Source organism: Drosophila busckii, chromosome 2R, assembly GCF_011750605.1.
Source record: "Drosophila busckii strain San Diego stock center, stock number 13000-0081.31 chromosome 2R, ASM1175060v1, whole genome shotgun sequence".
In the NCBI taxonomy this organism is placed as follows: domain Eukaryota; kingdom Metazoa; phylum Arthropoda; class Insecta; order Diptera; family Drosophilidae; genus Drosophila; species Drosophila busckii.
The window spans coordinates 14,170,533-14,242,621 of NC_046605.1; the positions used below are offsets into that span (position 1 = coordinate 14,170,533).

The following is a 72,089-nucleotide window of genomic DNA, read 5'->3' on the forward strand; positions in this document are numbered from 1 at the left end:
TAATAATGCAGCTGAGTGTAATTTAAATTCAGCTTGAATACAAATTTTTTACTGATTTGATAATCCGCTTCTGAGTGTAATTTGCTGGACTTAATTGATTGAACTAAAGACTTCGGATTTGATACAGGCAAAGTTTAAGCTTAACAATTGATACAATAAAATTAACGAGTAAAGAAATTTGTTGTTGCCATCAAATAAAAATTCTTCTTCGTATATTAATAATAATAGTGCTAGCAATGAAATGCAATGCTCAATTAATTGTTTAATAATTTACTTAAATAGTTGTTTTATTTGCTCTCTCTCTCACTCTCTGTGACTTCAAGCTGAACTTAAGCCAGCTTTAGCTTAGCGGTTAATAGTTTAATTTAGCCTGGCTGTCGACAATTAGCCCAAAATTGCTTGGCTGGCTGGCTGGCTGGCTGGCCACACATACGTCCGTATAATGAGCTGAGCAGGGGCTGGGCGATTAATTTTCCACTTGAGCTGCTTGAGATGCAGAGCGTGGCCGTAGTTAGTTTATAAATCATATTGCATTGTCATTGTCAGCTTGCCGAGTTGCCAGCTAATCTTCAGTGAGCATTAGTAGGTGGCAAGCGGCTCACACACACACACACCACACCACACATGCATACATCAACTGCAGCTTGCAGTTTAGTTTGGTCGGCAGTCGTATCGCAGACTCACGTCAGATGTCACTAATCTAAATTTATGCAAATTGCCAACTGTCTGTTGCCCTCTCTTCCACATGCGGGGCATGCAGCATGCAGCATGCAGCAAGTTGCGTCTGTCTTGGCTCCGCCTGCGCCAGCGGCACTACCATTTCCACTTCAAATGCTGCGACTTTGCCACAGTTGTAAAAATTGCAGCTAAATTCAAATTTGACATGCGGCAGGCGGAGCTGCTGCTGCCGCGTCGCGTTGCGCGTATTTCGCTTTGCTAGTTTTGCATTTAACTTGTTTTCATACACTTTGACATTTGTATAAAAAATGGCAAAAGGGTATGCTGAAGTTGTGCAAATGTATGTAACAGGCAGAAGTATATGCATATTCTTGATCAGCAAGACAATCCAAGTTGATATAGCCATGTCGATCGGTCTGTCTGTCTGTATGAGCAACAAGAACTCGGAGAGTATGAGAGCTAGAGCTTCCAAATTAGTTATGTAGTTGCCCCTATACTATCCACAGAATACTAAGCCATATATAGCCATATCCGTCTTCCTGTCTGTCTGTATGAGCAACAAGAACTCAGCGAGTACAAGAGCTAGAGCTTCCAAATTAGTTATGTAGCTGCCCCTATACTATCCGCAGAATGTCTATATTTTATTTTTTTGAATTTCCTTCACGCACCTTGCCAATCCGTATAAAAGCGGTTTGAAAATAAAAAAATAACACTGATTTACGCGCACAGTATTAAGCAAATAAATCTTATTCCTGATAGCAAGACAATCCAAGTCGATAGAGCGAAGCGGTTGGTCTGTCTGTCTGTATGAGCAACAAGAACTCAGCGAGCATGAGAGCTAGAGCTACCAAATTAAATATATAGCTGCTCCTATACTAACCGTAGAATGTCATAATATTATTTTTTAAAATTACCTTCACCCTGCTTCGTAATTCGTATGAAAATAATAAAACATACAAAAATATTAAACGGAAAATTCTTAAATAAATCACACTTAAATAAATAATAATAAAAATAAATAAATCACATAAATCTTAAATAAATCATAACGCACTCGACCGTTACCGATTTCAGAAAGAGCGTATAAGGCGTATGTCCTTGGAATATCTTTGGAATTATTTGCATTTAAAATTTCAAAGGGCGCTTGTTGGCGTTTGTGAGTGCAAAGTGTATATAAAAGTTGCTTGCGCCCCACTTTAATGCGCTTACTTGTGTTTTTTTTTATACGTTATCCAGTGTGTGTCGTGTTACTGCTGCTGCTGTTGGGAAGCTTAGGAGCAGCTCTTGCATTCATTTGGGATGCTGTTGCCTTGGCGCGCTCTTATTAAATTAAAACGAAACGTTTAAGTGCGCCCCAAGCAGCAGCAGCAGCAGCAGCAGCAGCAGCTCAATCTGATATGCAAAAGCAAACGCAAGAAAAAAATAACATTTTTGAAATAACTCAGCCGTAAATACAAGCTACAGCCCGAGCCGAGACTCGACTCTAAGCCAAATTAATTGAAAAAGTTACACGCATCGGCTGCTGCTGTTGCTATTGCTGCAGCTTACTGATTCACAGTTGATTAGTTGGCCAAAGCATACAACAATTGCTGCTTGTGGCCAGTTGCCAAAAAGTTTTGCCCCGCCTGGCGACTTGGCTTGGCTCTCTCTCTCTCTCTCGGTCTCTCTTTTATTATCGCGTCTGGCACGCGATCTTGGCCAACATTTACAAGTCGGCGCCTTTTGTAATCGCTGCGCCCCACTCTGTCGCTTATGCAAAGCGACAAAGTGTGAAATTTCAGCCCACACACACACACACACATTCGCACATAGTTGGCCACACATATGTATGCAGCCAGCAGCTTTTAATAGGCCCAGAGCCAGCTGCAGCATGCGCTTCTTCTTCTTCTTCTTGCCCATACTCTACTAACGTATTTTATTTTATTCAACTGTTTGCCTTACTTTCAACTTTAGTTTTGTTTTCATTTTCATTTTGAGAGCGGCTACAAAAGTTATTTTGTGTACATTTTGCATATAAAAAGTTTGGCAATTTTTATTTGCGTAAGGCGCACTTTAAGTGAATTTTATGCTCGTCCAAGCCTGAACTTACAATTGCCATTTAAATTGCCATTTTGCTTTTAAATTTGTCTGCACTTGAAGCTTAAAACTCAAAAAGCAAAAGGATTAAAAGTTTTATTTTTGGATTTTTAATATAATATTTAAAAACCAAACAAAATTAAAAATAAATTCTGACAATTTTAATAATTTATGAAACGATTTTACAATTTTAATTTATGCAAATCAATTATTTATTTATTTTAATCATATTCTTTTTATACATTTTTTAGGTGATAGCAATCCAAATGATATAAATTTACGGGTAAGTAAATTTTTCTTCTAATTAACAAAAAAAAATATATATACATATAATCAAGAACTGATTCTTAAAGAATATTCTGACAGAAACTTAATAAATTTGCAGCTGATTTTAATTTAAAGTTAAACAATCAAGGGTAAACAAATGATTAAATAAAATAAAATTTTGAACTGTTAAGCTCTCTACTATTATTTTTTATTCTGGCAAAGCCAATGCCATTCGCTCATTATTATATTAAGTGATGCCTTCGATCAATTTTCTTTCAATTCGAAACTTAGAATTGTTTTAAATTATGTAAATTTTCAAATATTGCAATATTATAATAAAATGATTTATGTGTACAAAAATTACAAAATAAATGAAATGAAAAACTTATAATAACTCCATCTAAACTATATGCGGCCTACGCTCATGCGATTAATTTTCTATCACTTTGAATTTTTTAAATTAGGTAATTTTCAGATGTTGGAAACAGTTTAGTGTACAAGTATAATATTATAATATAAAAACATAATAGCCCCCTCTAAACTATATTCTGCCTACGCTCATGCCATCAATTTTCTTTCACTTTAAAACTTAGGATTTTTTAAAATTATGTCAATTTTTAAATGTTGGAATACTATAATAAAAACCGTTTAGTGAACAAATATTATAATATAAAATAAAAAAAATTAATAACTCTCTCTAAACTATATTCTGCCTACGCTCATGCCATTGTCCAAGCGTTGGAAACAAATATGAAATTAAAAAACAAACTGTCAAAGCCTTATGAGGTGTATAGCCCCCTCTTTCACTCAAACTACGCCCATGCCAATATTAAAGAATTAATTAATTTATTTATTTACAAGATTCATTATTATACAAACTAATATAATAACTAATATTGGTGAGTGAGCTACTAAGGCCTTCGACTCGGTTACAGAATTAAAATAAGAAAAACTTTTAACTAAAATCCCCACAACCCCGCTAAGTAACATTCTGTCTACGCCCATGTGTGATAATTCTTTGCATACTTAAAGACTTTCCCTTTAAGTAATGTTAGCCTTTTATGAGAAATCCTCTGCTTTAGGACATGTGTGTAACTGCTGCGGACTAATCGAATGCAAACAGTTTGTGAAGCGCTACTCAATTTCGCAATCCTTTGACATGGCCAACAGTTTGTGTGTCAAATTGTGAACCAGTTTGCATTTTAAATTCGCCAACAGCAGCAGCAGCAGCAACAACAACAAATCGTAGTAAGCGCGCAAGGTCATTAACATTTTACAAATGCGAAATGCGATTTTGCGAAAATCAGCAGAGTTTTGACCGCAAATAGGAGAAGCCGTTGCCCGTTGCTGTTGGCATTACCATTACCGTTACCGTTGCCATTACCGTTACAGTGACTGAGCTATAGATAAACGCCATGGGAATTGCAATTGGCTGTGGCGTAGAGAGTGTGGGGGGGGGGGGGGTAATAGGCAACGAATCAAGCATCAACGTGTCATTAATTAGGTCAGCAAACATCGAGGCCCAACAATTGACGACCGCATTGGGTGGTCAGTCAAAAACAACACTCGATGCAACACCCACCCACCCACAGCTCAGCCACGAGTCAAGCTTAACGCTTCACGCATCATTTGGTCAAGTGGTAAAAGGCTGAACACGCCCACACGTAGGCGTAGGCGTAGGCGCAGCAGTCGCTGCATTTTGCGTTTAATTACCAAATAATCTAGCAAACGGTTGCGTCCGCCACGAAAATCGATTGAGTCTGCGGGTGGGTGCAGTGTGTGGGGTGTTGCCTCCAAGCAACTGGCCCCAGCCTGATGCCAATGATCCGACTGCCTGCGACTGCGACTCTGACTACGCCGCGTACGTTGACGTTGCTAACCCAATTAAACTGTCGACCTTTAGGCTGCCACAGCCTCCCCCCATCCCCCCCTACCCGCTCATCTACCCAACCCTGGCAACTGACAGCTCTTTGCAACTGTTGCCTGTGCTGGCATTTTGCCCAGAAAACCGCAGCGCATCACTTCGCGGGCTTCAACAGCAATTTGGTTAAATTCCCTTTTTAATTTTGACCACAAACGTTCAGTTTGCCTCAAAGCTCGTTACGCTAGTGATGAGAGCGTGACGAAAAAGAACTTAAGCAATTATTTATTAATGCCTAAAGCTACTGAAAATTAAATGCAATCAATAACTGCAAACGATAAGCGACATAGATTTAAAATTTAAAACTAACTAATTGAAAAGTTTAATTTATAATGAAAGTAATGAGTGCTTGAATTTAAATTTGGTACTAAACGCAGCACAAATATTAAAACAAATTAAATGTACTGCTTAATTTATAATGAAAGCAGTTTAAAAATTTATTGCGAAATGTTTTAAAAGTAAATGCAATTAAAAATTGCTATATAAATTTTTAGCTTAACGTTGCAGCACAAATATTAAACTAATTTAAAAACAGTTAATGAGTCTATAATGAAAAAAATGAGAGCATAAAATGAAAAGACGCAACTAGACTAAGTTGCCCCAGCAGTAACAAAAAGCTTGTTGAATCGTTGAATTCAATAAATAATCAAAAGAATTGAAAAAAAAAAAATATAATAAATAAATAATGACAACTATCAATGAAAGCTAAAGCGAATATAATTTTAAATTGTTAGCAGGCGCACAAGCAATATAAAATGAGGAACCATTTAAGTGTATAAACTATATTTATTAATTTATTTTTAAAAAATATTTTAAAGTTTATTTTTAAAAATATTTAGTTAAGTATTTATTAATTAAATAAATAAATAAATACCCAACTAAATATGTTTAAAATAAAGTACTTAAATAAATATAAATATTTTTAAAAATAAATAAATATTTAGTTAGGTATTTATTTATTTTTAAAAATATTTATGCTTATTTATTCGTTTATTTTTAAAAATATTTAGTTACAACAGTTTTCTACTCATCTCTAGTTGCAACTGCAGCAAGGCAGCAAATTGTTTTGCTCTCTCTCTCTCTCTCTCACTCAGTGCAGACACGATGAAAATTGAAATTGAATTGTATGCTAGTTTTAGTTATCAACTAGTTTTGGCTGCATTTTTGACGCCCAACAGCGTAGAAAATCAATTTTCAATGCCATAAAGCCGCAAATTTCATTAGCAGACACACAGACACACAGACAGGCAGACACCAACACTAGTACGCGTGGCTAGACATAATCAAAAGAGTCTTTGGCGTTGCCTTGTCTGTGGCACAAATAAGATTTGCGTACATTTTGTGTGGCACGCGGCGCGTCCTTGCTGCTGCTGCTGCTTCTTTTGATAATTGTAGCAGCGCGCGCTGAAAAGTATGCTACGTAAAATATAATAGAGAAATTGCTTAAGCAAGTTTGGGCTTGCGCTTGGGCTTGAGCTTGGGCGCTTAATTGCCAACGCCCACGCCCACGCCCACTTTTTGCGCATTTATAATCCACATATTTGCAAAGAGCAAACATGCAGCCGGCGAGATTACATTTTATGAATTTTTTATAAAATTTACTTAAATTTTCTGTGCTCATTTTATTTTTATATATATTTTTTTTTGCTTTTGCTTTTGCTACTTACAGACTTTCGGCGCTTGTTGACTTTAGGCGCTGCTTGTTTGTCTTTATAAAAGTTCAAGCAGTGTGGCATGGAATGCAATTGCTTTGTGCTTATGCAATTACATATCTCATCTTTTATGTGCCCCCACACGCGGCTATAGCTTCAGCTATCTGCGAGCTAAAACGCTTTTGTTTATCTTGTAAAATTGTTTACACAATTGGCAAATTGCGCTTTGTCTCTCTCTCTCTCTCTCTTTGTTTGTGCAACATTTTTAATTAGTTTCAGTTTGTTTTTAATGCTGCTTGCTATAAATCAATGACAATAATTGATTTGCCACAAAAACTGTCATAAAGTGCAAAAGCACTAAGCAACGTAAAAAAAACGCTATTTTTATTTAATCAAGAACTTATTGTCAATTAAACATGCAAAGAGTTTAAATATTTACATGTGCTCGCATTTATTTATTATAAACAAACGCACTTGACTGCACAGCTAATGAAACGCTTGACAATTAAGCAATGATGGCAGTTTATTTAATTATAGTTTAATACATTTTTTGATATGCACAATGGATTCATTATGCGGCTTTGTTTTACTTAAGCTGCATTAAATTTAAATAAATTATGCCATTAGCTTTAAGCAACTCTTGCCACATGTGTCTAGCAGCCGCTAGTAGCTGAGACTATGTTCTACTATCTGATTTGATGTTTTTGTTGTGTGCAGCATTAGAAATTAGAAACCAAATATTGCCAGCGGCACAACATTAATTTGAGAAGCTCAACAACGCAGTTATTTCCCACACACACACAAACACGCAGACACACACACACACATACACTCGCGTCTTGAATTAGATACAGATACCAAAAGCTATGCAAGCGAGCCACAGTGGGCGATCGAGTGTTGCTAGCGGAATTTAATTTAATGTTTAGAGTTATTTTATTTTTAGAGCCAATAGTACATATATAAATAAGTAAAACCTTATCTAAAGGTCTCTGCTGCTATAGCCCAAACTCAATCGCTAGCTCTTAACTTAAATTAATTGTTGGCTCTTTATAAAAAAAAAAATATATGTATATAAATAAGTTCGATTTTTAGTGATTTCTTGAAAAGCAAAAATATATTTTGGTATGTCTTATATCAAATTATTTTTATGGCTCTTGAATCGCTTTAAAATTTTTAACTTTGCTATTGATTTAAATCAAGTTTGACTTCTTATTAACATAGAGTCGATAGTAAATATATAAATCAGTTTGATTTTTAGTGATTTCTTATAAAGCCAAAATAGATTTCAGTATTATTTCTATGGTTTTTCAATCGCTTTAAAACTCTTAACTTTCTATTGATTTAAATCAAGTTTGGATTTTTATTAAGAGAATAATATATAAAATGTAGTGCATATGACTAGTCTATGTATGATTATGATTCTATGTACTACATAAATAAATTAGTTAGATTTTAAGTTATATTAGTTAATTCGGTTTATCTGCTATCAAAATATTTCTATGCTTTTTAAATCGCTTTAATATTTGTAACTTTCTCAATAGAATAAATCAAGTTTGGCTTTTTATTCAACTAGAGCTGTGTCTTATATAAAAATTTAGTGTATTTGACTAGTCTATGTATGTTTTGATTATTAAACTTAGTTGAAATCAAGTCTATAAAGAAAAATTCCATAGATGCGTGAATTTCTATTTCTATTAAAATGTTAAACTTTGTGCAGTCTAGGAAAAAAATAATGTTTGAATGTGCAAGTCATTGTGCGTCTAAAAAGTCAATTATGATCTGCTAGGCTTCAAATTATGGAAGATTGTCAGGCAGCTGTTTTTAATACAACACGACGAAGTAATGCCCAAAAATCAGTTTCTCGCCATAGAATTTTATATATTTGGCATTGTTTTAAATCATTTTAAATAAATTTAGGGAGAGAAAGCAGAGTTTTGGTATGAGAATGTTAAAAGAATTTGCAATAAAATTTTTTTGCTGCAAATATGTTTATTTTTATTAACTAAACAGTTTTTATATTAAATATTTGATTGTATTTAAGCTTAGGGAGAGAAATGGAAGTTTTGGCATAGTATCGTCACTATTGAGATTCGAAGAATTTGAAATAAAGTTGTTTCTATTTTTTTATTAATTAAACAATTTGCATAAAAAATGTTTGATTGCATGTGAAATAAGCAATTTAAGCTGTATATCTAGCTAATAATTTTAAGCGCTAAGAGTGCCAAATCAGCCACTGTGCGAGCGAGAGCGAGAGCGACAGAGACAGAGCGTGGCAGGTTTCCTCGGCAGCAGCCTTTGTTTGTAATTAATTTCAATATAACGAAGCATTACAAGTGAAGCTCAGTAAATTTCAAAGTATGCTGCGAAGCCAATAAACTCCAAGGCAGCGTATACTGTATATGCTGTGTGGGCGTCGGACGGGCGGTGGGGGCGTGGTCGTGTAGTAGAAACACATTCAGTATATTGCACACACGAGACGCGTGAGATGAAAGGAAATGTTTAAATTTCGACTTGCACGTGGATGCCACAACAAGCTGCAAGGCAACAACACAGAGGCGGCGCTAAGGGGGAGCGGGGTTCGGGTTGGGTAGCTTAAGCTGCAGTGTGGCATTACTTTTGGCCCATAAAAGTAGTAAAATTATGTTGACTGAAAACAGCGGCAAATGTTTGCATGGGCGTGAGGTCAGGGGGCGTGGCATGCCATATCGGTATTCCTCACATTCTTATTTGCAAACAGCAGATAAAAGTAACTCTCGCTGGCGTTTTAGTTAAAATATTTGCACGTTTTTTTTTTGCTCGCTTTTTTATCTCACAGTTACTTTCTTTCTTTTTTAGTCTGCTGTTCATTTTATTGAAACACTCGCATGTGTGTGTGTGTGTGTGTGTGTCTGTGTACTTAACGCTCACATATTGGCTAGGGAATTGTGTTTTTTATTTTTTTTTTTTTCGGTTTCTCTGCGCTGCTCCAGCTTCAGCCTTGGAATGCAAACAGCAGTGCATAATTTCAATTTACAGGATAACAAAAAGGCGCATGCTGTAGCTTAGAGGTTTGCGTATTCAATGTGTAGCATGCATCAAGCCAAGCTTGCAACACAACTCACAAAATTAAGTAAAGCAAAAGTTTAAATATGCAACTGTGTAAATTAAACTCGCTAGCAGATTTAAATGCTTAGAATATATCTAAATTATTTTTAAAATAAAAAGAAATTACACTAGGAAAAAATTAATAATATTTTGGCTACTAAGCAGTTTTTTTTTAATAAAATTACGAAATTTAAGCTCCACCGATTTTTCTTAGTATTTTTTATTATTATTTTTATAATTATTTTTTAAGAAGTTTTTTCAAAATTAAGACAAAAATTAGATACTCTTTGGCTACTTAGTAGTTCTTTATGTAAAACTATAAATTTTAAACACTACCGATTTTTCTTACAATTTTTCTTAAATTATTTTCAAGCAGTTTTTGAGCTGCTCCAAAGTTTTTTTTCTATACTTGCTTCATCCAAAATGATAAGAAATTACGCTAGGCAACAAATTAGAAGCTCTTTGGCTACTAAGAATTCCTTTTTGTAAGAATATGAATTTTAATAAAAATATAAATTTTAAATAACACAGATTTTTCTTATAATTTTATATTATTATTATAATTATTTTCAAGAAGTTTATTCAAAATTATAACAAATTAACTAGGAAAAAATTAGAAGCTCTTTGGCTACTTAGAAGTTCTTTTTGTAAAAATAAAAATTTTTAATATCAGCCATTTTTCTTAGTATTTTTCATAAATTATTTTCAAGAAGTGCTGTAAACTTTTTTTCGGTTTAATTTAAATCAAAGATATTCTAATAAGTTTTGACTTTTATTTGTGATGTACATATTTTTAGCAAGTTTACAAAGATATCTGCTAATTATATAGATTGTTGTCTAGTTTTTTTAGTCCTTCTGGCGTTACGGATTGCTGCTAATCGATTGCAAAAATTCCGAATCCTGCAAGATTTAAAACGTAGCTTCAATGCTATTGGTTACAAATCTAGCTATTCTCTACAATTCTTTAGCTATTTTAGCAATTTTTTAAAAAAGGAGAAGAAACAAAAATTGTTTTTCGTTAGCATTTTTAACTTTTTTGAAATTGACTGTACAAATTACGATTAAGAATGGTTCAGTTGCTCTCTTCTGAACACCTTTTTTTCATTTGATAAGCAAAACAAAAAGAGGTGTCGACTAGTTAAACTATATTTGTTGATTTAACTATTTTTATGGAAATTTGTATATAATTTTTAGCAACTTTTTTTCCAAATTTACCAAGTTTTTAATTTTTCTTTAGCTATTTTCGCAACTTTTTAAAAAAGAAGCTATTTTTCTTTTCTTTAAATGTAAATTTACTCATATTAACTCATTTGATAAGCAACAAAAAGTGGTTATTTTAACTATTTTTATAGATTTAGCCTTTTTTCTGGAAATTTTTACATAATTTTCAACCAATTTTTGCTTAAGAGCTACTGGCAGCATTGTTGAAGTTATGAATTCTTAAATACACTGAGCATAAAATTTGCATGTCTCAAACTGATAGCGTTTTTTTTATTTTTAGAGCAACTAAAATGTATTAAAAAGCTTTTAAAATATATGTAAATATATCAAAAGCTTTAAGAGACTTACACAAATATAAATTACTAAAGCTAAGCTTAGTCAGCTTTACAGTTTGATTTTATTTTAGCAGATTTAAGCCGCACAAACTGCAAATAGTTTAAGCCACATTATTTTTGGCTAATACAGCAAACTGCCTGTTTGCTGCACTTGCCACTCTGCGTTACTTACAGTAATTTAAATAGTTGTAAAAATGTTCACACGCCTGTTTTGGGTGGCGTTAAGTGCTATTATTTGTTATTTGGTAAATTTAACACCCATGCGAGGACCCGCTAGGCAACTAATTGCAGGCGGACCCAGGCGGGGCAGCACCGAATCCCAGGCATCATAATTAATTCAAATTTAAATTTCCTTTTGGCGCAACGCACGCGCCATTTTGAGTCTAGGAGTGGGCCAAAGGCAAAGCTTGGTCAGGTGGCCATAATCATGCGCGGCTTTTAGCGTCTGCCACACACATGTGTGTGCCAGTGTGCCAGTGTGTGTGTGTGCGCAACGCCAGCATAATAAACTGTTTAAATATTTAGTTGAAACGAGATTTTAATGCTCATTTGCGCTTTTAGCAGCAGCAGCAGCAGCAGCTGCCAACAGCTGTGGGATTGGATTCGGCTGTGGACTCATGCACGGGTCAGAGAGCGCAAAAGGGCAACAATTTTATCACTGCCCTGCACTTGTGATTGTTGTTATTGCATAAAATCTGCCGCACATAATTACAACTGGCGATTTCAACTGCGCGAGCAACAGCAGCAGCTGCTGCTGCTGGACCGCTTATTAATTTATAATTATGCCAAAGACGGCTTGACCTTTTATTCTGCAGCAGTGCGCAGCGAGCTTCGTTCTTGACGCTGATATGGGTCAGCAAACATTTTAGCTCTGCAGCCTTTAAGAAGCAGCTTTGAAATGATTAAATACGCGGCGTATGCGTAATAATGAATGCACATGTATTTAGCCCAACTAATAACCCAAAGTAATGCGCTAGCGTCTCTCGCTTTCACTTTAATCTCACCTCGCCGCCTTTGTTTCCATTCGCCCAAGCAGAAAAGTTCAACACAGTCGTTCAAGCAAAAATCAAGCTAAAGGATTATTTTGCTCGCTGGCGTTGTGCAATTATTAAAATTGTCAGTAAGAGAGCACAAAGTGTGTGTGGAGCTGTCATCTTGCTGAGTGCCTTGGCAGCTCATCAGTTGCACGAGGTGTAAAAACTGCCGCCTGCAGCGCAGTTCGGACGCAGTTCGCAGCACTTTAATTGACTATAGCATAGCACGCCGATAAATTAAAAACTGCAGCGCACCTTGCAGGCATCAAAACTAATTACTCTATTAAAAGCGCGAGACAAGCCATGGCTGCAACACAAGGCGTATGAGTGATGTTGAAATAATAATGCCAAACAAAAAATTCCTTTTCGTCGACTTCTCTTTCGCTTCAAAACCGCAAACGCATGAACCAAACAAATATGCTGCAAGCAGCCAGCAATCAGTCAGTCAGTCAGTCAGCCAGTCAGTCAGTCAGTCAGCGTGTCGGGTTACGGATACGGCTGCTGGAAACATTGTCTGTCAGCCGCATCCCTAAACTGTGACTGCTGCAAAAAGAAAAACTGTGTCAGTGGGTGGTTTGAGGCTTACGGCTGCACTCAACAAAAATACATTGCACATTTAATTAAAATATATTTTTTTCCTTTTATAGTGTAAATGTTTATTTAAAATCTGTCTCTACAATCATTAAATTTGTGATATAACTTAACCTAGTTGATTTATTTTATTTTTGATGATTTACATTACATTTAGGGATTGGAATGTCTTAGCCTGTGACTCTAAAGCGCAAGTCCAGGGAATGGTAACTGTTTAGTCGCCTTATTAATGAAATGATGAAATCCAGCGGATTTTCATGATTTGTCAACTGCTGCATATATTTGGTGCTAATCGTCTGGATTTCCATCGCCACCCAAGCTCTTTGTTGGTGGTATCGCCTTATTTTGTATACTTTGGATAATCGCAATTTTGGAGTTGGAGGCGTTGACCCATAGCTAAATTCCGTATGTCCAATGACCTCGTAGCTTGTTTCTTAGCTTAAGCTTTGAACGTCTTCCAATGAGCCACTGAATTTGGCGAGTCACAGTCGACATAGCAAAACCCGGTACATAGACTAAATAAAGAAAACAAGAATTTTCGGAGTAAAGAGCTAAGAAATGTGCTAAATAAAAATGCAGCAGCTTTTGGGAATAAAAGTAGCTAACTGCATGCCAAATTTGATTGCTCTAGCTCTACTAATGTCTGAGATCTTGTTGCTCATACGGTCGCATTTAAAGGGTTCAATTGCATTTCTTATGTCAAATGGTATAAAAACATTAAAATCGCAAATCCAACAGGCGCCTCCATTGCTAGCTGCTGCTAAGTTTTTTAAAATAAACTTAAAATATTTGTTAAATGTGAGTTAAAGAAACGCATAGGGTTCAATTTATGAAGATGTCAAAGGGTATAAAAACATTTATTTTGGGAACAACAAAGAATGTTTGACGTCAATTAAGAATCGAACTCTTACATCAATCCCCCTTTTCATCAGATATTTTTTTCGATGTAAGATTAATTATATTTGAATATATGCAAAAACAAAACGCAAGTGGAAAAAGCGGAAAAGCTGTTTTTCTTAACTTAGTGGAAAAAAAGGGGTGGGGGAATGGTAATATCAAAGTTTTGAAACAAAATCGATAGGTTTAAAATATATTAATTATGTATTAAGTTTTGGAGTCTGTAGCGTACACAGTTTCTGAAATCTTGTCGCTCATACAGACAGCCAGATAGCCAAATATAGCTAAATTGACACAGCTCAATAGCCTGAGCTAGAATTTATGCAATTTATGGCATTTGACATCCAATGACTACACTCGGTCTGCATACTTTTTGCTAGTTTGTTGTCAATTTCTCTCAGTGCATAGCTGAAGCTAAAAGTGCTTTTTTAGTTTGCACAAAATGCAATTCGCTGGCAAATGACGCGTGATCCTGACTGACAACCATTGTAGTTGCAGTTCGCTCTCTCGCTCTCTCTTGCCCTCTCTCTCTCTCTCTCTCTCTCTCTCTCTCTCTCTCTCTCTGTGTCCGCTGCCATATTTTGGCCTGCTGTCTGCTCGTCGTTTGTGTGCCACATCTCAGGCCACATTGCTTAGCAGTTGAACTGACAGCTGGCAACCTAATTGAAACGCCGACTGAGGAATGAGCTCTGCTCACTGCAAATTACAAAACCAACTATGAGAAATATGCTCTCTCGCTTTATTCTTGCTGAGCAATGCCCTTTTCCATTTGCTACAACTTCAATTCAAATTAATTGCCTGCTGTAGTTGCGCTAGTGCAGCATTTGACTTAAGCGTAATATCCTCAAATAGGTTCCACTTCACATCGCCAGTTAGTGCATCCAACTGCTGTATGCATTTGATGACAGCTCGATGCTCGGGCAGCAGTGTCAACCCACTCGGATACTCGATAATCACCAGCAGTTCCATAGACTCCGCCAGCTCGAGCATGCGATGCAAATAGCGTGCGCAGTACCAATGCTAAAAACATAAACAATTAGTCGCTGAATAATAAATAGTAGTCATAGTTAGTGGGCTTACGAATTAAGTTAATAAATAATCCACATAAGTGCGGGACTATTAGACAAATTACATAAGATTAAATAAATAAATATATTTCAACACTTTTCTCATTGATGTCTTTATTTATTTAATTCAATTAGTCGCTGAATAATAAAAAGTAGTCAAAGTTAGTAAGAATTAGAATTACGATTGTAAATAATCAAAGTTCGGGACTATTAGAAAATAAAAGTGACATAAGCTAATGAAAAATAAGCCAAAAATTACTTTTACTTTTAAAATTTGTCAAATATTTAAATTAAATAAGCTAAGACAATTATGAAAAAAGTCTTGAAATATTAGATAATAAAATTGACATAAGATAATCAAAAATAGGCAAAAAATTAGTTTTGGTTATTTTAAAAAATTTTCAAATATTAAAATTAAATAAGTTAAGACATTAATAAGAAAAGACTTGCATATATAGGCGAAATAAATATTTATACAGTCACAAATTTAGGTTATTCTTCAAAATTATAACTAGTTTCTTTGAATTTATAACGTTGGAAATAATGGATGTAATGGCAGGATGAAAGTTTATGTGTATGGTAAGAAATATTTATCAAAATAAAAAAAGAGATTGGGTTTTAATAAATTATTTAAATTTAACTTAAACGCAAGTGCACATTTTTGTTGTCAATGTATATAAAATTATATAACGCGCTAATAGTTAAAATGTATTTATTTTTATATATTTATTTTCTATATGCTTAAAAATAAAATCCGATTTTAACTGCATGACGATAAGTGTAGAAATAATTAGTTAGCTTAGATATTTATTGTTAGCAAGCTGAAGTTTGGTTTAAAAAAATTTGCTGAATTACCAAAGAATAAAATATAATAATAAAATCAAAAATAAAATACAACTTTTTAAACTGAATTTTTTATAATCAAAGCTCAAGAGGTTAGTCTGAAACCAAATCAGAATGCAGTCAATATATCAAATTTAAAAAAGGAATAACTCTAAATCAAAATAATTCGTTAAGCAGCTGAGCGTAATTTAAATGCTCAGATTGCAAGAAAATTAATGCATTCAAAAATATTGAATTGAATTTCAGTTGATACCAGTGTTGCCAGATTAGCTTATTTTAGGCTAGATTTAGCATATTTAAAAATGGAATATCTTATAAAATTTGAAAATAGCATATAGCCTGTAATCTAGCATTGGCACGGACCTTTTTTTGTTTTTTTACTTTTACTATTTGTAATTTGGACTTTTATTTTTACTTTTACTTTCATAATTTCATGAATTTAAGGTCTTAATATGAGTTTTGACGCAAATTTTGAATTTAGCTTATTCTAGCTTCTTTTTTTCCTCAATCTAGCTTATATTGCCACTGGTTGATACATTTCTGCTACAGATATTGTATTGATTGAAGTAAAAAATGTCTTAAGATTGCTTTGAGTTTGATTTAAAATTCTATGACCTGTCAGTTTTGATTATTTTTAGTTGAGCTTAGTAATGAATTCTTTTTGATTATTTCAATTGATAAATTGAATTTGATTAGTAATCTTATGCTTACGAACTCACATCCTTTGCATAGACGCTGTTCATGAACGCAGCTTTGATGTACTGCAGGCAAATGAAGTCGTTCAGCTGCTCCAAACTGCCAATGAACAGTAGCGATTGTCTGGACAACTTGGCCAGCACCAATTGAAAGGCCACATGCAGAATGTCCTTGATGTTGTGCTCGGCGTGATGCCAAAAGAATTCGCTGCCATCGCGCGTCAATTTGATGCTGGTGCGCACATTGCGCAAATCAAAGTCGTCCACATGCTAAAAGTGAAAATTATAGTTGGAAAATCATAGTTAGAGTGCGAGACTTACCACTCTATCGAGCTCCTCGTAGCGATTGAGACTTGGCACAAAGAACCAAACGGAATAATCATTGTCTGTGATGTACTCAAACATTTGACGCACGTGGCGGAAAACTTGCAGCACAAAGCGACGCTCGGCCAGACGCAACTGCTCAGTGCACTCCACACATGCGCTGGTGAGTTTGCAGAGCAGCTGCTTAGGCACTGCCTGTTGGCTATTGAAAAGCTTGACAAAGATGTCGAAAGGATTGCCGTCGCGGCTGGCATTGTAGCTCAACTCCTGCGCCTGTATGACGCGCAGCCAATCTCTGGCGTAGCTTTGCTCAGCGTCGCCGCCAAGCTGCTCGCTGCCATGTGCCGGCTGCACAAAGAACAGACTGTGAAACTCAAGCACAGTGACCGTTTGCCAGGGCTGCTCATCAATTTGATACATCATGCGATGCAGCTCCAGCTCATTGTCAAAGCGACGCACCACGCGCACCTCACAGTTGATGACTGCGCGTCTGCGTTTGCGCGCGCGTCGCTGCTCCTCACGCTCTCTGGCCTGCGCCGAAGTGCTGGGCTCCATATCCAGCTCCAGCTCAGAGTCGTAGTCAGCCTCACGCTGCTGCTGTTTGGATTCAAGCTTCATAGTCAGTCGCAGCTCGCCCTTGCCCAGCTGCAGCTGCGGCATGCGCTCCAAGCTTTGCGCATCCACATAGTCCAACGTGCAGAGCAGCTGCAGCGCCTGCGCCACTGGCGTCCTTGGCAGCGCTTGCTTTGACTGCTGCTCCAGATTGTACAGCAACAAGTGCACATTGCTCTGTGGCGCGAAGCTCAATTCATCATGCTGGCAGTTCAAGCAATCAATAATGCTTAGCTAACGTATTAAATGCTTTGCTTAGATTCACAATTCACAAAAATTTGCTTGAATTTACCTTTAAAATGCGCAAAGTGGTTGTGTCACAATTTTCTTCAGCCATAATCAGCAGTTTGTTTTAAAATGTGCCAAACTGCGTTGTAAACTGACGCGCAATGAAATTAATCGTCTATCGATAACACGCCAAATAGCTTTTATTAGCTAGATAAGCATGCAGCTGAGTTCAGCCTCACAAACTGAATAGTGTAATGATGAGTAGACCTCGGAATTTGCATATTATTAATGGATTAAAATTCAAATAACACCAAAAATCGTTTCATTAAACAGAGATTTAAAAATTTTGTAATATTTAAACGATATAATGCCTAAATACAAAATTTGAAATCAATCGGATATGACTAAAAAAAAACGTATGCAAATTCCGAAGTCTAATGATGAATTTTGAAATTGAACCAAATGTTCGCGCCATATAAATCATTCAATAATCAAAGTTTTTTCTATCTTAATTTGTCTTCATTGTACTAAAGCATAATTCTTTATATAATAAATTCTTTATCTATTATGTATATAATATAATGTATAAATTGTATTATGTATATAAACTGTCGTATTCTCATTAACTCTCATTCTATTATGTATATAATATAATATGTATTTTGTATATAATCTGCCTAATTCCCATTAAATCTCATTCTAAATGTAATATTTATAAGAAATATGCATGGAAGCATTGGAAAAGGCAGTAGTTGAAAGAAAGTTGAACTAGACAATAAAAATTTGTTGTGAACGCTAAAGTTGTTCTAATAAGAATTCTTTATCTATTATGTATATGTTATAATGTCTTATTGTCATTAATTTTCATTATAACTGTATTATTTATTAGAAATATGCATTGAAGCATTCAGCATTTGAATTTGAAATGACAGTTGATAGTTTTTTTAATGTATTATTATTTATTGATTTTTATTTAGCTATAAAATATGCAAAGTATATGCAAGTTTTCTTTTGATTTGTTTTGAAATGCGCATTTCAGTGCTGTAAAGTGCAACGCATGAAATGAATCGCCTATCGATAACAAGCCAAATAGCTTTAAGTTTCAGCGCATAAATTTAGCTAGATAAATAAACATGAAGCTGAGTTCATCCTCACAAACTGAAATTTAAAAAATTTTAATTTAATATATAATAATATAATTCCATATATAATTCATTCAATAATCAAAGTTTTTTCTACCTAAATTTGTCATTATTGTATGCATAAGACTATATCTATTATATAGTGCTATAATGTCTTATTATAAATGTAATATTTATAAGAAATATGCATTGAAGCATTTTGCAAGCTTTTGAAAACTCAGTAGTTGAAAGAAAGTTGAAATAGACAATATTAGTTCATTGACTTTATTTTTACACAAAGTGGCTTTTTATGCAAGTTTCTTGCTTTTGTTTTGAAATGCGCATTTCAGTGCTGTAAAGTGCAACGCTTGAAATTAATCGCCTATCGATAACAGAGCAGCTAGCTTAAGTTTTCTAGCTGGCTAAATTATGCTAACAAATTATTACTTTTATTATTCTTTATTAATTGTTGTAGCGTGATTTTGTTTTCTTCAACCAAGTTCGTTAGTTTGTGAGTTGTGAGCAAAGATTAAAATTAATCGATACACCCAACCTTAAGCTTTGCCTAAATCTAGCTAATTCAAAATAAATTATAATTTTAAGCCACGCGCACTGCTTATGAAGTGAGCCATTAAATTGGCCGCCCAAGCAACGTAGTACATTAAATTCGGATTAACGGCTTTCTAAGTGCTATCAAAGAGCCCACTGTGCACACTGAGCACACACAGAGCAACAATTAGTTCAGCGTTGCCATAAAATTGCACACAAAGTTTTGATTTTTTTTTTTTTTCTTACATTTTTTTAATACCGCAACGCAGACGTATCGTAAAAGCGCCAACAAAGTAATATTTATTTTTAACAAATGAAACCAACAAATTGTGATTTTCTTTTAATTTTTTATGTGCTTGCTGGAATTTTTTATGGCAGTTGGGGCCATCGCGGCGTCTTTTGATTTGTTTGCCAACGCTTTGAGTGACGTACTAAGACGCAAATCATTTATAATTTTCATATTTTGCGTTTTTAATGCTCTTTTTAAAAAAATTTAATGCTGATTGCGATTTTGCGCAATGCATTCCGCTTGATTTACTGGAGCAGCTGCTGGACCTCCAAGGCAGCTGCTGCGACTAGCTATGAAAAGCTGTGGGAAACCCTAAAAAGTTACCAGGCAGCGTCTTAACAAAATATAAATGTCACCAAAGTCATTCTGCCATTTATTTATTCATTCTATGCGTGATTTGCAATTTGTTATTAGTAAATAATTGTGGCTAAATTGTAATTTCTTCCTATTAAACTTTTTCTTTCTATCAGCAAAATATTCAAATTTTTTGCATGCATTTTGACCAGCAGCTTATGTAAAATTATGTTAAACTAAATATTATTGTCTTAAACATTTTCGTATAAATTGCAAAATATTATGTTGAAATACTTACAAAGTTTTATTAATCATACAAAATATGAAAAACTTTCTTTTACATTCAAAAATATTTTGAAGCCATTGCCCAATATTTCCAAATGAGTTTGTAGTTAACAAATTAAACATATTATTGCCCTTTATCAATCAATAGCATTCAAGCATAATTTTTAAATACTTTTAAATTTAACTTTAAATATTTTTTATAATTTTTTTTTTGCTTTTAAGTCGACTGATAAAAAAAAGCAATTGGCTCCATAGAAAATTGCTCAAAATATTTCTTAGTTGCTTTCGGGTCTGTTTAACAAGTTAAAAAAAAAAACATAATCATGCTCGGTGTCATGTTCATGATTAAATTAATTAAACTTTTTTGTGCAATTTTTTTTTTCTTTTAAATTCGACATTAAATAAATAAATAAATAATAATATAATAAAAAAAAAGCAGTTGGGTTCAAAGAAAAATTCACAAAAAATTGCTTATATAGCCGTTGAGCCTGTGATCGGATAATGATAACATTAAAATGTAAATAGAAAAGCTGAGCGCAAATATTTCTAAAAAAAAAATTATAATCAACAGAATCTAGTTTTTATTTTGCATATAAAACTTAACATTAAACTAAAGCTGCTGAGTTGTTTATATATAATTGTTGCATAAATAAATTGTCAGCACTCTTATTCATTTAGTTACTCGTTTTCATTTACGAGCACCCACCGTGGTTAGTCGCATAATATTTCTCTTTAGCTCTTGAGCTAAGCCGAGCTGCCCGCCTGGGGCTGCTCCAATTGCATTTCAAACGCTTCGATAATGCTTTGATTCATTGGCAATGCGCCGACAGTTACAATAGAGCTGTGTGGCCAGAGCTACAGCTCGTAATGCTATAGAAATTATGGCCATTTAAGCGTGGACCGTACGCGATCCTCCAGACTGCGACTGCCGACGCAATTAGTTGTAAATGCCGCCCGGGGGGCAACACACATTGTGGCAACGACTTCGGACTTCAGCACACGCTGCGGTAGTCGTTCAAGATTTTATCTCAAACATAAATTGTAGCCAGATAAAAGCGCGAAAATGCTGCTCATGCCACAGTCGTCGACACACAAACAAGAGGCAACAAACATGCTTGGGCAACAAACTACTGTTGGGCATATCCTAGCCCCACACCCCACACCCGCGCCCCGTCTCGATCATTGCAGCTAAAAAGAAATTATAGCAATTTGCTTGTCAAATTGTTGCGGACTGTGGCAATAAATCGAGCGCTTTATGCTCTCTGTGTGCTCCAATGCGAGATCGCGATAGAGTTGTTTTAGAAATAAATTATCCCCAAGGCTCCCCAGTCCCAGTCCCAATCCCAGTCGCAGCAGATCGCTTGACTTGGCTTCGAGTATTTTGAGCCACTTAGCGAGCTCGTAAACTCTTTCATTTGGCTTTGGCTTTTACTTAGACTTACGATAATATTTTATTATTATTATTTTTGATGCACTAATTTAACAGTCAGCCTCAATCAATTGCCATAGCTAAGCCAGAGGTATCGACAATCAAATTGATTGAAATATTATTCTGTTGATTTATGACATAATGACAGGCAATTAGACTTTGAGCATTATGCTGATTATATAGATAAGATTGGCAAGTGTTGCTTTGATTTTAATAGACATTAAATTAATTTACAATGTAAATCAATAACAGTAAGCAACCGCTAAGCAAACATTTGATTCTAGCCAGCTTACCTATTAGCAAGTTGCTTATCCCTTGAAATACTTTTAATTTAAGCTTGGGCACAAATTCAAATAAAAACTGAGTACAGCTTTAATTTACACATTTCAGTTTATTGGTATATATAGTATAATGAATGAATAGTCCAGTCAAGTCCATATACCTAATATTTCAACAGAAACGTGGTGGAATAAAAATAAATATAAAAAAAATAAAAATATAAATAAATATAAAAATGTCTAATACAAAGTACGTTTATTTTTAAAATAAAAGCTCATATATATATTTTAATTTTAAATTTAAAATTGGAGCTAAGAATTGCTCTAAATAAATCTTAACAAAAATTAATTAAATCTAATATGTGCTAATAAATATTAATCTATTGATCAAGACTTTTAGATTTATTTTTAATAATTTCAATTGATGTCAAATGTTATATTAAGTATTGTCAATTTATTATTATTATATGGTTCGTTTATCTTATACAATGAACTTATAGATTATAATGACTTACGATTTAATAGTCATTAATAATTAGATTATTTTCTATATTTATTTTTTATATATTTTATTTAACAGCTGAACTAATGATTAAACTATGATTATTTTTGTTTCCGCAGCATTTTTTAATTATTATATTTTATTTTATTATAATAAAATTAACACAAATTTGTGAAAATATTCAAAAATAGAATATTTTAGCAGTTTGATTTTTTAATGTTAACTTTTTCACAAGAGAATCTTTAGTGTAATTATTTATGCACATTAGTTGCTTATAAGCAATGTTTACTGTATTTAGCTGGGAGCGCGTGTTTTTTGGTTTCGCATGACAGAATTTGCTTGTCTCGTTATTTAGTGTATTAAGCGGCATACACCTGTTTTTGATTTCCATCGCCCCCCTCCCCCAATCGTAATCTAATTCCGCCCCACTGGCGCGTAATTCAAAATGTTTACGGCACATTTAATTTCATTTGGATTATTGCAATATGCTTTCGAGTCTCTGAGTCTGGCATGGAAATACACATGAGTCTGTAGCTCTGTGTGTGTGTGTGTGTGTGTCTGTGTGTGTGCGTACTATTTTGGCATGAAGCATCATGCACCATTTGCGGCGCTTACGCCGTAACAATGAGCCATGAAGTGGGTGGTCACTTGTTGTAGTTGCCATAGGATGGTGGGAGTTGGGGGGATGGGGGCGTGGTTAGCTGCGCAGGTGCTCAGCAGTTGTTCATTGTTGTTGCCCAAGTGTAATTGCGAATTTCAGACAAATGTGAATTCTGAATTTACAAGCTTAACTTTGCAGTAACGAGTAAGAATCATTTGTTTGCTCAAACACACACACACACACACACACATACATAGACTAGGACTGCTCCTTTTGTGTGGCTTAGTGTGCAATACTTGACTTAGTTCATTTGTTCCAATTCAACGCTCTCGCTCTGCTGCTGCTGCTGCTGCTTCTTCTTCAACCCGCAGCGTCTTACAATAGGCGGACCCGTTGCCATATTTCCGGCTTTTTGTATTGTGCTGCTGCTCTCTTGATTTTGTATTGTGTATGTGTGTGTGTGTGTGTGCTTGTACTAAAATTCGAAGCTGCTGCAATTTGAATTGATACCCCAAAGGCAATAGCAGCAGCTATTGTACTTCATATGCTCTACATTGGCTAAACAAAGTTGCTAAAGGCAACTTTAAGTTTACTGCTAATTATAATACTTATGTATATAATAATATGCCGATATTTGGAGAGCTCTATATATATACTTTATATATACTAAATGCACGCCAAGAAAATGCCTTAATTTTGTTTTATATTTCAATATTTAGGAGTTAAATGTTTTGTTTACTAAGTTAGTTGTTTGGTCATGCAAGGCCAATAAATTTGACTCTCAGCTACAAACAGCTGATCTAGTGTAAGCTCGCACTTTGGCTCAAGCGCTCTCTTCTTTGCGCTTGTACTCACGCGCTCTCTTCTTTGTGCGTTCACTTGGCACTGGACTCACGGTTGCCACTTCAAAAATTTTTAATGGGCCAAAAAAATATTAAAAATGAGCCAATTTGAATAAAAAAGAGCCAAATTTTTATTATATTTATTTATTTAAATTTTTTCATAGCCCAAAATATTTTTCTTCAATGAAACAACATAACTGCTAAGGCTTACTTGGTAATTTAAGTCATTCTGAGACCAATCATATTCAGTTTTTTTTTAAGTCTTTGGTAGAGTAAATGTACATGATTTCTTTACTTACTTGTCCATTTTGCACAATTTATTTTCGCACATTTTGAGACACCACAATCACCGCCAAATTTAGAAACACATGTGAAAGTTACCATACCAATACACTTGTTTAGAGCTACCACACCAGCGGAACAATTTAGTTTCGATCTGGCACTTTTAGGTTTCAGACATTAATCACTTTTAGAATTGCAAAAAAATGCATTAACAAAAAAATTAATTCGTTTTTTCAAATTTAAAATTTCTTGTACCGCTACTAGCAAAATAAGAGCCAAATTCAATAAAAATGGGCCAAAGAGCCAACGAGAAAAAAATGAGCCAGTTTTGGCTCAAAAGAGCCAGTAAAGCTCGCGCTCTCTTTGTGCGTTCTTCTTGCTATCACTAATCTTCTATTGCTTTATCTATCGCTAAGAATTATGAGAATTATGAGGCCGAGCCTATAATTCTCTACTTAACACTTACTTTCGATCGTCGCAACCAACAAGTTGAACTTTAACGCTAATTTCGACTCTCGTAACTGACACATAAGTCTTCATAGTTGTTCTCGTTCTCGCGGCCGTGCCGCATAATCTCAATTGCATTGTATAAATTATAAGTCACTTGTTAGTGTTTAGCGGAGTTGTTACTCTTTATTAGCGCAGTGTTGTTTCCGCGACTTTCAAATTATAACTTAATGATACAAAAATGAATAACTTAAGTCTAGCCCTTCAATGGCCACGGTCGTCTACGATTTCACGCCGGACGCGCGGTGCAACAAGACTCCGTCCAGCTGCACATTCTTTTGCAGAACTGGCGAAGTCAGTGGTTGGGGGCCAGCAAAATGCTAGAGTCGGTGCTTAACTTATATTCGAAACATTGTAAATTTAACTAAACTGAAGGCAGTAATAAATTAACATATTATAAAGAAATCCTCGTCGTTTTATAATATAAATTCGGGCGTTAAATCGCGATTAGCAACACTACAGCTAACGACAAGTCGCTAACTCATCATTAGTATAATAACTTAAATATAAATATTTGTATTTAATATTTATCATAAATATAAATATAAATATTTACCTTAAATATAAATATTTGCATATTTGTATATATATATTTGTATTAATAGCCCATTTTTTATATCTTAAATCCAACCAAACATTCAACAAGAGCTTGTCCGATTATTCGATGGAGCCACTATATATGTACATATGTTACATATAAAACGATTTATATACTTAAATTTACTTAATAACAAAATGTAAGGAACAGCTTAAAAAAAAAGAACAGTCTCTTCAACTTTCAACTTCCAACTTGCATTGGCTTTAAATTTCCCAAGTATTTTCAAATTGAAATTCAAAATGTAGCGCTCAAGATTAAAAAATACGCGAAGTGAACAGTGATTGCCCAACACTATGTTAAAATTATGCTCAGCAGTTACTTTGTTGATAATGTGATCAATATATATAAAAATCGAAATGATCGAAGTGCTGCCTATGCAAATTCTCCCGCTAAAATCAACTCAAAAATGGTCAATATATTCAGCATTGACGGGAAAAAGCTAATTTGGCATCTCTGATAGAAGCAACCGATCGTAATTCTTAAAACTTGAGTTCTTAAGAATTTCTTTTCATCGGAACGGAAGTTGAAGTGCAAATTATCAGGCAAATTTAAAAAGCATGGAGGACTTGCCTTTTTATCCACCAGGCCAATTGATGATTAATGCCTCAAAGCTTAAGTTTAATAACGAAAGCTTGAAGGCAGTTAATCCGCAGTTTGGCAAATATTTGCAGACGCTGAATTTGGACTATGACAATATGACTGCGATACTTGAGACTCTGCTGCGCATTGAAGACATAACAACAATGCAATGCTACGCAAAGCTGATGAAAGGGGAGAAAATATTGATCAACTTTAATAACGAAGACACAAGTGTGATCGAGTGTGAAGTGAAGCTGAGCGCAAAGGAAGTGAACGCTGAGGATATTTTGGCGCCGGGCATAGACGAAGTTGTGCTGGTGTCCAAAGGCAGCTTAATGGCTTCGCCTTGGCCAATTGACATCATCCTGGCACAGCTGCCACATGCGCATGAAGCTCTGAAGCTTGGGGATCCAATGCGCCGTTTTGTTGGCCTGGTTAAGAAAGTGAAGCGCACAAGCGTTGTCCTGGAATTTAGCAAAAGGGTCGCCACCTTTCTATACGACAGGAAGTTTCATTTTATCTTTCGCTCTGGTCGCGTACCCCTGCGACTTATGTATGCTGCACTGCGTCTGCTGCAAGCTGATGCTGCAACTCGTCGTTATCTGTTTCCCAACCGACAGCAGTTGAATGCGCCAGCTGCAACTTTGCCCAAATTTCCACTGTTCAATCAAACGATCGCCGCCAACAACGAGCAACTGCAGGCTGTGCAACAAATTGTGGCAGGACCCAGCACATTGGCGCCTTATATACTTTTTGGACCCCCAGGTGCGTAGCTATAGTAATTAAATAATTGTTAGCTAAACTTAATAGATTCCATTAAATTACAATTCAATTCACAAAATCATATCTTTGAAAATTCGAAAAAAAAATTAAGAACGCAAGTTGAAGTTTGTTGAATTAACTAATTAGTCTCCTAAATACACAAAAATTGTGTCGAGTGTTTTATACTCTGTAATGATAATATAAGAAATACTTAATTTAGTTTTAGTTTTCTTTCCAAGCGAGTTTCTTATAAAAATTAAACATTTTAAAAATTTTTTTATTTCAAAATTTAATTTCAATATTATGAATTGAAAGAGAAGAAATATTTAATTTAGCTTTAGTTTTCTTTCAAGCGAGTTTCTTATTCATAATAATAATTATACATTTTAAAAATTTTTTTATTTTAAAATTTAATTTCTATATTATGAATTGAGAGAGAAAAAATATTTAATTTAGTTTTAGTTTTCTTTCAAGCGAGTTTCCTATTCATCATAAAAAATTATTATACATTTTAAAAATTTTTTTATTTCAATATTATTGAAATTGAAAGGGAGTGTTTCTAATATATTTGTAGAAATTTAGAACTGTAGAAATTTCATTCATGTTTATCAATGTGAACTCAGTTTTAATATGAAATTATACAAATAAATTAAAAAATTATTTTTGGTTAAATAATATAATTCCTGGTTATTTGTAATTGTTGCTAGAGGATTGAATAATTATTATGATTATTATTGATTAAGCATAGAACAAAGAAAATATTATAGTGCTGATATTTACAGGAACTGGAAAGACTACTACGCTAGTGGAGGCCATACTTCAATTGCATCTTAATCCCAAAAATCGCATACTCGTGGCTTGTGGCTCGAACTCGGCATGCGATACAATAGCTTTGAGGTTATGTGAATACTTTGAGCAGCTGCTGCTGAATGCGACTGATGCAAAGCCCTTGGTGCGCTTGTACTCCAAGCTGCGTGTTAAAAAAGGACTCAAGGAAGTGCCGCCGCTGCTGCTGCGTTACGCCAACGTTGAGCGTAGCCGCTGTGAACTCGACCGGAAGCTGAAACTTGCGTACAAAACATTGAAAAGCGTTGTGACCAAGATTAATGTGGCCACGCTCTGCACTGCTCAAGTGCTCAAGCTACAAGTGCCCGACATCAGCTTTACGCATATTTTTATAGATGAAGCAGCAGCCGCCACTGAGCCAGAGGCGCTGCTGGCTATTGTGGGGCTCAAGGGGCCAAGCACTCATGTCATACTTTCGGGTGATCACAAGCAGCTGGGCGCCGTCATTAAGAGTCAGCGTGCCGCCAGCTTGGGCTTGGGTCATTCTCTTATGGAGCGTCTGCTCTACCACGAGCTCTACGCGCTGAATGCGCAGGGCAGCTATGAGCAGCGTCTGCAGACGCGTCTGCGTCGCAACTATCGCTCCCATCCGGCAATTGTTGGCGTCTACAATCAGCTCTACTACAACGGCGAGCTGCTGGCCCAAGTCACCCAAGCAGCCAGCTGCGCCTTGCTGCCCAACCCTCAGTCGCCTGTGCTGTTCCACAGCGTGCATGGCTGCGTAGCACGCGCGGCACACAGCGCCAGCAGCTACAATGAGCTGGAGGCGCATGTGGTGCTCTGGTATATACAGCAGCTGCTCAGACGCGGCCTGGACCCACAAACGAAAGTTGCTCAGCGCGACATTGGCGTAGTCTCGCCCTACTTGGCTCAGTGTCGCCTAATCGAACTCAAGCTGCGCCAGTTGGGCATACGCCGCTTGGAGGTGGGCAGCGTCGAAAGCTATCAGGGCAGAGAGAAGCCAATTATTATTGTTAGCCTGGTCAGCTCGTTTAATCACATCTCCAGCTTTGTAGCCAATCCGCGTCGCATCAATGTTTTGCTCTCCCGCGCCAAATCGCTGCTCATTCTTGTGGGAAATCCCACCACACTGAGTACAGTCAATGATTTCAAGTTTATTATTGATTACTGCAAGCTAGCGGGCAATCTGAATTCTCAAAAGTCTCAAAAATCCAAGAGCAAGAAAAAATTAGCCAAAGCTGAGCCAGAGCTTAAGGCTTTGTCTAACAATGTTAAGAAGCTAAGCTTAAACAATTAGTTAAAGCTAAGCTCAATTTTTCTACAAACTACAAAGTTTCGAATATTACGTACGTAACGTAAATACTTTAGATTTAATATTGAATATCAGCAAGTATTTATTTTTTTTATAAATAGTTCTATTTAATTTTGAAGTAAGAGTACTTATTTTTCATTACTAATGCTTGAAGAATTTTATTTTATTTACTTTTAATTTTCAAGTAACTAGCTTATGTATTCCTTTAGCTATTTTATTTGATACTCATTAGTGCATAAATAAAATGCAAATATCAGTTGCCAAAATGCATAATTATTTTTTGAAAAAATATTAATTAATTAAGAAATTTCTTACATTAAGAATATAAATACATGAAGTTTTTTTTTATTTATTTATTTGCTTTGATTAAGTAGCGACTTAGCTTATCTTATCTTAGCTTAAATGAATATTATTATTTTTTTAATATTGCCTACTGCTTAAAAAAAAATGAAAAAATCAGTAAGCCTTTGTATTTTTGATTAAGACCCTAAGAAATTTTGTATTATGCTTTATTAAACTTTTTAATATTCATTAAAATATAAATGTATTTTTAGTGCTTTTGATATTTCTGAAAAATGTTTTTTTTTCTATTTTAATTTTGGATTACATTGCTCAGCTTTTTTTTAATGCATAAAAAGTTCAGTTTTAAAGTTAAAGCATTTTATTAAAATAAAAATATATTTTTAGTGTTTTAAATATTATATTTATATTTCTTTAACATTTTTTTCTATATGAATTTTGCATTACAATGCTAAGTTTTTTTTTTTTTTTTTTAATGCATATAAAGTTCAGCATTTTATTAAAATAAAAATATATTTGAAGTGTTTTTTATACATTATTTATGTCTTAAAAATTGTTGCTTCTATTTTAATTTTGGATTACAGAGCTGAGTTTTTTTTTTTTTAGATATTTTAAATTGAATATTTTTTAATGCATATAAAGTTGAGCATTTTACAAAAATTAAAAATGTATTTGAAGTGTTTTTTATATACTATTTATATTTCTTAAAAATTTTTTTTTTCTGTTTAAATTTTGGAGAGCTTTTTTATACACTTTGCTATTTTTTAAATAATATTTGAATTTGAATATTTTTTTAAAGTCTAAGCCAAACTAATTGTGTGCGTTGTTTTTCAATTGCTGCTCAGCTGTTTGCTGTGTATTTGTCACTTGTCCTTTGTACTATATGCGTTGGTTACTGACATTGTTTGCCGTATAGCCAAGAGAGCACGGCTTTTGTGCTTATGCGCCAAGCCGAAAAAAAGTTACATTTCACGTATTGTTGCTTCTAGCTTAACTTCATATTTTCTTGCTGCTGCTTTAGCCCAAGTGCTGCGTTCCGGTCTGGCGCATAGAGAGCCCCTAGACCACTCCAATCTCACACACACACACACACACATGTACATATGCCTGCACATAAACACAATTAGAGACTTGGTTTTGTTGCCTCTCAACTTGTTTGCTTACACACAACTTACTCCAATGTTGATGCTGCTGCCGCTGCGATAGTTTCTCGCATTCGTTGGGATTTCCCTTTCTCGCAAAGTTTTTGCTCAAACTTTTCTACTCGTCATTGTGTGTGTGTGTGTGTGCGCCTTAACTTAATTTTGTGGATTTCTATGCGTTCGTCGGACTTTTGTGTTTGTTTAAATGTTGTATAATTTAGTGATTTCTTGTGGCTTTTGTTGTATTTTTGTGGCTACAATGCGAAGCACTGTGATTACATTTGAGCGCTGGGCACATGCGGCGTATGCGTAATGCAGTTATATACATTACAAAATTGTTTAATTAAATCAAATTGAATTTAAAGACAAAGCAAAAGCTGCATGCAGCAAACTTTAAATGTCAAGCAACTTAAATTTGCACAAAGTGTTTAACACATGCGGCGTATACGCAATGTAGACATAATTATACTGTGAAAAAAATAAAACAAACTCGACTGCTAATTAAATTAATTTAAGATACGTCATATTTAGCCAACTTATTGGTACAATTCGCATAAAATGTTCACTAATAGTTTTAACTTGTTAAACTGTTAACTTCTTTCCAGTCTAATTTTTGATTGAGTGTATCAATATTACATCTGTAAGAAGTTGATTATAGGGCACAGTAGTATATCTCGTTTGGATGTTAAATGGTATTTTTGAAATATCGACTATTATTTTAAAAATACGTGAACGTTACGCATCAAATAAAAATTAATCCGAGTTCGGTCTCGCATTTCTCAATTAAAGTTTAGCAAAATCGTTATATTGGTTATTAGAATATTATATAAGCAATATAGAATATTATTATTAGAATATTTTCATCAGCAGTTGCATATATGATAAGGAAAAAAATATATTTATAAATGTAATAAAAATTTTACAATATTTTGCGTTTTAGGTTTACATACAATAAAAAAAATTCGCTCAAATCTATGAAATTTCGAAAAAAAAATTCGCTCAAATCGTAGTTTCATAGATTAAAGCGAATTTTTTTTTATGTAAATCTAAAAAGCAAAATATTGTAACATTTTTATTACATTTATTAAGAAAAAGTTCGCACAAACCTATGAAACCTCGAAAAAAAAATTCGATCAAATCGATCAAATACAACAAAATTGTTGTATGTTGATAATTCTTAATTAATTAATTCCTAAGGTTACGTTTAAGTATTAGAACTATAGCATTTTTTGTTATCACTGCTCTATGTATTCGATTGCGTTGTTTCTATTATTATTTTCATAACTGTATTAAAGTTAAAGCCAGCTCAATTTGCTGTTTGCTTAAAATTTAAGAATTTTTATTGTTTGTTCAAGCCGCAAGGCATATTCAATGCAAACTATTGTTGGGCCAACAAATTTATTGGCAGCACTTATCAGATTCGCTCATAAATCTGCACAGACAGCGCGCCCCAGCCCCAGCTCCGGCTCCAGCCCCTACCCTTTACATATGCATGGCCGGCACACGAGTGCTCCAGTGCTGCTCGCTCAATCCACAAATTAACATGACATTTTTACAAGCCCAAACATGTGTACACATGGGTCTGGGCCTGAGCCACCGTCGCCGCCGCTTCGAGTGCAGTCCAGGCACTCGCAATTAATAGCCAGCTGACCTGCCACGCTAACAACAATAGCAAAAGCAACAATAGCAACAACAAACAAACAAACAGAGTTCAACATTTTGTTGAGCAGCAGCTGCGGCTGTTGCATATTTGAGATCGAAGCCGTTGCAGAGTTTTTGGGCAGAGTTTATGCATGAGGCCTCTCGGTCTGGGTCTGGGGCCCATAAATTTAATTACTCAAAGCAACAAAATGAGCACAAAACAAAAAGCCATTAGCTTAGTTGAAGCTGGGAGCAAGCAGCTTAATCCTTTCGATAAAACTGGGCCAAGTGCTGCCTGCCTTTGTTCGCTCTCTCTCTTTCTTTCTCACTCTCTGTTTGCTCACCGACGAATATGATGAAGTTATCAGCAAAAACAAACTGAATGTTGGCACTGACTCAAAAAAAAGCCAAAAGTTCTAAAAAAATAAAGATCAACACAGCAGCAAGGCAAGGCACATGGCAAATTCTAAACAAGTCACAAGCTTGTTGCAAGCACAAGCTGCTGCTACAGTGGGTTGGTGTGTGGCAAGTGGCAAACTGTCAATAGCAAGCTGCAACAAAAAAAAGGCAACAATTCATTAGCAGCAGAGAAATTAAATTGCTGCAAAAAAAAGTTTACAAATGAGCATAAAGTAAAGTTTTATTTATAAACAAATTGCTGCAGCTGTGGCCAAAACAAAGCTTTAAAATAATATGCATATGCTGCATGCCACATGCCACTGTGCACCTTGCCACAGCATAGAAAATATGACGCAACTGACATGAAGTCGGCCGCAAAAATAATAAAATGATTCTAATAAATTTTGTGTGCAACAAAATATTCCAATGCGCTTGTCTCTCACTTCAAGCGGAAATTGCACATTTTGCAGAAAGTGTGTGTGTGTGTGTGTGGCATATAAAAGGAATTAGGAATGCAATTTGAGGTTATGTTGGCAATGTGCTGGCGCCGCTGCCCCTGGGCCAGATCAGCAAAAGGCAACCGCAAATACACTCATTTATGTGTGTGTCTGTGTGTGTGTGTGTGTGTCAGTTAGGCAAACAGACAGTTAGACAGGCTCCACCCACAGCCTCTCAAGCATAATCAAAAGCTTACCACACTGCAACAAACAATTGCCCAGATATTAATAGACAAAATTTTGAGTATTGCTTCCGTCATGAATAAAATTTATTCTCACACACACAGTCAGTTGTCTATGTATGCGTCAGCTTACTTGATGTGCCTTGTCTGAGCGTTGCACACAAAACTTTTTAAATGTCCATTCGTGCTGCATTCAACGTCCGTTTAGCTGTCTGTCCGTCCGTCTACTTTCTTTCAACTTTTTAGTTTTGTTTTTTTTGTGTAATTTTAATGATGCTCTCCAGCTGCCGAGCTAACAAAAAATGTAAAATACTTGCGGGATCTCTGGAAAATGCTCAACCAAAACAATTTTTGGGCATGGCATGTGCATTTTATTCATGTGCGCATTGGTAGGTCCCAGCTCAGCTGCAACTACGAACAGTGCTCGGCAGATGAAAACTATTTGTGGCTATTCCTAGCTGACTGCCTGCCCGCCCGCCTGACTGTTTTAAATGAGATTATTTTTGTTTTTTGGCATACACTAGCATAAAGTTGAAGTTTTTGCTGCCCCCTGCATTAATTTGGCAATTCCCCAACTGCTTAAGCTGCTGCCATGGCTCGAATTAGAGTGAATAGCGTTTCACACCAAAAAAGTTACAAGACCGGATTGGGTTTCCCCATTCGTCCATTCCAAGCCAAGCATTACTTTGAGTAATAAATTGTAGTTTGCCCCAATATATTGAACATTTTTGAATATTCAATCACATTTATTAATTATGCATTCTGGTTATGAAAAATTTACTTTAGTTACTTGGAATTAATCTAACAAAGTTCAAGCTTTTCAACATATTTAGGAGCGCCAAAAAGTAAACATCAAATTAGCTTATATATTTGTATAATTATATATATATATTTGTATATATTTGTATATATTTGCTTCATTGAGCTCTAAGCACAAATTTTCGGTTAAATCGAATTAGAAAATTTTACATTTGAAAAATGCTGAACTTATTCAGTTGAACAGGAACTTATATAATTTTAAATTTACAAGCAGTCAAACTGTGAAATTGTTAAGATTTTTTTTTATTAATAGCTTCGCTGAATTTTAAGGATTTTAACAAATAATTCAAGAGAAAAGAAACATGGAACGCACTTCAAATTAAGATAGAAAAATAAATACTATATTAATTCAATATAATCTCTGGTTTATTTATATTTAGATTAAGCAACTAATTATTAAAGTAAATCATTTATCTTAATTTGAATTAAAATCATGAGCTACAGTCAACTAGAATTACAGTGTGTGTAAAATGAAAAATTATAATTTCCAAAATAAAAAAGTTAGAAAACAAATTTGTACTGAGGAATAGCTTTATGGTCCTTTTATAAGGATAATTACATCAGGGAAAAAATTAACACGAAAAGTGTAAATTACTGTTGAGTTTTATTTTGAGCGAAAAATATAAAAATCATTTATAATCATTATTTTTTTTTTCATCAAAAATAATGATTATGGTCTAAGTTTTATGAAATTACTCAAAAATAATAATAACCTTTGAAAAGTATCTTAAAAAATTGGAGAATAATCATTACCGTATAATGTTTAAAATATATATTAAAGCACTTTTTTAATATATGATTTTTAATTTATTTATTTTGATGTACTTCTATTTATTTCTCTATGCTATTTTGTTAAGCATTCGCTTATTTAAAATTTCAATGAAACCAGGAAAAATAATCGTTAAGTATTATTTGGCAATATAAAATTAACTAGAACTTGCACACCTAAGGCTTAAGAAAACATTTAAGAGTTTTTCGGTGCTTCTAGATATATATAGAGATATGTAAGTTGTTTTGTCAAATATGCCCAAAAGTTGTAAGCACAATTTTACAATATTTGAGCTTATGTTGAGCTATGCTGTAAAGCGCTTAAGCTCAAGTGCATTTAATATATATAAGCATACAATACATTATAAACTAGATTTCTATAGATTAATTTTAAAACATAGAAATAAATGCACGCAATAGAAATAAATGCCTCAAGCTTGTTGCAAGTTGCAAGTTGCGGTCACGAACATTTTCAACTGCCAAATGTAAAATGCGTCAAAAGCAAATGCAGCTGAGTAAACTGCTGAAAGATTTATGGTATCAAAAATAGTGTCACATAAAATATTCACACCTTCGTGGCCAGAATTGAGCCACGAGAGAAAGAAAGAGCAGAGAGTAGTAACTAATAGTAGGTGGGTGGTTGGCTGGCTGGCTGGCAGACTTGCCAGTTTGCCAGTTTGCTTATAGCCCAGCTCAGAACTGAGTTGGCCAACTGATGCCGTTGGCATGATAAAGCCATTGTTTATATGCGTTCAAGTGAGTTGGATTGCATTTTGGCCATAAGTTGGCAGCATTTTTTATGCGTTCATCATGCGGTTGGTCAGCATAAATTTTTCAGCTTCGCTTCGTTCATTGGCTTGGCTCACTTTTTAGCCAAATGTCTTGATATTGAGCGTTGCCGTTGCCGTGGCCGCAGCAGCTGACTAGCTGCAACATGTTGCCAATTTTGATGTCTGAGTGCCATAAATCAAAGCGCTTAAAGCCAAATCCACAGCCAAAGTGAAAACACGACGCCAAATGCATTTGTGCCCGCCAGCGAAAACTGTGAAAACTTTTACTAAAACGACGTACGTCCCACTTTCCGCCTCCCTCCTCCTCCTCCTCCTCCTCCGCCAATCGCTGCCAGCAACAAAATTTATAACGATTATTTTTGTTGCTGTTGCAGTCGTTGCGGTATTTGCGGCTGCGGTTAAAACGAGAATTATTCTCAGCACATGCCGATTTCAGTTCTCGACGCTTAAACATAGTCGTTGAACTTTCGTCTATAAATAATGGTAATTATAATACACATTTTAGATATATTGTATGCAGCTGAAATAGGAAATCCCAGTCCGATTATTGAAGTGATTCACGATTTTAATAGAAATGTTGCTATGAATCGATGAACTTTATGTGTTTTAAATCTGCCAAAAGTAAAAAGTAATCAAATTTTGTTATCGAAATTTATGATTCTATGCAAACTCGCATCTTTGAGCTTCATATTTGGAACACTTCTCCCCATAAATTAATGATAGGCAATGAATAAATCGATTCACTAATGAATTGAATAAAAAAAGGACTAGAAATTAAGATTCCCAATAATTAATCAGAGTATTGAAATAAGTGTAACAAAATATTTAGTTAGAATTGTCTATAGACGCCTTTTAAATGCAATCGATAAATTGGCTAAATTATTGCAATAGAATCGCATTTTCTACATAAAACGTTTAATAGAAAAGTTGGCAAATATATTAATAGCATGAATCGAGCAAGAATCGCTAAGCTTTATGTCCTTTAAATCTCCCAAATCTAGAAAATAAGCAAATTTTGTTATCGAAATTTATGATTCTATGTAGACTCGCATCTTTTTTCGCATTAATAGATATGCAATCAAAATTATCATATTGTTCACTTATAAATTGAATAATAAACGAACTCTTTGCTGGTTTTTCCAATAATTGATCAGTATATTGAAATAAGTGTAACAAAATATTTAGTTAGAATTGTCTATAGACGCCTTTTAGATGCAATCGATAAATTGGCTACATTATTGCAATATAATCGCATATTCTACATAATGAAATCTTAAGTGCAGTCTCTGTGAAATTGAAATGGACTTAAAGTGGAGACTGTAGCAAGCCTAAGTTTGGATAAATTTAAAGTATTGTCTTTTTAAGAAATTATAGCGAAGAAGTATAAAGATGCAGTGTTGCTTATTATAAGCTAGATCTAGCTTTTTTGAAAGTTATATAGCTTTTGGAATTCGGAAATAGCTTATGGCTTGAAATTTAACTTTTGGTCAAATGTCTTCATAATTGAATGAAATTTGTCCTTTTTTTTCTCATTAATTCAGATTTCACTACTCTGCGAACTTCGTTTTAGGTTCTTACATGAATTTTGACGCAGATTTAGAATCTAGCTTATTTTTTCCGTTAATAGCTTATGTTGCCTCTCAAAATTTTTTGCTAAATATTGCACATCGATGACATAGAATGAATGTTTATAACAAATATAATCGAATAAATCTATATTTCTTATAGAAATTCAAATTACCTTTTGGTACTATACCTACATGGAATATAGAATGGAATATTTATATGAATCATTTTTAAATCAAAATAGCTTTTTATTACTTTGTGTGTCATAAACAAAGCAATACACAAAAATTAAACAAAGCTGTGATTTTGACATCAATTTCTAGCACGATAAGAACGACAAAATAATGAATATAATAAGATATTAACGCCAGGGGGCGGTCTTTTTGCCAGGTATATTTCCAGTGCTGCCTTTTCCGGCGTACTTCAGTGGATCCATAATCGAAGGTGAGCTGCAAGCAGAGATTAAGTCATTAGAGCAAAGCCAAATCTAAACAAAACTAAACTTACTTCAAGCCATTGCGAGTCTCTCTGTAGCTTTGTTGGTAGTCGCCGGCAGATTTCATGCGTTGTTGCTGCTGCATGCCCGGATAGCCCTGACTATAGTTCCACATGTTGTTGCTGGGCATGCTGTATTGGCCGCCACTGGCGTTCATCCAATTGCCGCCGCCCCCGCTTTGGCGATGATGATGCTGCTGCATTTGGTTCATGGCACTTCCTGTATTCATCGCAGACAAGGGCTGCAGATCAGGCACAACCACATTCATGCCGCCGCCATCGATGCCGCCACCGCCACCCATTGGCATTACAGTCATGCTGCTTAGAGGTGCCACCGCTCCAGGCGGCAGCTGCGTCGACATCGTCGATATGGGCGACATTGTCATCTGAGAGTTTTGCGGCATTGACGACTGCATCATTGACATTGGCGACGGCATCGACTGCTGCATTTGCGGCATCATTCTCTGCTGCTGCTGTGGCATCGCATAAGACATTTGGTTTGACGTCTGCATGGGCATCGAGCTCATCCCGCCCATATTGCTATTCAGTGGCATTTGCATTGGCATGCCCGCCATTGACATGGGCATGCTCATTGGCATACTCATTGGCATGCTCATAGGCATACCCATAGGCATGCACATGGGCATGGAACCTTGTCCTTGCGCCTGTACAGACTGTCCCCCGCCCGCCTGCATGCCCATCTGTGTGCTCGTTAAAGCCTTTCAAAGTTATTAAATTCGCTAGAATTCAGCTCAGGTTATTTATAAATATATATCGCTTACCTTGTTGCCATCCTCCGAGAAATCAGCCTCGTAGGGCATTTGACAGTAGTTCATGTTCATATTCATGTTTATGCTTAAAATTAAAAATTACCAATACACTTACAATTTTGCATATACAAATTTGTTTGGATTTTCACCCAATAAAATATTTGCTTATTTATTTTTTTTTATGATTTTAAAGGTCTGAACTTTACGAGAGTTAATTTTCAATAGAATTTTATTTTTCACATGACTGTAATCAAATAGCTTAGATTGCTGATAGTTAAAGCAAAGCTTGCTTTAGTTGTAGTCAAAAAGAACTTTTAGTTAATATTTAGTTTTAAGATCTGTAAATTTATTGTTGATCTTAGTCTAAAGCGATTTATATACAGTTGACTTATAATGTAAAATTAAATAAGCTAACTTAATTATAGAGTACTGGCTGCCAGGGCCTTCGACTCTCTTGTTGCAATTATATTTTGTTTACAATATTTATTTGGGTGAGGAACTTAAGAATAATATTTACATTTTTTGGTGTTGGTTGGGATAGAAGTTGAATAGGGTCTATATTTTGGAATATTGTATTATAGGAAGTTTGTAGAGATTGACATTCTTTTAGGATGTGGCGTAAAGATATATTTGTATTATTGCAAAATGGGCATGTGGAATTTAATGTTGGGTCGAGGTAGTGTTGGTGGGTGATGTTAGTGTGTCCAAGTCTAAGTCTTGTGATTTTAATTTGGAGGGATCTTGGGGTGTTTTTTGGGGCTATGTATTCCTGCGGGTCAAGAGCTTGGTACCAGTTTGATGTGTTGTGAATTGTGTTTGTTGTAAGTGTTTTGAGGAAGTTTTTTAAATATTTGTTTATGTCATGGAAGTTGTGATTTGGGGTTAGGATGAGTGGGAGATCGGTTGCATCTTTTGCAGCAAGGTCGGCTAACTCATTACCCTTAATGCCTACGTGGCCGGGTATCCAGAAGATTTTAAATTTCGGTTGGTATTTGGTGAGGATGTTTCGGATGATGGATGGATAATAGGATGAGTTGTTGATATTTTCTATTGCGTCTATGGTTGAGAGGGAGTCGGTGTATATAGCATATTTTCCGGGCTTGCTTTTTAAGATGTTAAGAGCTTCTGAAATCGCGATGATTTCAGCTGAGAAAACTGTTGAGAAGAATGGAATTAAACCTGATTTTATTATGTTGTGTTCGTTGGTTATGGCGTATGATGTAATATTGTTAATTTGGGAGCCGTCTGTAAATATGGGTTTGTATTTTTTGTTGTCGTCAAGGATTTTTTGGAATAGTTTTTTGTATATGAGAGGGGGAGTAGAGGTTTTTGGATACTCTCTGAGAGAGGAGTCTGTTAATAGAGGGTTTAGATGCCATGGGGGGGTATGTATTATTGGGTTTCTGGGATAATTTTTGTGCGGGATGTCGAAGGCTTTGGCAGTACTGATGATTCTGTCTATTGTCGATTGATATTTTACTTTCTTTTTTTGCTTATAGTTTTTTATTATGTTGAGGATTGGGGAGTTGTGTGAGTTTATTAGAGATTTGCAGAGTTTAATTGTGGCAATTTGATTTCGTATGTGAAGTGGGGTTATTTGAGCTTCGAGAAGCATATTGTTTACAGGAGTGGTTCTGAAGGCACCGAGTGATATTCTTATTGCGGAGTTGGTGATTGAATTAAGGGGTAGGAGGGTAGAGTGAGGGGCAGATCCAAACAGGGGGAGACAGTAGTCAATTTTTGATAATATTATTGCTTTGGTAACGTTAATTAGTGAGGAGGTGTGGCAGTTGAATTTCTGGTTTGATAAGCATTTTATAATGTTGATTTTTTTTTCTAATGAAGTTTTAAGGGATTTTATATGGTCGTGAAAGTTGTATTTGTTATTTATGTGGATGCCCAAGAGTTTCAAACAGTTCACATTTATTAATTGGTAATTAGCTGTAAGGATGTGGCATGAGCAGTTGTGTTTGCGACAGATGTGTAGGTGTTTGCATTTTGTGGGGGATAATTGCGCTCCAGAGTATTCACACCATGCTGATATTTGGGTGAATAGTGTGGATAGGTCTATGTTTTGGTTTTTTGTATTAGGGATGTTTATAAAGAGATTAAAGTCGTCAGCATATGCGCTTACTTGGATGTTTTTGTGAAGGGATATAATTGAGTTTAGTTTGTTGAAGGCGATGATGAAGAGGATAACTGAAAGGGGGGAGCCTTGAGGGATACCATTATGTAGAGGGCGTGCTATTGAATAGTTGTTTCCTATTTTTGTTATAATTTTTCTGTTTGTCATAAAATTTTTTACGTAGCTGAAAATGTTGGGTCCGATGTTCCATGTTTTAAGTTGGTCGAGTATGGTGTGTAGTCCTATTCTGTCAAATGCTTTTGTGAAGTCAAGGGAGACGATTGATGCGTGATTTCTTTTTGAGAGCGTTCTACATATACGATGGTCTAAAAAAAGTAGACTATCTATAGTAGATTTGCCTTTTTTAAAGCCGACTTGACTGTTGTGTATAAGTTTGCTGTTGTTAACAAACCACCACAGTCTTTTTGCCACAATTTTGTCAAGGATTTTGGATAAGCAGGGGTTTAATGAAATTGGTCGGTAAGAGTTTAATTCGGATTTTGGGGAGGATGGTTTAAGTATTGGGATAATTATGCTAGTCTTGTAAGATTGTGGGATAAAGTTTTTAAGGATTAAATTTTGAAGGCGGATTATGCGCGTCTTAGTATTATTATCTATATTCTTTATCATGGCATAGTTGATTCTGTCTTGGCCAGGTGTTTTTCCAGAAAGTGAATTGATTGCTGCGTTGAACTCTAATATTGAAATATCTTTTTCTATGGCTGATGCTTTTTTGTTATTTGTGGGTGTGGGTTGTGATGCTAATGCAGCGCGTTTAGCTGAAGAACAGGTTGTAGGGAAGTTGTTGTCGTCGGCTGCGTCTGACCAGTTTTTGCAAAAGATGTTTGCGATATCCGATCTGTCGGTGGTGTATTGGGATGAGATTGGGTTGAGGATGCAGTGGATGTTTTTGGAGGGATTGAGGCCGCAAAAGCGCCGAATGTTGTGCCATATTTTTTGTGATGGGGTTTGTGGATTTATTTGTGCGGTAAAACTGTTTGTGCTAGCTGTTTTTGCTATTTTTAACGTGCGTCGGAATATGGCATTGTCGTATTTGTATTTAATTAGGTTTTCTGTATTTATATTTTGTTTTAGTTTTCTCCACGATCGTACCTTGTTGTTACGTAAAACTTGGAGTTGATTGTTCCACCAGGGAACGTTTTGTGAGTGTTTTTGGGGGGATGACTGGGGGATTGCAAAGTGAGCTGCGGTGAGAATGATTTTTTGAATGTTGGCTGTTTCTTTGTTTATATTGTTACTGATTGGTGTTGTTTCAGTTAGTTTTTGAGTGTACTTTGAGAATAGAGGCCAGTTTGCGCTGTCGGTTTTGAATCGTGGTTTGTAATTGGGTCTGTTGATGGGGTTTGATGTGAATATTTTAATAATTATGGGCGCGTGGTCGCTACCGTGGAGGTCTTCTGACACTTCCCAGCTGCTGTCAAGCATTAGTTCGGGGGAGCAGAGAGTGAGGTCTAAGTGAGTAAGTGTGTTGTGTGTACTGAGGTGTGTTGGAGAGCCGTCGTTGAGAAGGATAAGGTTGGAGGATGTTATAAATTTTGCTAGCGTCTTGCCTCTTTTGTTGTTGGTTTTTGAACCCCACATTTGGTGCCAGCTGTTGAAATCACCAGTTATTATTTTTGGCTTGCTTGTATTTTGAAGGAAGAGTTCTAGCTGGGATGTGGTAAATATTTTTTGGGGCGGTATGTAGCATGAGATTATTTTGAATGGGATTTTTGATTGGATTTCAACTTCTATGGAGTCAAAATCTTGGTTGATTGGGATTTCTTTGTGTTCTAGACTATTGTGAATGAGTAGAGCCACGCCTCCTGAAGCGATCGTGGATGAGTTCTTGGTGTAAATGGTGTAATTGATTGGGGTAGGAATTGGTGAGGTAATTTTGAGGTGAGTTTCTTGAATGCTTAATATTTGTGGGGAGAATTTTTTAATTAATAGTAGTAACTGATCGTAATTGTTGAGGTAGCCATGACAGTTCCATTGTATTATCTTAATCATAACTTAAAGTTTTGCTTTTTTTTTTTTTTTTATTTTTTTTTTTTTTGTTTGAGAGATCAGTATGGATATATTGTTGCTTTTATTTTTGGCCGCAGCGCCTAATTGCTGTTTAGCGGCAATGGGGTTTGCGGCCCATTGGTTTTGGCACACTGTCGTGGGCCGGGGGGCAGACGCCGAGCTCTATGCATGAGCGCCCGTCCCCCGGCCCCTGACAGTGAGCCGGAATAGAGGATGTTATTCTGAGATGTCGTCAGTAATCATGTCGGATTCGTTATCTATACTGGTTGAATTGTGTGTAGACTTATTATTGGTTTTAGTAGTTTTTTTGGGGTTTTTAGGTTTGAGTGTAGTTGCTAGTGTTGGATTATTGTTGTTTTTTTGAAATATTCTAAGTCTAGATTCGTTGATTATTTGGGAGGTTAATTGAGATGATGTATTTGGTTTTGCGGCTTGAGTTTTTGTTGACGTTGAGGCGCTTAAGTCGATGTCTTCTTCGTATTGTACTGGTTTTCTTTGAGTAACCCCAACTCCAGCATGGTTTTGTTGGGTTGGTAATTTAGTTGCTGCGGCGTATGAAGATTGTGGGAGTCTGTGTCTTTCATTGTATATTTGGTGAGCTTCTTTAATTGTTGTCTTTTCGATTGTACGTATGGCCTGAATTTCTTTATTTTTAATAAAGGAGGGACATTTGGGGTCGAAGATGCTGTGTTGATGGTTTTGCAAGTTGTTCTCTTTGCAGTTTATACAGGTTTTGCTGTTGGTGCATTTTTCTTCTTCTGTTTGTTTGTGATTTTTAGTTCCGCATTCTAGGCACATTTTTTCGCTTTTACAAAATTTAGTTGGGTGTCCAATTCGACCACAATTGCGGCATCTATAGGGTAGTGGAATGTACGGGCGTATGTTGACTTTTTGGTAACCAATTTTTATGTCGGTTGGTAGGTCGATTGTGCCGAAAGTTAGAATTATTAAGCCAGTTTCTTGCATTTTATCTTGTTGTCTTTTTAGTATTTTTTTAACTTCAATAACTTTGTCTTGTTTGAGTTCTTGGAGTATTACTTCTTCTTGTACTTCGCGGAGATTATTACAATATATAACACCTTTGGAATTGTTTCGTGTATTGTGTTCAGTCACTTCTACATTTGTTGTAGTGTCTAATGCAGTGAGTTGTATGAGTTTGATGGCTTGCGACAATGATTTTGTTTTTATTTCGTACGATCCGTTTGCTAAGAGTTTGCACTCTTCCACTTCACCACTGCACAGGTTGTCTATAGTTTTTTTAATTTGGAAAGGTGAGTAGTTTGCGAGCGTTTTGTCTTCATCGGTGCGTTTCATTATTAAATATTTGGGGCCGACACATAGATTAGAGAGAGTTTTTGTTTTGTCAATTTTAAATTGTAGGGTATTGGACCTGCTATGCAGGTCTGGTGGTTCACGCATGCTGCGGTTGTTGTAGTTTTTGTTGGGTTGTTGTTTTTTCCGTTAGATGGTTATCAGTAGAATGTTTCGCACTGTGATTTTGTTTTTGTAAGATTTTTGAGTTTTGCTTTGAGTTGTTCTTTTTACAAGTTAAACGAGAATAGCGTGGACACGTCTGCTCTGATTGACTGTAAATTTATTGTTGATCTTAGTCTAAAGCGAAGCTTCACTAAATAAAACAAAAAGCACTTTTTTAAATTATAATTGTAATAGCTTATTAATTTTTGATAAAGAATTCTACTTAGGCATGGTCGTCTGGCTGCGTAAGAGATACTTATGAGGAAGCTCTAGAAATCTTCAATACTTCAATTGATAGTGTGAGCGTATATCTGTTATTTTTATACACTTTGACATAAAGAAAAAAAAATGGATTGCAACAGAATGAAGGAAGCATGCCAGACTCCATAACGTATTTATGTTCTTGATATAAAATAATCTAAGTCATTGAGCTGTGTCCGTCTGTATGAGCAGCAAAAACTCGAAAGCTATAAGAGCTAGAGATATCAGCTTTGGTATGCAAATACTGCTATATCCGAAGCAAAATATACAGCGTCTATTGAAAACTTTCCGTCTGTATGAGCAGCAAAAACTCGAAAACTATAAGAGCAACAGCAAACAAATTTGGTATGCAGATACGCTATTATTTTTCAAAGCTTAAACAGTTTGAAAAACAAACGATTTACGCGCAGAACAAATCAGAACAGCTATTTGTTTGCTGCGCTGCTGTAATCAAAGTGTATCAAAAAGTTGTCTGTTATCTATACTTGTTTCTTATTTAATCAATGCGACAATGATAATTAAAAAGCATTCTAAAGCTTATTAAATGTATTTAGATAATATTTTATTTATGCTGTAGGCAACAGGTACTTATGGGTTTTAAAAATTCTAATTCTAAGCGGATACTGGGACAGCTGAACTGGCTCTGGGAATAACGTGATTAAAATTATGAAGAGCTTAGCTTACAGCACAATTAATTTTACCTTCGCTTGTCATTTTATTGTTTATCTACATAAATGTGAACAGCAACAACAAATACCAATGCAAATACACACACACACACACAGACGCATAATAAAATAAATACAAACACACCCACACAAGGCTTGGATGATGGCGTGTCATTTATTCAAGCCAACACGGCTGAGCTGCCAACCGTTTGGCTGTCCTGCTGTCCTCTTTATACATATCCTTGGGTTTTACGCGCTGCCACGTCGCTGCTGCTGCTGCCGTTGCCACACCATTTATGCCATTAAGTCATTAGCTTTGTTTAACAAATAACAAACTGTCAATGAGTTGATTAACGATGTTTTTCGCATGAACTGCAATTAGCTGTCGCTGTTGCTGCCTGCGATGGATGCCCCCGTTTTTCCAACTGATAAATGGGTGTGATTTTGCGCCCAACGTGCTGGCACTGCCTGTTGACTTGGTGGCCAACAAGTGACAGACGCCACTTGCTCTAGAGGCCAGCAGGAACAGCAGCGGGAGCAGAGCGTCGCCTTCGCGTTATTGATGCACAACACAACTGTCGCTGTTGCCATCACTTGGCAATTATTGTGTGTATGTTGTTTGCCACAGCAGCAGCCCTCAGCCTTCATGGACAGACTCGGGCGTTGTCAGCGCAATTACTAACCGTTGACAAGTGTAATGTCAGCCAGCGCGTCATCCTGTTACAAATACCTCTTTCTTTGACTATAGCCACGGTTGCTGTTGCTGTTGTCGACGTGACTCGTTGCTTCATCACTCAGCCAGGCAGTCAGGCCACCCAGTCAGTCACTCAGTCAGTTACATGCTTCATACAAACACCCACTGCGACTAATAGACGCTCGACTTATTTCGATTTTAGCCATTTATTTTGCATTGACAGTAGCACAGAGTGGGAGGAGTTTGTTAGAAAGCAACATCAAATCTACTACAGTTAAAAAAACTAATATGCATTATATTTCGAAACAATTTACATCTTCATTAACTTAAAATCATTGAATCCAAGCAGCCATCAGATGCCACAGAGCGCAGGAGATTGTTATACTACATCAAAAGGATATATAATCCATAAACCATTGGAATGTTTTGAGCCGCTTCTTGAGTGCGATCAGTACACTTCTGTGGCACATGTCCAAATCAGTTTTTAGACATAAAACCCTAGATTTAGGGAGAAAAAACCTCAAAAAAATAATATTTACAAATTTATAGCCGCAGACCTTTCCTTTTTGTTTTTCACAGGTCTGCGAGCTTTTTTTTTTGTGCTCATCAAGTGAGTTTTGACGCAAAAATCGTGAAAATATGGAAAATAATAAAAAAAAACCCTGAAGAATTTCAAATAAAGCTGAATTAGCGTGTTCCCCCTAGATTCAAAATTTTCACCCCAGACCAATTTATAAGACCCCAAATCTAGGGTATAAAGCCCCAAAACGGCAACACTGGTCCAAATAACGCGCCAAGGGTCTTCCCGTTTAGAAGAACTTCTTGTGTCTATCGTCTAACCAATTTTTTATAATACGCTTGATTGATTGATTAACTTATCAATTGACACTTCTTTTTGTTGGCCAGCCTACCAAAGTTATAGGGCCTAAAGCCACGATCTATGCTGACGCCACATTGCCAGATTTTGAAGCTTAGCTGAAAGTTCTCGTCGTTCCATAAGAGCAGACCTGGATTGTAGGCGCCTATGTCGAGGAAATACTCGCGATTAATGGCAAATAGTCCACCTACATGCGTGGGAGTGCGATACGACTCCGAGCTATGAGCGCGACGACGCTGCTCCAGACGTGGCACTTCGTTCTTCCTGTACTACATGCTTGACACCAAAATGGCACGACGTTGAATTTCGCTGCTGGAATTCTAATGGAGCGTGTGCGTATTAAGTCGTTACGTTTTTCACAAGATCTTTAAAACTGCTGCACATAGTCATCCAGCATAGTACGCAAATTCTCCTTATCAGAGTAGTCATCCATAAGAACAGAGAGGCATTCGTTATGGAATACAATAATGATAAAGGATAATCCCAATGCTTGCAATCCTCCCAGACGCATACATAGATATTTCATCGGAGCACGCGATAGTCAAGCCGTATTCCATTTCAGAAAAGTCTGCAAACATACTCAGAAAGCATAAATATAAAACAATTTAGAAGTGAAGAGTTGTTTGGCAATGCTAGGAGTCTCAGCGAAGAGCTCATCAAGGTACTCCACGATGTAATGATGGTCGCCATGGATTTGACACTTACTCATCTTTATCTGATATCGCTAATATGGCAGCCACAATGCCTTTGTGAACTGCAAATGTATAGAAAATAAAAAACATTTATTTTATATAAACTTTAAAATTGTTAAGCCTCTTTGTTGGCAACGTTTCGTATTGTTAATATTTATTAGATCATTATTACCATACTCCTGCCAGCTTCCTCATGCGTAGATTGCCTGTGGATTTCAATGAGCCGGTCACCCGATACACCTGTCGATCGGAGCTTGCTCATTATCGGCTTACGCTCGCGCTCCTCCTTAAGCAGCTGCCCACATCGGTTGTTAAATTTATTTGGATGATTTGCCTTCGCCACCAGAGCTACCATACCTTCCCAAACTTTAGCGCGATTCGCAAACAGCTTGAGGTTCGCAATCAATCAATCTGACGTCTCATATATGGCAAAAACTGCAGTTGGAACTTTTTCAAGTTCTGCTTTTTCTGGCTATGTAAATGAAACACCTCATACATATGACGTGTCCGCTCTTTCTGTAGTCGTTTCAGTTAATCACAAAACATGGAAATTTCGTTGGCGACTCACGAGGCATATTTTCTGGATTATTTTCAATTTCCAAAATCAAGTCCAAATTCATAAGTAAAGGACCTGAATTTGGAAATTGGTATAAGCCAGAAAACTTTTGAGTAAATTGTGAAAATCCGTCGTCAACGTAAATTAAATAATGTTGCAAATCATTGAGCAAACACAGTAAATTATAATAAATATTTTCATCCATATGACGTGTCCGCTCCTTCTGTAGTCGTTTCAACCAGATGCATATCTTCTGGATTATTTTCAATTTCCAAAATCAAGTCCAAATTCATATGTAGAGGACCTGAATTTGGAAATTGGGATAAGCCAGAGGACTCGAATTCGAAAATTGATAATAAGTCGGAAAACTTTTGAGTAAATTATGAAAATCAGTCTTCAACGTAAATTCAATCATTTTGAAAAATCACAGTATAATATACTATTAGAATCACAGTATGTATAGAAATATTTTCAAACGACCTTAGCGCATGTGCCTATAAAATTAATGTAAAGCAAATGCGGCTTTGACACTTGAATGTTGGTTTTAGTTTTAGTAAATTGTATTTAATTTTTTTATGTTTTGGATGACAGTGTGTTGCCTGTTTTCTGCTCTATATAATTTATGCCTTGTTGCTTTTGAGACATATCGATTAATTGGTATATTTTCTTATTTTATAGCTATCGAAATCAAATGATGGTGATCAGGTAAGTTTTATTTGATTTGAATCTTTTCGCTTAGTGTACTCATTGTAATTATTATGCTGCTTATGCACTTGTTTAATAAACAAATTATATTAGCCAATGTTTACACAAAAAGTGTCCGGCACAGTGGTGTTTGTCACACACACACACACACACACACACAGTCAAATAAATAAGCACGTAAAATAAATTAGTTTCGGTGCGTCGCTAATTGCCCTGGCTGAAAGTTAATTATGTTGAAAATGTGAAAATTTTGCAAATTGTAGTTGTCAAAAGCATTTTGACATTTCCCCTGCAGTAGGAAATTAGTTTTAGCAACTCCTTTATTTCGTTTTTGTGTGTAGTGTTGTGTTGTTTTGTTTGTAATGCGGTTTCATTTGCTGGCAAACAACAAATTATGAGTATTATGATTAGCCTGGGCAAATGCAAACAATTAACATGGAAATTATGGACAACATACGCATCATGTTGATTTGATGCCGCTGATTAAAACAAATGGCAGCGCACATATAACAGTAATTAAGAGCGATGTTAATAACTCTGTGTATAATTGCATTAAAATTGTATGACGAGCCGACGACTAGAGTTAGGCTGACAGTTTAAGAGCTGCTGCTGTCATTTGCTAAAAGGACAACTGCAACTCATTAGGCAAGTCTTTGGTTAAACAGCGCAAGTGCAGCGTCATTAATTAGACATGTTAAGTTGATGAAAACTAATCTACTAAAAGCTAAAGCAACACATACCTAACTATATAGAGAAATCTGTGTAGAAACATTGTTTAGGCAACGAGTCACATGCGCTTAATGAACTTTGTAGCTGCAACAATGTTGCAAAAAGCAACAAAAGTAAGACAGAAAGAAAAAAGTCGAGCGCACTCTCGACACAAAAATCTGTGCAAATCACAAAATGTGTTGGGGGGCGCAAAATGAGGCCAAGAGAATGATGTGGTGCAAGTGAAATCTGAAATCGAAATACGCTCTACAGACAGCAGCTGTAGTCGAAGCTGGAGCTTTCTCATTTGAAACAGTGTTTGCCATAAACTAAGTAAGTTGTATCGGCATTCTATGGGGCCAGCAGCTCAGCTTGGTACGAGCCACTGCAATCCCAATACAAAATCCCAATCACTGCTGCTTGGCACGTCGGCATGCAGCTCATGATGGCAAATGGCGTTGGCGCTGACGCTGTCGTTGGCATAACGCTTGGCTGAGTGCAAATTCAATTAACTTGTTACAACACAATCTCAGGATCAGCTTTAGCAGCAGCAGCAGCTCCTACTCTTGCGGCTCAGACTGGGGCTTTGGCCATTTGCACTGCACTTTAAGCACAAATGTTGGCCATAAGCAGCGCGGCGCCCTTGAAACCACCGCCCCCAACATTGTTTATTTTATTTAGAGTTTTTAATTCCAATGGAATGGAATTGGTTTTGCGCTAAGCATACATAGAATCTCTATTCGTCTATTTGACTATTCGATTTAAGTGCTGGTAAATGCATTTTTTCTTATTCAATTAATAAAAGATTTCACCGTCATGGCTGTGGCTATGCCAAGCGCTTGATTGACAGCGTTAGCAAATATTTTCTCTACTAAGGGAGCAGGACTCACACTGGCAGTCAGCACTAAGCAAATTAAATGAATATCATAGCAATCAATAATGGAATTATTAATTAGCTGTCAATTAGATTTGCTGCACGAACTTGTTTAATAAATAAAACATGTCTTGGAGTTCGATTTGCATGCGCAATTTGATGTGAGCGGTTTAAAGTTAAGGCGCAACTCTTTATATAATTTATTAGCTATACGTCAAGGCAGACTGGGCGTCGCTCCAAAGGGCAGTTTGGCATGTCAATAGGTCTCAAATTAAACCTAAATGCAGTTACGCCCATAGGTCGACGCCTTTGTCTGGTTAAGCGCTCGGCGTTCATTTTTATACGATTTTGCCATTAATCAAATGCCCAAAGGGGTTGCACTTTTAACACTTTGTTACCCCTTCAGGCCAAATCATTTAAATTAAGCCGCTAAATCTAGTAAACCCCAGTCACAGTTTGTTGCCGTTTTGTATTTTTGGCATTTGATTTGATTTTGCTGCTGCTTTGATCGCTGCTACGTGCTGCAGTTAGTGGACACAAATGTGTTGCACGTTCGCCTGCAGTCTTAGATTGGCTGCAGATCGCCCGGTGGGCAGCTCGGAGAGATTTACATTGATTTAACACTAAATGGATGCCATGCATTGACCAGACCAGACCAGGCCAGCAGCCACATTTGTGCGACATTTTATGCGCTTGTTTGGCCAGCAGACATCCTTGGGCAATGTCACCTTAAAGCTTCGACGGCTAAAGCGAATTCAATGTCACGTAGCCAATACAACGAGCACAAACATGGCGCACGACTTGACGAATAGTTTTTTGCTGACTGTGGCCACAGTGGCGCTCTCTAGACTTCATGTTCGTCTGTTGCTCTGAGCTCAGTTTAGCCAACGTGACTGGCTCCACTGCGTGCACGTGGATGTGTGTTGAGCAAGGTCATGTGAGGTCAGCTATGCTCATGCGACAGCATCAATGTCAAAGCATTATTTGCATTTCCCTTGCAGTATAAGTGTCTATGATATCAATTTCTATAATTTGATAGAATAATACAGTGAACGCTCGCATATTTAAGTTGTTTCGAATAGTTTGAATGCGAGCTTAAAGCTTTTAATGAAAGTTCTATCAAAATTCGAATAACTTCTAGTTTGAATAAAAAATTAAAATACATTACCTCACTAAAATTTAAGTTGCTTCGAATTAAATTTCGGATTCGAAGTAGAACATAATACATTTATATTGAATAAATGATTTACACAGATTTACAGATTTACTTTTGTTAACCTTTTACCGCACGTGTTCCTTATTCAACGCACCGATTGTAAAGAGATCGCAACCAACTTCACTTATGAGCAAGTGATTTTTTTATTCAGCTCACAGAACTAATAATATAAGAACCAATATAATGATAACGATATCATTGTTACTTTTGCTTGGAGACTTACAACATTTAAATTGACGTAAGTTCGATTATTTTCAAGTACTAAAACTTCGAATTCGAATAAGAACTTTTACTAAAAAATTTAATTCAAAATCTTTCGACATTCGTTTACGAATAACGTGCTAGTTTTGATCTTCTATTTATTTTCTTAATATCATTACCTGAAGTATTACTCGATTTTATTAGTTTTATGCAACAAATGTTCGATCAATGTGCATTCTCCGAGAAAACTCGATTTTGTTGCTTCAATTGTGAGCATAGCATTTTTGAGGAAGCGTATTGAAAAGAACATCTCTAGTATTATATATATCGATAGTTCTATGTGCAAAAAAAGCTCTGCTGTCATGCAATCTGGTAACTCGATTATTATGCTGAACCTGTTCCGTTGGACGGTTCGCTCTTTCTCTTCTTCCGGTGAAAAATTGAGGCAACAAGACGTGCTATGAAGAACAAACCTACCAAGTGTTGCCATATAATTTATAAGTATATAATTTAACCTAACATTATGTCCGAGGAACCAAGTAAGCAGTACTTTTGAATATAAATACATATAAACTTTACAAAAATATTGGAGACAATGCTATGTGATATTTCATAATTTTTCTCAGCAGCTCCAGGGGGCAATGGTTTTGATCGTGGCCTTGAAGCTGAAAAGATTTTGGACGCATATGACGTCCATTGTTAACGTCTAATATTCCTTATACAGTTCAAAGGCGTCGATCAAGCTGAAATGGTGCCATCGGCTATAGCTAATGTTAAAATTCCACATATGGTAATTCGATTTTATGAGGAGCGCGTAATTTTTAAAAATTAAATACTTTGTTGTGCTGCTCATAAGAAAGAATTGTAATAATTTATTATTATTCTTTTTCGCTTGGGGGAAAGTTTTTATGAAATTTTCAGTCGTGTAGGTGAGTATAAGGAGCGTTAAAGATATAAAATTTTTAATTGGCAAACAAGTTTAATATTGTAATAATATTCATAGAATAATAGACAGTTCTGCAACTAACTTAGTTACGAATACACTGAGATTTATATAAAAAATGATACAAGGGTAGCACAAAGTTGTCCCAGTGTATGTAACAAATAAAAGAAGCCGCGCAGATACCGTTAAGTGTATCGATTAAGAATTTTTCGATTGCTTTCCGTTCATTTGTCTGTATGATCAATAAGAACTCAGAAACTATAAAAGCGAGCGTGTTAAATTATTAACTTCAATTCCCACCGACAGCAAATCGAATAAATTGCTTCCAATTTAGCACAATTAGAATACGGTAGAATAAATAGCTTTGAACATCGAAAGCTGTCATAACAAGGTCACTTTCAGTAGCGGTGTTTTGAATGCGGTGTCATTTGATATAAAAATTGAAGAGGAAACGTGGAAAATTTATGTTTGAAATCCGCGATGTTCCCGGAGTTTTGGGAAACATCGATGTATCGGTACATCGCCGATGTTTTTTCCAGCTCTAGTGAGCTTCTATTTAAAATAAATAGAGTAAATTAATGTATTCGAGCTCGAATATTCGGAATGTAATGTAACGAGCGATTTCAGTGAGTTGAAGTAGTTTCGAGTTCAAACTCGAATACTTTGTATGTAGACTAAACAAAAAGCGTCGATTGCTGTTGAGACACAAAGGTTTCTTCTTCTTTTGCATCTCAACTGCTCTTCCTAAAAATCAAAGATCATTGTTTATCTATAGTTCGAGCAATAATATCAGCAGTACGTGTTCGTTGTCAATGAGTGGACTGACCGGTGTATTGTCTATTTCAGCAAGTGTTTGCTTCAGTCTTAAGTGCACATGCATCCTCTCTGCCACCAAAACTCCCCCGTACCACTCCCCCCACCACCCGGTGGCTGTATGCTCTATTCAATGGTTTTGTTTCAGTTCAATCAATTGTCGGTCGACTGCTTTCGTTAAGTGCCATCTTCGCCTGTGTCGCCTGTCGTTGCTATCTCTGCTGCCTGGGTCTGTCAGTTTGTCAGTCTCTCGGTCTCTCAGAGCACGCGATGCACACCTCGACAGTGTGCCTGCAATCCATGCTCCCTTCCCACCCCACTCTCTGCCCTTAGCGACGTCACTTTGCTCATCTGTTTCCGTTTAGCCATAGTTTGGAAATCATTTGGGTCTGTCAGTGCCATGATTTGGTCTTTTGATTACTTGATTACGTTTGCAATGCGCTTCCTCTGCAGACTTTACAGCCTTCCATGACACGCACACACTCACACAGTCGTTCTCGCTCTCTCTGTCTCTCTCGTCACTTTGGCGGCTTCGTCAACGATTTAAATGGAGGTCAAGTCAAGTTCTCTGATTGACGCAGTATATCAGCCGTACCCTTTAAGCGTCTTGCCCTCTATTCTCTTTGGTCTGCCTTTGGCCTGTCGCAACTGCTGCGTCAATCTGTTGGCCAAAATGTAATTTGCACATTGATTACATGAGCAAAATGCGATGCGTTACGTTGCGTTGCAATTTAATCCGCAAATGAACTGAAACCGATCAGCAATTTGTTTGCCAGCTGTGACTCATTACAAAACTGATTTAGTTTAACTTTGCTGTAAATACAGAAATCGAGAAAGTCTCGTACCATTTAAATGGCAAATGCATAGAGATAATGCTAGACGAAAGGCAATCTTCATTTTAATTAGCTCGGCCCCTCTGGACATGGCAAATGAAAGCTCAGCTGAATTTAAATTAAAATAGGATTTTAGTTAGAAAAGCTTTTAGCTGAAATAAAAAATGGCTTTTGAATTAATTTTTTTTGACATGCTTCAATAAAAAATAGACGCAGTGATAATGACTAATATCAATAATTGAAAAGTAATTTTAAACATTTAAAGAATAAGCGAAAAAATTGAAAAATAAGACGATAATTGTAGCTCAAGTAAATAGTTAATTAAATGTTAGTACTTGGTTACATATCTAATCAATTTTATTTTGTTTGGAAAATAATCAAAACTATTCCCGTTTACCTATTAAAAATAATTGCAAAATAACATAAAAAAATTTGAGCTTATTGAAAATAAACGTAAATAATATAGAAGTAATTAAAATTATTAAAAATATTTCAAAACTATTAGAAAATTATTTTTGATAATAAAATTTAATTTAAATAAGCTGCACTATTTATTAACAGCAGGTGTCCGATTTGTAATTATTTTTTTATTTGTATTTAATTGTACGTAATTCACAAATATTTTATAATAAAATAATTATTTTTATTATTATATTGACAAATATTAGTATGTGTATTTACAATATCTTTCTGCTGGGTAGATCCGTCGAGGGATTTCTTTTAAGTCTTCAGGGTGTAATCGGGTTGCCCAGACTGCTAGCTAACAATAATATTTATGAAAATATTGATATTTGGAAGCATTAATCACAGAAGTGCTTTCGTTCTGCAATTATTATTACTATTATCATCTATTATTATTATCTTTTAAAATAATAAAGCTAATGCAACCATGAGTGTCTTAACTGTAGCGGCACTTTGTGCAAATAGCTTGAGGCGTTATGACGAACACAAAAATATAAATCAGTCAACACCCAGGCCAACAATTTGCAACACTTGCTACTTGCCACTTGGCACTCGCAGGCAGCAGCAACTTGTGTGTTGATTTTGTCTTGAGGGCAGTGCGCTGTCCCCACTTATATCAACGAACCTGTTAATTGCCCGTTTCATGTTGTTTATTCTTGGTATTTTAAAGAAAATAATTCATAAATTAATTTCAACAAGTTGACGCTGGTGTAAACTAAACACAGAAACAAGCAAAAATAAATATAACAACAACAACAACAACATCGAAGGCAGCAGCAACATGAAATATGTAAAATTTCATATGAGAAATCACCTCATAAATTTACAACAACGTAAACACAACAATTATTTGCGCTCCTTGTCCGACATACGCTGCTAAGTAATTGCAAAATGGAACCAGGAACTCTCAGGCCTAAGCATTTTGCTTACGTGACCGAATACGCCAAAAAAAAAAAGGCAAAGGATCGAAACTTATGAAAATATTCCAAGGCAGCAACGCAGCATTTTATTTACTCAAGCATTTTGGCAGCAGCCTTTTTGTTAACAACTTATCAAAATTATGACAAAATTACTTGCCAATGCCACACATCCTGCGCCAGCAAATCAGCTGCGAGCTGAGCACTGCACAAGGCTGCGAACAAATGCAAAATATGCCGAAAACTCTTCGAGCGCCACTCGCGCGCGTTTCTTTCGAGCCAAACTGAGGCGGCTGATTGGCATTCAAGCACTTCATTACTGCAATTGCGCCAACGGAACTGGAACTGGGAGCAGCAACAGCAACAGCTACAGCAATCGCTCCTTCTATAAACCAGAGCCCAGAGTTCGCGAATTGAAATTTCACGCAAGTTAAATGCTGTGTGGACGACGCAGCTGCAGGCTGAGAGACCCAAGAGTCGCACCAGAGGTTGCAACGTGGCTACGGCAATGCAATTTAAATGTCCAACAGCAAAGGGAATGTGTGTGCACTGAAAAAATTGCATTGAAGTTAGGAACAGGCATTAAAAAATTACAGCTATAAATAATTAAAGGCGCAGCATATTAAATATTAAATTGCAACAACTAAGATTGGCTAAAAGATTTAAATCATTTTGGAATTGAATTCATCTACAGAACATTAATTTTTCACTAATGTGAATTGGAATTACGTTCAGATAGCATTCAGAACTAATTATTTTAATGTTGAGTTAATTCATTTCAGATAATTGATTGAATACATTTACAGTGTCTAATGGAAGAATTTGGAATACTGAAAATAGCTCGAAACTGACTTGGGTTGAAATACTGAAACATACAATCCAATCTTTGCATTTTTAAATAAATAAATTTTATAGAGCGTATTTGTATTTTTATGTATTTATAAATACCATCCATATGATATCACTAAACATTTCTGAGACCATTTAAGTGAAATGTTTAATTTTTTGTGCAATATAATTATCTGATTTAGAAAGGTACTATCTATATATTATTTTTACCATGTTTCAACAGTTTTATTTATGACTTTGTGCATTTTAAAAACTTACGTTATTAATAAATAAATGACACCAGTTAAAATGGAAAGCAGATTATTATGACTAACGTATTATAAATGAATGCGCATATATTTATAAAAATAAAAATTAATTAAAATTTAAATTAAACTTGAAAAAAATATATATATTTATATAAGATATTGCAAAGCTTTGAATAATAATTTTGTTTTGGATATATTTCTTTTTTGACAGATTTATATTTATTTATATTATTTACTTTGGGTTCATCTAGTATTTCGATAAAACAAACAGAGTTCAGTAAAGCAGTAAACATCAATTTTATTATATTAATATTTTTTGTTTTCGAATTGAATTTTTCTCTGTGCATGTCTGTGCTCCCGTTTACATGGTTGACCACTAACACCAACAGCTCCTGCCCTGCGAGCTTTTAGTTTGAATGGGACTGGGGCTGGGGCTGGGGCGGCTGCTCTCGCGTTTTCGCGCCGCGCAAGCCGATAATTTATTAAAGGCGATTATTATGGCCTGGTTCGAAGTGCCCTCCCTTGTCTGCTTTTGGACTTGCGTGTTGTGGTAATTTACTGGCCTTTGTGGCTACAACAAGTTTTGTGCAGGACCCGTCAAGCCTTTGCCCAACATACTCAAACACACTCTGGGCCATGCGTGTTGTTATACTGGCGGTATTTACATGTGAAATGTGTTAAACTGAGCGATTTTTTTTTAGCGCAAGTTTGTTTTAGCGAACAAATTGCTAGGCCGTGCCCTGCACGCTCCCCCCGCTGTCTGCTTGTGCCTGGCATATTATGCTCGAATTATAGTTTCAACATAGCAGCAACTCAGCTTGCCCCATAATCGTTCGACGATTTGATTAAAAAATTCGCACAATCATCGCCGACGTCAGCGGCAAGAGGCAAAGCCCCAGACCAAGTGGCAAGGGTTTGGTTTTGGTTAAAGTCCCTTGTTGAGTGCGAAAAATCAGGCAACTAATGAAAAATTTGCATATAAACTTGTTGGGGGGCAAAGTTGAGCTCAATTTGTATTTATATATACATTTTTTTTTTGCTTTTTGTAGGCGTGCCCAGCGCCTACTAAAGTGCATTCAACTGTAAATTTGCGCACAGCATATTTGTTGCTTTGTGTGTTTAATTTTTTATTTTTAAAGCATCGTCGGCATGTGAAAATTTAAACGTCATTTATTTCACTTGTTCGCAATGCTTTTGTTCGAGAATTGGAGCACAGACAAGCAATTTAAACTGCAACAATAGATGCATATATATATACAAATGTGCATACATATGTCTGTCTGTCTGTCTGTCTATATGTATTTGTTAGCTATGCATTTAATTGTGTAGACTCTGCTGGAATTTGCTGTGATTGATTGAGTAAATGTAATGGTTAAAGTAAATGCTTCAAAAATTGTTTTGTTTCGCTTTATCAATTGAAAGGCAGTGCCGGAATATTTCACACGAACGCAACCAATGAGGTTTATGAATTTAAATTTTAGCTAAATGCATCAAAGTGTAAGAAATAAAACTAAATGAAATTCTACAAAAATCTTCACTTTATGCTTTATTTTTGATAACAGTCATCAAGCTTACCCTGTAACTTATTTGATTTAACAAAAATAACACTTTAATTTCATTTCTTATTTAAAAGTAACAAAATAAGACTTAAACCTAACCCTACTGATAGGTTAAAGCAATTTGTTCTAATTTCTCACTTTCGAACAGGTGTAAATACTTTTTAATTTTTAGTACACGAGATATTTATGTAAGACAAGGTTATGTGAAAAATAACAAATTACAAAATTAAGACTTACGGTGATTTTGTTCATTTTCTTTATTAAATGATTTCTTTCAATATTCAATATATTTTTTGTTTGTTTCGAAAAGTCCTTTACTGGATTTTTTTTTAAAAACTTTAATAAGGCATACGGGGTATTCCAATAAATTAGATGTAAATTAATCTACTACTATTTTATATAAAATACTAGATCTGTGGTTTATACCTTTCATATAATGTATCTCATGCCCAGCAAGGACGAATATTTTCCTTCCTTCTTGCATTATATATAACTTATTCAACTTATTCTTCTATATGCTATTTCCGTATTTAAATGTTTACACCCTTAAAGTTGCCAACAAGCTTTGCCAGCAATAAAAATTTTGTATTATTTCTCGTAAATTGTGCTTTGTATTTTTGTATTGTAGTTCTTAAAATACCTGAAAACAAGCGAACGAACATTTATTCATTTATTTATGCTTAACATACCTTTTTACTTAAATTGCTGTCATAATTATTAAGGCATACAAAGCATTTTACAATTCGCTCCACTGTCCCCCGAGGGCGAAGTGTGTGTGCATCCTTAGTTAGCCCAACGTGAGCTGTCTTGGCAAATTCAGTTGATTTGGCCAATGGCGGCCGCCAAGAAGTTTGTAGAGAGGCGCCTTTATTTAGTGCCTGCTGGTTGGCCCGTTGGCTTTACCGTTAACTTGGTTTTACGGCCCACAAAATTTCACGCAGCTTGGCAGCTCCCAGCGGAACTGGCCAATTTGACAGACAGGCTCTGAATGCCATGGCAGGACACAAATTGAAGACATGTGCTGAATTTTATGGCTTTTAAATAACAAGCCATAAAAGTCGGGTGGGTCCTTGCTGCTCAGCTTGTGAGAGTGAGTGTAACAACTGCATAAAGGATAGAAGTCAACAAACCGGAAATTGTCAAAGGAATCAAACTAAAACGAAAGCAAAAAATTGTGACAAAATAAAATATAAAAGCGAAACAAAATAAACAACTCGTGTGCTTTTCTTTTTTTTTTTTTTTCATTTCATTTAAAAATAGAATGAAACAATTTTATGCGCAATGCCAGAGCGCTGGCGACGATGACCTCGCAGTTATACTTTACGCATGTCCTGTGCCAAAGGATCGCCACGAGCAAGGGAGACAGAGAGAGAGTGAGAGAGAACAAGTCCATGGGTCATAATGAATGAATGCGTTGCGTATTGTGTCGCCTTGTTGGTTAAAGTTAAAATTACAAGCGCCAAGGGAATTTAACAGTTACACAGCACTTCCCGCTCTCTCTCTCTCTCTCTGTGTTCCGCTCTTTGTAAGTTAACTTGGCCACAGGGTCAGCGTGGCAGTGGCGCAGCCTTTAGCATGGGCGAATATGTAATGAAAACAAACGAAACGAAACGAAATGAAACGCAAAATGTTTTTATCTCTTTGAGTTAAAGGCACAGCACTGCATAAACTTCAAGCAGAGGCGGGAGACTGGGCAATGGGTAACTGAGCAGCAAATGCTATTTACACTCCACAAAGAGAGCGCAAGCAAGAAAGAAAAAAAAATGTGGAGGGAGCTCCACACCAACACCTTTGACTGACTGGCAGCGCTGCCGCCGCCGCCGCCGCATCCGCAGTCGAATCAGTAAAGCAAAAAGGGGCGACAAGCAGAGAAAAACGAATACCGATAGCCAAGTTAAATGCTTGCAGTGATAATGACCAGAACAAAGTGGCACAGCGGGCGGGGGTTGGGGAATGACTGCAAAGCCAGTGGCAGTAAAAGCATTTAGATTTCACTTAAAAGAAACTAAAAATGCAAACGAACTCGCTCAAATAATGGACAGAGCAATAGCCAAAATGCGAAAGGTGCAAACAGAACAACTTGGCGCACTTTTTCTCTCTCTTTATTTCACTTTATTTCTCTTTTTGTTGTATTTCATTTCCAAGTGCGGGAGCTTTGGTTTTTTTTTTCCCGTTAGGGGAAGTGCCAGTGCTTGTGGCTTGCTGCAAAAACTGTGCCCCTCTCTCACAATTAGTGCTGAGCTGTTGAAAAGTGTACTGAAAGCCTTGCAATCTTGTTTAATTGTCGATGTGCCCCAGCTGCTGTGGCAAGTGGCATGAGGCAAGAGGGGAATCGGGGGATTGACGTCTGTTTTTGTTGGTCAAAAAGTTGCACCTCAATTAAGTCAAAGACTCTCGCTCTGTCTGTCAGAGTCAACTTGCAAGCTCTGTGTGTTGACTGCATTTTAAATGAAGAGCAAAGCTACCCCCCATACAAAGTTAAATGTGTTTGAATTTCACTTGGCTGGCCAATAATTGAGCGCTTAAATAATTAAAGCAATTATTAAAGCACAAGCTTAAAGCAACGAATTAAAGCAGTGCGAATTCTTAAAGCAAATGATAATAGATAACAACTTCAATTTGTTAAAGCACAATTGTATATTTTATTTAAATGTACTTCTTATAATACACATGCTATATTTTTATAATATTAACTTAGCTTAAATGAACATTTTTGTAGCCGTACTTAACTGAATAAAAAATGTACGTTCATCAAGTATTTTTTTAAGTAAATGTGTGAAGGAAAATACTTTAAAGCGTTGAGTGTATGAATAATTGTTACCTTGTGTGTACGTCCATTACCCCTCTCCTAGCAAAAAAAAAAAAAAAAAAAAAAAAACAGAAAGCCTTTGACATCCGAGTACACATCATCATGAGAAATACATGATTTAAAAAAAGTCATGGAATTTAGTAAAATTTTTCTGGGAATAGCATCGAAAAATGGTTTGCTATAAAACAATATTAAATTGCATTTGCAGATTTTGGAAATAGTTTTTTATTTAACGTTTACATTTTAATATTGCAAAGACATGTTGAAGAAAAAAATATTTCATTTTGTGAAAATTAAAATGTACTCTAAAAAAATGAAACCAACTGTTTGTCAAAATATTTATGCTAGCCCAATAACATACTTATCAGACATTAATATTATAAAAAGTAATAACTATAAAAAAAACGTTTGAAAATATCCCTTGACGAAATAAAAAGTTATAAAACGTTGCACAAGTGCACAAAATGAATTTATTCAGCCACTGTATATTAATTTTTTTATAAGCACAATGTAGAGGAAAATAATACTGTTTCAAATGAAAACTGAATTTATGATTTGTTCAGCAACAGCTAAAATTAAAAAAAAATAATATTAAAGTTAAAGGGAACACTTTGCTTACTGTACGAATAATTTATGTGCAAGAAAAAATTCCCTTTAAAAGAGTGCCTGAATTAAAAATGTTTGTTAGTCACATGTACATACATAGATAAAGTCTAACAATAAGTGTGAAGAGAAAAACTGTGAAGTGCCGTTATGTACGCATTAGTGTTGGGCTGTGTTTACATGCATTACTCCTCTGCCAACGAAAGCAGCAGAGAGCTTACGGCATGAGAGTAGCTCCAACATTAGCAGCAAGTGTGTGTGTGTGTGAGCAGGGGAGTTGCTATCGAAAATCATTGCTAGGAGAGAGCAGCGCGCCGCGCTCTCGCTGAAGCAATTGAAGAGATCGAAGCAAGCGACGAATAAACGAACGAAATGAAAAGAATTCGCGAGCAGCGACGTTCGCTGCCCTTGCCCTTGACCTGATCAAGCAAGCAAACATTAATCAGTTGTGCTGCTGACTTCAAAGTGAGCGCAAATGGAGCTGGCGCGTGCATTTATTTTAGTTTAACATAAAATAATCTTTTAAGCAAAGCCAATAACAACATCTTAACTAAACAATTTTCAAATGTAACGTTAAGCTATGAAACGTCTAACTTGTTAGTAACAATTGATTGGTTTATTTAACTGTAACATGCCATTTATTGAGCCATTAAAGCCTTTTTAGCCTTTTGTTATAAAAGCTATTGTCTTGTTTACGACGTTATCTGCTGATATGCGCGATAATCGTTGCTACTAAGCTCTAGACAAATCACTGTCTCGCTCGCTCGCTCGCTCTCCACTTGCAGTAAATACTATTTACTAAGTTTTGCTTTTGTTGCTGCTGCTTTGCCATGTTATATTTTTTTGTTTTGTTTTTCGTAGCAAAGTGCAGGGCATAGTGTGACAAAATCGCTTGAGCCGGCTTAACGAGGCTTGTAATTGAATTATGCGATTTTATTGTGATTATTTCAGAGCTCAGGGCTTCGCGCAGCTGACAGCTGATAGGGTAATATAAAGAGATGGCAGCGGGGGGGTTGGAGCAGCGAGCTCTGAAGTTGTCGCACTGAGTAATGAGATACGTAAAAGTTATTTAAACTTTTAAATCCACGTCGCTGCCTTTTACTTGCGCATTTGCTCATTTCGCAAAAACACTGCTGGCCAAAGCAAACCCCAGCCACCCACCCACCACCACCCACAACACACAGCGCACAAAGTAAAGGCAGCGGCAGCGGCAGCGTTGGCGGCCTAAACGTAACGGAATGTTGGCTAGTTAAACGTTTGAAAAGTTTACCAGCTGAAGCGCTGAAATGATTTGGAAAATTACAACAAGCAGACAGACGACAAGCGCCAGGACCAGGAGCCAGCAGCCAGCAACAGAGAGCACAAAGACACAAACACACAGACACAAGGAAATACAAATGAATTGGCGTTGCTGCTGATGTTGACGTTAGGCGGAGGCAAATGCCACTGACACTGCCACTCGCTCGTGCATATTTTCACATACCGTAGGCAAAGGCAAAGGGTTGATTGGCATTTCTTGCAGAGTAAGCAGAAAAAAAAAGAAAATCCTTTTTTGCTGCCTTGGCTTGTACTTTCTTTTTTTTTCTTTGCTGTACGTACAACACCTAGCCGCCAACTGTGGCAAGTGTTGCACTACTGTTTGGGCCTGTTTTTTTCTTTATTATTATTGGACTGATTGCCAGACTGTGTGCTTTACTGTTTTTTTTGCAAAAAAAATTCATTCATTTGTAGTGGAAAATCCACTTTTGATGAACTGCACGTCTGCAGTTTTTACTCGGGCTGAATTTGATTATTTTTATATATTTTGCTGCAATTAAAATTAAACATTAAGGCGCTTAAGCCGCCATAAATTACATTGTTACGTTTAGTGCAACTAACTTAAACGCCCTACTTTGTATATTTTGCTCATAATTGCAGACGAGGCACTTGAAAAAAAAAACTTTAATTGCTTGCCAGGGCTGCTGAGTGGGCGAGCGCCGAAAACCGATTTGCTTGATTTATGTGCAAGGCACTTGTGGCACGTTGGGTGGCTTGGGTGGCATTTTTAGTGGCGAAATTAAATCAATAAAGCATGCATAAAAACTTGGCGAAAATAAATTATTATATATTTCGCCCCTTTTCAGCTGCAATTAATGTCAGACACAGCGACGACGGCGACAAGGACAACAAGAAGAAATAAAAAACAATAAAAGCGAATTACATTAAAATTACACAATCAGCAAAAAGCAGCAGCAGCGGCAGCAGCAGCAGCAGCAGAAATGGAAACCTTGTTACGCTGCAAGAGGAAATAAAAAGCTTAATGATTACACAGTGGGAGCGCCACACAGACAAACAGACAGACAGGCAGACAGACAGCTAGATAGGCAGAGAGAGTGAGAGAGAGCGCGATAGCTGGGCAACAGGTTCTTGAGCCAATTGAAAACGTTGTTAAACGAGTTTTAATTAGACAGCGCTGCAAGTCGATAAAACAATGGGCAGCATTATAGACAACTTAACCAAAAGGAAGCCAGTGAACGCTGCGGAATGTTATGGAATGGAACAGGCAGACGGTCGTACGATTCAAGGTAATTTCAAATCATGAGCAAAAGCACAAATCGCATACTAATTAGCCTGAGCTGCTGCGGGAATTAGATGAATAGTGTAAAAGCGTGTGCATTAGGGTAGCTCGATAATTTTTATACAAATATTGTGCACCTAAATCGGAATTTACAAGAAAGTCTAAGAACATCTCACCAGCAAACTAAATTTATCTAAAATCAAACATATTCAAACAATAAATTCTTCACGTATCTAATGCAAATATTCAAACATAAAAGAATAAATAAATAAAACTAGTAAGAAATACATCGACAGACTCCACAACCAAGAAAATAATTTGGTCTTTAGTCTAGTAGACAACAGTTTAACAGTAAGAAGACTGTGAAGATACCACATTCTCGATCTCGCCGATATATAAATACAACAAACTGAAAATATGTTATATATAATAGTATGGCTCATTGGAAAAATGCTATTTTTGTTAATTCAATATTAATTATACAATTTACTTATTGTTTGAACTGACAGACTAAATAAAAAAGAGAGAGAAAAAAAACTTGATTTTTAAATTTCAAAAGAAGAGATTTTAGAAATTCCTAAAACTAATTTTAAGTAAGTCAAGTCTCACACTAGGATTGATAAAGCTGTTGTCAACATTAACTTGTTAACTAGTATAAGCGATTCCTATAATTTTCTTAAAATATTACTACGAGCTGATGTGTCTTTGTTCACGTTATGTATTAATATTATTATGATTAAAGTTTTTTAAGCGTTTCTTGTCGAACTTGAAAGTCTCTAGTCCTAATTAAAGTCCGAAGAACGGACATTAATTCAATGACTTATCTATTAAACTATTGAATATATTCTGTGGCTTATTACAAAATTATTATTATTATTATCATTATTATTATTACAAAATTATTATTATTATTAGCACGTTTTTTTTGTAAAATACAAAGATTTAAAAATCTGCTCCCTTTTCGTTTAATAGTTGCTTCGAATTCTTTATAGACTCCGCTAATTCTTCTCACCTCTTTTCTCACTTGTTCAATTCAAACCGCCCTAATGTGCATATGTATTAGTAGCCATAACCGTTACACTTACAGTCAGCGGCAGCGCTCACATCAAAATCAAATCGGAAATGCAGCCAAAGAAGTTCGCTTAATTACTTTCTTTGCGAATTAGCAGCGCGGAAATAACGAGCTGATGAAGATGGAGCCACAAAAAGAACAAGAAGAAGAAGAGGAGCAACAACAAAAAACTGACAAACGTAAGCTTTTTGTCTAACGATTAAAGAACTATAAAGACATTGGCACGTAATCAGCCAAAGCTGAGCAAATGATGTGAAGCTGCTGCTGTTGAAATTCCATTAAGGACGGAACTACTCGCCCGGCTATGCTTATTAACTGGAAACTGAAATGTGTTTTAGCGTTACGTTAATAACGTAACGGCAAAAAAGTACAAAGGGAATGCCAAGTGCCTAATTTAGCCAAATATACTTAGAATAGCAGATTGAGTGTCAGCGGGGGCGGGCGTGGAGCTTACACCTTGACGAATCGAAGTGAGGCTTAATCTTTCATTGCTTGGCTTAGTTTGGGCAATCAATTAGAGTTTTATATATAAACAAAGACTATGCAATAAATAGCTCTTACATTAGGCAATAAGTTAAAGCGCTTTTTGAAATTTCTATATATTTATATTTAAATAAAGTGCAAAGCGTTTTAATGTAATTACTTTATTATAGATATAAGAGTTAAGAATTAAACATACACACAGCTTAGCACTCTTTCTTAATCTGCTACAACTTCTTCACTAATCTGAACCTTATGCTATTTATCAGGGACTGTCGCGAATTTTAAATGAAAAAATCAACCACTTAGAATCGACATACAAAAAAAGGATAATGTCATATTAATCCTTTTTGTATAATCTGTGCATATTCACCATGATTTGCTATTTATATTTAAACTTTTATAAAACTAGTCAATACTTTGACTTTCTCAATTCTTTATCTTAGCCACGATATTCAAATTTAAAGACATGTTTATTTTCCCCACTAATCTTAATTATTTTATTATATTATGCATAATTCCTTAATCATTTAAATGAGTTTTTAAATTTCTTTAACCAGAAACCATTAAAGTGTTAAATTTGTTATTAGAATCATATGAATTATTAAACAGGCTTCAACTTTATTTATACAATTTTTTAGCTTGCAGCTTTAGCTTATGAATCAAAAGGCTTTAAAGTTAAGAGAAAGGTTGTTTTATCTCTTAAAAGAATAAATATAATTAGGTAAAGTTGCAGCAAACTAACTTAACAACAAAATACACATATGAATAAATTGGAATTTTATAATTTTATAAAAAAAAATAATTTTATAACTTAAAAGAATATATTCGCCTAGAAAAATTAAGTTATTTGTTTTTTTACAATAGACCTGATACTCAAAGCTAAGCTCTAATATTTAAGCTAAATAATTTTCGCATTAAGTAAATAGTCGACAGCAGCTAATGATCATTAAAGAAGAAAAACTTGCTATTTAAATCTTTTTTAAATTAATTTTATTTTATTTATTTATTTTATTTTATTTATTATATTTATTATTTATTTTATTTTATTTATTATTTATTTTATTTATTATTTATTTTATTTTATTTATTTTATTTATTTAATTTATTTTATTTATTATTTATTTTATTTTATTTAATTTGCTATGTTCATCGATTTATTTTATTTAATTTCGCTACATTTTAACAGCATAAGCCAAATTACTTGCTACGTTTATAATTAAATTGCAGGCAATGCTTATTATTTGTTAATAATTCTTTTGCTCGTTAGCGGAATGCAGCCGCTTTAAGTTAATTAACTCATTTTGGCTTTGAATTAAACATGAATTGGCATGCGGCGGCCAAAGCTGCAATGTTAACCAAACTGTTGCGGCCAAGCTGTCTCAACTGCGGTGGCAAGTTATCGTCAATTCGCCCACAGGCAGCGGCCAGCAGTTGTCCACTGTGGAGAGATTGATTGAGCGTAACCTCGACGCATTTCTCATTGTTGAGTGAATTGCTAAAATTTCTTGGCATTTTGGGCTGTGTTAAATTGCTGGCATTGCAGCCAACTCCCGCTCTCTCGCTCACTCTCTGGACTGACTGTCTGTCGGTCTGTCTATCCATCCATCCAATGTTGGCGGCGCTGACTTTTGAGCTTGCTGCAGTGGCCGGTCCAGTGTCCAGCCTCGTCCGGCTTGTCAGCTCGCTGACAGTGGAATTGATTTAATGCCGTTTTTATTTTATTTTTTTGTTGCTGTTGCTCGCGCACAGGTGGAGCTGGAGCTGGAGACTCCACTTAATTGGACCCACTTTGGCGGTGTTTATTCATGCGTTGCGCCTGCTGCAAAGAAACATTTTAATTATTGCCACTAGCGTTGTCATTTCAAGCGACTGATAGTGCGGCATGCAACAACAAAAAAATTATAAGCGCATAATTGCCATCAATTAAGTGTGTGCCACTGAGGGTAAGACTTGCAACAAAAACTGGACACCTGGCGCACCTTGAGTGCTTAATCAAAGCTTTGCGCAGGATAACGCACAATCTACGCAGCAGCAGCGGCAGCTTAATTGAGTTCACTTAACGCAGAGACAAAGCAGCAGCAGCTTGTTGGCTCAAAACTTGCATTAAAGCCGTCAAGCATCTTTAAATCGAGTAAATTTGCCGATAATTGACAGCTCGTATAGCAAATTAAATAGAATTATACAACTTAGAGAGAGAGAGAGAGAGAGAGCTGCAAAGGCTTTTAACTGATTAGCTAAACTGTTGATTATGGCCAGCATTAAATAGCAAACAATTATTGTAGTTTGACTTAATAGACTAAATTTAGCAATACACTTAAGCTAGCAACTGGGCTAATTTACTTTAATATTGTGCTCGATTTTTAAGCAAAACGTTTAACAATTTCAGTTGTGATTATAAGTTTTATTTTAAAACTTACGTTTTACTTATTATTTATTGATTTTTATGATTTTCCTCACCAATAATGATAATTTTTCAATGACTTATAAGTAATCATTACTTTTGAGCAAAAAAATAAAAATCAATAATAATGATTATTTATGATTTTTATTTTTTTCGCTTAAAATGAAACCAATTGTAAGATTACAGCCTAATTATTAGCACATCTAAAGGATAACATTTTTTTTATAATTTTTCCACGTCCTCCTTTCTCAACTCTGTTAATTTTTTCATTTAAAATTACTTTATAATGATTACTTAATTCACGGTCTCTGGTATTTTTGCATCACTAATATTTATTTAAACATTAAGCTACAAGCCAAAAATAGCTAATTATGTTTGGTATAAATATAAGCCAATAAAAAAAAATTACTTTTTTCGCTCAAGCTGTTTTTAAAAAATTCTCTCAAATTCTCTTTTTAATTTTACAAATAATTAATTAAAAGACAGAGTCATCAAATAGGTATATTAAAAGAAGCTCTAATCAAACAATTTTTATCTTGCGTGCGCAAAATTAACTTCAACAAGAAACTTTATATTTATGCTCTGGCAACCTCTAAACAATAACGTACAAGCTAAAAATGTGTTACAAGACTCGCAAATTATTTTTATTTTATATGTATAAATTTTTATGTATAAATTTAAGCCAATAAAATAAGTTTGGCAGTACTTTGTGCGTTTAAACTGCTTTGGAAAATATTCTTTGACCACTATGCAAGTTCTCTTATTGTCTCTACAATTGTTTAATAAAGACAAGCAGTCATCAAATAAGTTTATTAAAGGTCTAATCAAGCAACTTTAAGCTTGGGTTAAAAAGAAATATTTAAAATGCACTTACAAACAAATTATTATATGTACATCAATATCAAATATATATCATACCACACATAAATCGCTCAATCAATATGCTAATAAATGTTTCTATGCTTATAAAGTTACTGATAATAAAGTGAAATAAAATTCTCTGTTTGTTATCTCCAATATTTGATTATTATCCCCAATATAGAGTGGTCTATAAGTAAATCTATAAGACTTCTAATTCCTTGGAGGCTAAACGCAAGGCTAGCGATTTCTATATATTTGAAGTATTTCCGATTATTGATTATATAGAATTATTAGATTATATAGAAATCGCTATCCCTTGGCTTAGCCTCATAGGAATTAGCATTGCTCATGGAACTTTGCCTCGTCTCCAGTTGCTTTAGCGTCTTAACATTTTGCTAATTGTGGTGAAAAAAAACAAGACGCTTAATTTAGTTTAATAATAAGATTATTACAAGCTAAAAATGTATCCCAAAAATAGCTTAATAACAAGCTTGTGCAACAATTTTTAATTCGGCAGCACTCTTTTTGTTAAAACTTAACATTAAAATATTTAATAAAATTTTTAATAATAACTTACACGCCAAAAATATAATAAACACTTGGCTGCATATTTTTATTTTAGCACAAAATGTAAATGAAATATGAAAGTTGTGAATCAATTCGGCAGCGTCTTTATTTATAAAGCGCCAAGCGCAGTTTTTAATTAAACATATAAATAAATAACTTACTCAAATAGGAAAATATTTATTTGAACTGCTGAACTAACGAAAAACTTTATGAACATAATTTGTCGCTGACTTTGCTTTAAAGCTTTGAGGGTCAAGGACACTTGAGCTAAATTGTTGAGTGCTCGGCATTTTTGCATTTTTGCATTTTGCCTGTCATTTTGAGGAATGCGTTGTCATTTTTCAGTTGCATTTTTAGTGCGCTCTTGTTACACAAAAAAAAAAAATGGAATTTCACTAGCAGTTTTTTGTTCGCTGTGGCATTTGTTGAACAAATAAAGCGAGACTCGCATTCCAGCAGTTTTCGATAAACACATCAACAAGCGAATGGCCAAAGCCATTTCGAATATATTTTAGTGCACTATTTGATTTATTTGTAGTTGCTGCTGCTATTTGTTGTTATTGTTATTGTATTTTTAATTAAAAGCGAACTTTAAGCGGAAATTGGCAAATGCATGTTGGGCCACTTTAAATGGCGCATGGCCAAGCATTTAAATTATTTTATGCATGCAGCTGCTGCTGCTGCTGTTTGTTGTTTATTTATTTGGGCACTGGGGGGGACAAATGGCCACAAACAAGTCAGGGTTACAATTGGTTTTCCATCAAACAAATTGAAACACTCAATGCTAGTGCAGTGGCTTGACTTAGCTTTGGCTTTAGCTTTAGCTTTAGCTACAGCTTTGGTCTGAGTGTGTGGCTGTGGCTCTTTTCGACTGCACTTAAGTTAAAAACGTTTTATTTTATATGGTTTTACTTCATGCCTGCCTGGCTGACTACCTGGCTGACTGGCTGGCTTCGAGTACTCTGGGGGTTTGTTTAACGTTGACGTTACGCCATAAAGTATGCAACTTCATTGATAACATTTATTTCAAATGCACTCAAAAACCACTCAATAGTATGAAATTTGTTGCAGTTTACCTGTTTACACACACACACGCACACTGTTGCACTTGTACTGCTGCCTGCTGCTCTCTTGGGGGCTCAAACGACGCGTGCTCATATCGCTTAGCGCCTGCCTGTAAACCAGCAAATGAGCATAGCAGCTAAACTGTATGTATGTGTGTGTGCGTGTATTTGTTATATATTAAAAATAGTTCTTTATTGTATTTCCCACATGCTTTGCATGTCTGCGCTCATTGCTCGTTTTATATTCGCATAAATTTTATTGTATCGCGCATTCATTTCATTTCCTTTATAAAATGCATAAAATGTTTTTACTGCCATATTTATAGCATAAAAGACATTCGATATTGTTTGTCTAATATTTTGAATTCTTCAAATAAATGCAAATAATTTGCATTGCCTACTTTTTGGGGCGCCCGTTTATTTTTATTTTGTTTGAGAGCAACACAATTTCTGATTTAATTCCATTACGCTTGTCAATTTATGCACAAGCCGTAGTAAACTATTTTGTTTGCACATACAATTAATGTTAATTTCAGTTGCGTATACGTATACGTAATATGCATTTTATCGACAAATAATTGAATTCCGCTGCCCAGAATTTAATATGCGCACCTCAATGCATTTTAAACACATTTAGTTCTACACTATAACACGCCTTTAATTTTTTGCATAAATTTGTGAGGCGTCAAGCAGCAAGAGTGTCGAACATGCATAGAAATTGAATAACAATAACAATAGCAGTGCTAAACATTTGTATGCGCTTTTATTATTTATAAGTATGCGTCGATTTTTGCATATTTCAAGTGTTTATGTATTTAGACGTTTTATTGTTCAAATATAACAAATCAAGTGCTTTTCAATTAAATAAAACTTAAATATAAGTCAAAAAGTTGATAGAGCAACACTGGTCAATATGCATATTGTTAGTATGAGCTTCAAGACTTAAGTTAGTCCTCAACATTTCTATGTTAAAGTAGTAACTATAAAAAAAAATCATGCAATTAGCTTGGTCCGATTTATTTTAAGCTTATTTTTATAGCGTCTAACTTATAATCACTTAGATTAGCCGTATACAGTAAAAGTTTTCTGCATATTTAGTTAGTGCCTAATCTCTTTTAAGTCAACATCAAGGCTTTATGCAATTGTTGAGAATAAAAATTGTAGCCTTGCCCTAGCTTTTTCTTGATATAGTAAATTATACGATACATCGCAGATCAAGAGAAAACATTATGCATAAAGTAAACAAAAGCATTCATGTTTTTTTAGTCAATTCTTTTGATTATTTATTTAATGCAAACAAGCTTTCTGTTATCGCTGGGGCAACTTAATCTAGAACAATAACAAAATGATCCATGGTACATACAGTAAGCACAACATTTATTCGTACACAGTTTAAGTGAAATATTGGAAATTAACAAAGATAAACAAGAAAATTCTTTTTAATTAATAAACACAAAGTTCATACTAACGGTTGGGCAAACAATAATAATTGTATATTATTTTCTTATTGTAAAAAACTTTTTTGATTGACATAAATTATTCGTACATTATGAGATTAGTATATTTATAACTAATAAACAAGGAAACTATGAATTGTTGTGTATTGATGTTCTGCCAGCTCTACTCAGTGTTGAATATTCTGGAATTGTAGCTTGTGCAAAAAAAAATATCATCACTGCAAATTTGTTGAATAAAGGTTTTTCGCTTACAAACTATTTTTTGTCGCAGCGTTAATAATTAAATTCATAATTTTAATAATAATGTATGCTTGAATAACTTTAACTCTGGAATATTTAATAATGCCTCAATATGTACGAGTATAATATATATAATTTATTGCTATTGTTTTGAATATGTTAAGCAGCTGCATTTCAGTCATAACGGCAAACAAAAATGATTAATTTACGCATATATTTTTAATTTAATGAATTGTGCTACAAAAATATGCATAGAAGCTAAATCCAAGCTCTTAATATTAGGGAGTTATATTATAAAAATTACACGGTAATAATTATTTTCCAATTCGTAAGAT

The 72,089-nt window shown here is 35.4% G+C and overlaps 3 protein-coding genes across 4 annotated transcripts; 1 reads left to right on the top strand and 2 right to left on the bottom strand.

Moving 5' to 3' along the window:
• Positions 1-14,493: 14,493 nt before the first annotated feature.
• Positions 14,494-17,675, bottom strand: LOC108595780 (protein ORD). Its single transcript, XM_017981072.1, has 4 exons — positions 17,590-17,675; positions 16,683-17,531; positions 16,386-16,631; positions 14,494-14,776 (listed from the first exon to the last, which is right to left on the bottom strand). Exons 1-4 carry the CDS (start codon positions 17,632-17,634, stop codon positions 14,537-14,539), a joined length of 1,380 nt encoding a protein of 459 aa, XP_017836561.1. The 5' UTR covers positions 17,635-17,675; the 3' UTR covers positions 14,494-14,536.
• Positions 17,676-25,659: 7,984 nt separating this feature from the next.
• Positions 25,660-28,547, top strand: LOC108594741 (putative helicase MOV-10). Its single transcript, XM_017979879.1, has 2 exons — positions 25,660-26,446; positions 27,226-28,547. The coding sequence occupies exons 1-2, from the start codon at positions 25,660-25,662 to the stop codon at positions 28,545-28,547; spliced, it is 2,109 nt and encodes a 702-aa protein (XP_017835368.1).
• An 8,373-nt stretch (positions 28,548-36,920) lies between these two features.
• Positions 36,921-38,086, bottom strand: LOC108595628. Of its 2 annotated transcripts, none has more exons than XM_017980897.1 (3): positions 37,945-38,086; positions 37,175-37,863; positions 36,921-37,116 (listed from the first exon to the last, which is right to left on the bottom strand). In XM_017980897.1, exons 1-3 carry the CDS (start codon positions 38,008-38,010, stop codon positions 37,029-37,031), a joined length of 843 nt encoding a protein of 280 aa, XP_017836386.1. In that variant the 5' UTR covers positions 38,011-38,086; the 3' UTR covers positions 36,921-37,028. The 2 variants fall into 2 exon arrangements, with proteins under 2 accessions (XP_017836386.1, XP_017836385.1); XM_017980896.1 differs by having other exon boundaries at positions 36,923-37,116; positions 37,175-37,881; positions 37,945-38,085.
• Positions 38,087-72,089: the final 34,003 nt, after the last annotated feature.

What these genes read in the sequence shown, in the direction of transcription:
- LOC108595780 (XM_017981072.1), bottom strand. Translation starts at nt 17,634, where the DNA reads ATGGCTGAAGAAAATTGTGACACAACCACTTTGCGCATTTTAAAG. An exon ending in ACGAGGAGCTCGATAGAGTG is followed by an intron (nt 16,632 to 16,682) that starts GTAAGTCTCGCA and finishes TTTCACTTTTAG; the next exon opens with CATGTGGACGACTTTGATTT. An exon ending in ACAGCGTCTATGCAAAGGAT is followed by an intron (nt 14,777 to 16,385) that starts GTGAGTTCGTAA and finishes TTATGTTTTTAG; the next exon opens with CATTGGTACTGCGCACGCTA.
- LOC108594741 (XM_017979879.1), top strand. Translation starts at nt 25,660, where the DNA reads ATGGAGGACTTGCCTTTTTATCCACCAGGCCAATTGATGATTAATGCC. An exon ending in TATACTTTTTGGACCCCCAG is followed by an intron (nt 26,447 to 27,225) that starts GTGCGTAGCTAT and finishes TGATATTTACAG; the next exon opens with GAACTGGAAAGACTACTACG.
- LOC108595628 (XM_017980896.1), bottom strand. Translation starts at nt 38,010, where the DNA reads ATGAATATGAACATGAACTACTGTCAAATGCCCTACGAGGCTGATTTC. An exon ending in TCTCGGAGGATGGCAACAAG is followed by an intron (nt 37,882 to 37,944) that starts GTAAGCGATATA and finishes TAACTTTGAAAG; the next exon opens with GCTTTAACGAGCACACAGAT. An exon ending in GAGACTCGCAATGGCTTGAA is followed by an intron (nt 37,117 to 37,174) that starts GTAAGTTTAGTT and finishes CTCTGCTTGCAG; the next exon opens with CTCACCTTCGATTATGGATC.